This window comes from Rosa chinensis, chromosome 3 (assembly GCF_002994745.2).
Source record: "Rosa chinensis cultivar Old Blush chromosome 3, RchiOBHm-V2, whole genome shotgun sequence".
NCBI classification, from domain to species: Eukaryota; Viridiplantae; Streptophyta; class Magnoliopsida; order Rosales; family Rosaceae; genus Rosa; species Rosa chinensis.
In genome coordinates, this window is record NC_037090.1 from 31,128,035 (window position 1) to 31,199,003 (window position 70,969).

Consider the following 70,969-nt stretch of genomic DNA (forward strand, 5'->3'; position numbering starts at 1 on the left):
GATATTATTTCTCTCCACGAAATGATTTGTGAATGTATATGGATTGGATCCATAGTTACGCATATTCGAACAATTGTGGTTTGAAGTCTACCACAGATGAGCCTACGAGCATTTAGGAAAATGCTGCTTGCTTTGAACAAATGAAGCAAAGGCTACATCAAAAGCGACAACACCAAGTATAATCAGCAACAACAGACTCTCCTCAAGATCAAAGCGAACTAGGTTTGATCTGAGGACAGTTTGGCAGACTTACTCACTAAGTCATTGCCTAAATTCCACTTTTGAGAAACATGTTGGTAGCATCGTTTGCGGAAGTTATCCTAACTCCAATGACCGTAGTCATCAAGGGGAGATGCAGACATCAGGGGGAGGTGTCTACATGTATGGTCTCGAAACATGAATGGTGTGTTGTGCTCTTTTTCCCCTTCGACCGAGGTTATTTTTGTCCCACTGGATTTTTGTTACTCGGCAAGGTTGAGTGTTCAAGTAAATCCTTATTTGTGTGTCTGGCCCAAACCCTAGGTAACTTGACCTAGTGGTAATATAGTTTAATTAGAATGATCTAGATATTCCTATTCAATGGATGATTACCTTTCCTTGTATGATTCAGATTCTATACATTGTAATCTTCTATATAAAGAGGCCCCTATTATCAATGAAAATACACAGCAATTTTCTCTCAATTCCCGTTTCTCTAAAACAATAAATTATTCATTGTAAGAGGTATTTTAAATCTAGAGTGAGCAGTTTGGCCATTTGGAAGTAATATTGAAGCAATTCCAGATGAAGCAACAACCAAAACAATTTTTCCTTCAGATCTTAGTTTGCTTATTATTGTATGCCATAAAAAAGTTTTGCTGGTTCCTCCATGACCATGAACAAAAAAAGTATTACATGCTTTTTCTTCAATTGCTTTAATGACTTCATCATAAACAATTTTTTGACATGCATTTAATTGAGTGACTAAATTTGCATGTTGATGTTTCAATTCAACACAATTATAATTTAGCTCTTTATTTCATAATTTATTGTCTAACTGTAGCATTCTATTTGTATCAGGCATTGGTAATTGATGATCTTTTAAAGAAGTTGATGATAACTTAAATAGTTATTCCAATTCAAATAGTAACCTATTTTTTAATTCCAAGTCAGATAACATTAGATTTGGATTTCCAATTTCATTTCTAGCTTTATATAAGATATCATCACACATATTTAACCAATGTGAATCTAATAACATTTGAGGATCTGTGACATCACAAAATAAGATTATTGTGACAAAGAGTTGTCGTATTTCAGAAGCAGTTGCCACATGTGAGGAATTTGTTAATGCTTCAATACATTCTTTATCATCACCCAATAAACCTAAAGATTGACATGCTTCTTGATAAGAAGAATATACTGTGCCATTAATTGTTTTTATTGAATCAAAATTGCGACAACCTTTTTGAACATTTAATAACTTTCTCATGAAATATAATTCGCCTGATGTAGGAGGTACATTTTTTAGTCGACCAATGGTTTGATACTGCTTTCTTGGTGCCCAATATTTTTGTCATTATGCCAAACAAATTTAGTTGGAAATTCTATATAAATTAATTGACATGCTTCTGGATAAGTTTCATTTGCTTTAAACCATGCAATAAGCATAGTATCTTCTGTACTTTTATACTTGATCACTGATTCAAGAGACTCAAACTCATTAAAAACACAAAGCAAGGAGAGAGAAAATAGCCGATTGAGAGAGCACGAGTCGATCTTCCGTCCCTGTCCGGCGGCGTGCCCTATTGTCGTCGTCGGACGGGCCTTGTCAGCCCCGTGTGGGTCTGGAGTGAGCCAGAACTCTCAATCGACATCCTTGTCAGTATCGGGGGGTCTTTGGTGGTAGTTTGCAGGTTGGGGCAAAGGGAGATCACGGTGGCTATTGAGATTTGGTCTGTTCATCGTTGGCCTCGTCAGCGGAGGGGATGGGCGGTGCGACTCCGGAGGCTGTTAGGTGGCGACGGGTTTATGGCAGCACAGCGTCTCTTTGATCAGTCTTTTCTGATCTGGATCGGATCTATTGGATTTGATCTGGTGACGGGGGTTGTTGATAGTAGCGTGCAGCCACGGCGCAAGGGTGGTGCCAACATGATGGTGGTGGCAGTCTGGAGTTTCAGGCGAGGCAACACTGGTAGTAGTTTTCCGGCGGCGGCCGGTGTTGGATTGCGCCAAGCTTGGCTGGCAGCGTGCACTTCTCTGTTTTCCTGTGTTACGGCTTGGGCTAGGGCTCTTCTTTTCGGCCTGGGCTGGGCTGGCTTTGTTTTCTATTTTATTTTTATTATGACTTATGTTAGCTGGCTAATGTTGCCGCGCATTTGGTGCGTAATAAATCCCTGCATCTATTTTACAGGGCTAGTCGGACTGAATGCCTGTGTATGCACTCTATGTGCCTTGTCCGCTCTAGGTATGCGGCAAATCAAATGGTTGCTACCGCCTAATGGCAGAGTAAAGCTAAGTGTCGTCGGATTTCACCTCCGGCGGCAACATAATAGGAAAGTTGTGTTTATGATAATTATGCTATGTTGTAATCGGGTTACATATCGAGTTATCTTTCCGTTATGTCACCGCTATATCAAAGCAAATAGAGTAGCCAGTAGTGCACTCTTTGCTAGTTGGTGTCTAGTTAAATACATTTTCTTTGTAGAGACGCTTGTTATTATTTCAAGATGTTCTCTAGATGCTTATTGTAATCAGGGGTTTAGGCTCAATGTCCCCCCCCCCCTATATTCGACAATTTCATTAATCAAGACTTGAGGGCAGCCGCACCAGCCCTTCATTCAAAAAAAAAAAAAAAACTCATTAAAAACAATATTTTGTTCTGAAGGTAGATGAATTTGTAAATGTTGAACAGCTGGATGTCGATAATGAATTGGATATTCAAATAATCTCCACACAGATTCATGAGGAGTTAAATAACGACAATTAAGATAAATTTGAATTTCATCATTGAAGTTTTCGATCATGGAATAAAATTCGACCTCGATCCGGTCCTTTATTAATGTATTTAAATAAATATTTAATTAATATAGATTGAGAGCATGACTCAACATTAATGTGAGCATTATATTTTAATAATAAATTTGAATTATACAGTACAACAAAATTATTACCTATATGTATACCATTTTTTATCACAAATTTTGTAGGATCATCATGACGTTTGTAAGTAGGAGGTGAATTTGTTTCAAATATAGTATTTGCATTATATGATTTTGGAAAAAATTTACAACATTTTCCATCTCGCATGTAAGGAGATTTTGAATTTATTTGTCTGCATGGTCCATGAATCATAAATTGACTAACAATTTCAAAAAGCTCTGGATTAGCATCTTTGTTTGGTAATTCTGTTGAAATAATAGAATCTATATCAACAGCTGTATAACATTTGTAATCTTTCTTCAACCAAAATAACATATGAGCATGAGGAAGTCCTCTTTTTTTAAATTCTATCGTGCAAACATCTGCCTCAACTTCTCCAAAAGGTTCTCCAGATTTGATATAAGTAATCATATGTTGTAATTTAATTTTAAAAATTCTTGAAATTATATCAAGTCTATCTTCAGCTTTACATCTAGGATTTTTTTCAAAATATCTTAGTATTTCTATCCATTTAACATTGCAAGTAAAAGTGATAAATAAATCAGGATTGCCATATTGTCTACAAATTGCCATAGCATCTAGATAATTATTGATCATATCTCTAGGACTTCCAGTATGAGAACTTGGTAAAATAATTTTTTGTCCTAATTCATGACCCTTATTAATTCCACTTGAAACTGCAGTACAAATGTCTTCATAAATTTCACTTTTAAATTTTTTTATATTTTTTCTAATCCAATCTAAACGATCTTCTTCAACAGTTGCATACGAATCTACTAAATATTGTTGAAATAATCGTCCACCTTGTAACAAAGTATTTGCTTCATAATTTCTATCTTGAATTTGATACGCAATATAACTCCGCATTGACATTTTTTCTCTTTTTTGTTTACGATTTATTCCAATACATTCCATTCGTAAATTTGGTGTATATCTATCATCACCATATGGAAAAAGGATTGGATATTGCAGTGACATATATTTTGGATGTATTTTAGAAACTCGTTGTAAACATCCATTATTTGATTCAATAATTATGTCTTTATTTGAATTGTGCTCTCCAATATCACCAACAATTAAACCACCAATTTCTTCACTCGTTGGCTTTTCATATTGTTTACCATCAGTAGATTGACAATTAAGTATACTCTTATTAAATAAAGGTAAAGAAGGATTTTCAAATTTATCTTTCATTGTATGAAATTCTTTTACTAATTCATTAATTTCATCAAACATCTTAATAAGCCCTTCAACAATATCTGGCTTAAGCAGTTAGAGAATCCAATATCGCTATAGTTATGTAAATGATAAATTCAATATAACAATCATCTAATGAAGTTTAGACGCTTTGCCAGAATAGAAATAGTAGCCTGAAATAGCACTAAATAACAGACAAAGGAACAGTGGCACGAAAATCACAACAAAACTTCTTTGCATAGAATCTGCAAAAGAGAAACAATATAATAATGAAAAATATCGCGACTTTTACTCCCCCTCTCTTTCTCGCTCGGCTAGGGTTAGGGTTTCGAGTATTTTAGAGTTGTGCAGCGTCCCGCTTCATGGCTGCTGCTATTGCCTCCATGACTGCCAGGCTAGCGACCAAGTTGTCGCTCAGAGAGGGTGAAGAACCGGTGGACTTGGGGAACCTTAGGGTTCCGAGGAAGGAATTCCTTGCACGCCATTTTTATTTGGTGGGAAACTCAACACTTGCATGGCGGTGGTTTTGGATTCATTCCGGAGTGCGATTCGATCCATGTGGAGACTGACGGGGATGGTGGAGGTCCAATTTCGAGGTGATCGATTTCTTTTTACGTTCACTCATGAACGTGATGTTGCGATGGTGAAGAAGGGTGGTCCATGGGGCTTTCAACGGGCTATGATTCTGCTGAATGACTATGATGCCTTTTTGGAGATTGCTGAGGTGAAACTCAACTTTGTCTGGATCTGGGTTGCGCTTCAAGGTATCCCACCGGGTATCTTGATTGAACCCATAGTCAGATTGATGGGAGGGACGATTGGAGTCAGTTGTGTAGGAAAATTAAAGATACAGGGAATTATCTATTGGCATGGGATCGTACCACTTTCAAGGGCCGTAGGGAAGAACTGGAATCAGTTCGAATGCAGTTGGATGCCCTGCTGCAGAAACCTTTTGACCCGGAGGACCAAGCGTCTTCTGCTCAAGTTTGCTATGTGAGGCGCCAGGCTAACTTGGTGGCACATAGGTTAGCTCAAGAAGCGAAGCAGGCTTCGTTTTCTCTGAATTTGTTTCATTTTCCTCCTCCAAGTGTGGAGGAGATTATAAACCTTGATTGTAATGACTATTAAGTCAATGAAGTCAGTTTTTTTCCCCTAAAATAATAATAATAATAATAATGAAAAAAGAAAAAAAAATTCTTCAAAATTAGATCAAAGAACACACAATTTTGTCAACACAAAATTAGATCAAAGTCAGAAAATATGGCGATTTCTCTAGTAGTACGTCAATTCCAGTATAAGAGCAAGAATCAAAGCATGCTTCTTTTAACCATTATATGTATAAACCCAACGAAACACATCGAACCACAGAAAAGCTGGCACCTCTAAAATCCTTGCACAAATTCCCAGTCAAAATAAAAGCTGGAGGTCTGGGAGAGAATTCTCTATGATCAGAGTCATAAAGAGTGCGAGAAGCAAAGCATGGCCTAATGCAGTGTCTGAGAAACAAAGCATGGCCTAATCAAATGTCACATATATAAATTGATCCCACGATGAAAGCATTGGAATTAAATTACAATTCATATACTATTATTAAGAGAAGAGGCTTTGTTAGACAAAGTGCATATGAAATTACATATAGATCCTTATATCATATATTAATTTGAGATTATATTTAATAATTAAGGGATAAGAAGGTAAATAAAAAAAACAAAATTGAAAAAAAATAAGAAAATAATATTTCACTCATCTGCAGATAACTTCCCACTTACCCACTATGTGCATTTCATTCAGGACAAAACTTCCCACTATCTGTAGTAACTCCCCACTTCTTTTGAAAAATGTTTCTCCACATCTATTTAATTAATAATTGTGCACACCCAACGGGTGTGTGTTTTGTTCTAGTATATATGAAGGAATCACAAAATTGTTGATATTGGATACGTTTCCCATATTGAAATTATCATTATAGCATGCTGCAATCTGCTATAGGCTTAATTGTTGACATTCTTGGACTGAAATTTCTTTTCTCAGTAAATAAGACCTTTTACACTAAACAAAATAGCAAGGAAGACTAAGAATAAAATCTCAAACCCAAATTGAAATCAAAACATAAAAAAGCAAGACAGCAAGAAAGAAGAAGAATAACAATGTTTACAAAATGTTAATGGAGAATTCCACAAATGGTCACTCAACTATGACTCATTCGACACTTTGGTCACTCAAGTTTCAAATATATCACTTTGGTCACTCAATTATTATACTGTCAATCACTTTAGTCACCTAAAGAGTATTTTTTCTCACTTTAATCACTTCTCCCAATCATTCTAATACATATTTCTCATTTTTTCACAATTGGTTTGATGAAAATAGCATTAATATTGTGGCAAATAATTTTTTTTTAATGAAAAAAATTAACAAAGTGACTAAAGTGATTGACAGTGTAATAGTTGAGTGACCAAAGTGATATATTTGAAACCTGAATGACCAAAGTGTTGAATGAGTCATAGTTGAGTGACCATTTGTGGAATTTTCCCTAATGTTAAAAACAATGTTTACAAATTGAGGTACTGCGGCCTTCTCTAGCTCTAGCTCGATCTACACATCTGGAGAATACCCAAAGTGGCTACCATAATTACAATTTGAAAATCAAAAAATTGACAATGATAAAGCTGATCTACATCTACAAATCAACCAAAGTCAATAAATCAATACCAACTAATCTGATTGAATAAAAAACCCTATGAGCGAGAACCCCTCTCGCTTGCCTAACGTGCCAGCCGCATATCTCAGCCATGGAAGCACTCGAGGCTTCCCTAATACTGAGCGCTCAGGCTCTCGATTCCAGCGAAGCCCGCCGTGACCGCGACAAAGGGTAGTGCGCTGCCCTTATATCATCAATTCGACAGACGATCAGATGGATCTATTTTCTTTCACCGGGATCAAGCGAGCGTTGATCGCTGTTTGGGCAGGGTTGTCAGCTCAAGGGATCTAATATGGATCTGGGATCCGGGTCCTAGATGGTGGTTTCGCTGTTTCCTTGTAGCTCTGTCATTTATGGTGATGGTAGTGGTGTGGGCATGTGCACACGTGAGGCTGACGACGGAGCTGTGCGTCGTGATGGGGTTTGGTGGTCTGTTAGAGTGATGGTTGACCATGGCGCCATTCAGTGAGGCTACGTCTGAGATGCCGACGCGGTCAGTGTTGATGGCCGGGCAGAGATGGCGTGATTGGATGCCAAACAGAAGTTGGATGTCCAGATCAAATCTGGCAAAGGCTTTGGGCTGCTGTTGGGTTCAGATCAGAATCCATTCAATGGGCTTAACCTCTCCAGGGGGTGGATTCAAGAGATGCGATGATGTTGTTCAATTCTCCTGTTTTCTTTTCGCTGGGATGCTGGTTTTACTTTCTGGTAGACTGTTCGTTTCTACTTTCTACAAAGAGTCTCAGTACATTCACGCTGTGAGTACCACAATTGCGTGCCTTGGCGAGCAGTGTGTTTTAGGCTGGGACGAGTTTAGATTTGATTGGTTGACCAATTTCTTACATGCTCAGATTGCAGATTCTGATGGTTTGATCTACAAATCTCAAGGTTGTGACAATAGTTATATTGTTGGTAATTATCTTGAGGAGGCTGAGGATTTACCTTTAGTTTCTGCTAGGTTTCCTACAAGTGTTTCAAAGCAATGTTCTATTGTACATGGACAAGTTATTGGTGTAGTACACCTTCTAATTTGTTCTACTTTAGCTCTAGGGTTAAGTCTTTCTTGGCCTTTGTATGCTCCCCATTGGGATGCCCTCATGAGCGATTTCAATAGCTAGTTTAATGAATTCTCCTTTCCTAAAAAAAAAAAAAACTAATCTGATTGAATATGACAAAGTAAATCTACGAAATCAAGCCAGCAACCATCCAATGAAAATTTTGAAATGACCAAACATTAGAAACAAAGCTTGAAACATTTCCAACCAATTACCCAAATCCCAACTCTAAAGACAAACAAAAGCCCAAAAACGTAAAAACCCATAGCAATTCAAAACCAACAACTATAAACACAACTAACAAAAACAAAAGTAGAAGAAAATGGCCAAACCTGTGATCCTCACTCTCGCCAAACCCACCAAAGCCACAATTCAGAGCACCACAGTCCCTTCTATGAAAATGTTCACCTGGTCAGTTATTGACTAGGAAAATAATACTCAACCACCCTTGGATGTAAATCTAATGGCAGAGAGAATTATTATTAAGTTGAGGTGTTTTGTTTTCCACCATTCGATGTAAATCTAAGGGTTATTGAGCATAAATTCTTTGGTCAGCAACTGACTAGGTGAACTCTACTTGTCCCTTCTATTACTCCAAAAACACCTCCAATTTATGAATTAAACACCTGATTCACAAAACCAATTACCAATTACATAGTTCTCCAAAGCACCATAAAGTTTGTACCGTAATTCTAATCTAACAAAAAAGCATGAAAACCCATCATAAGCTCAGAAATAATTTTACCTACTGAAATCAAAGGAATCATACATGCTTTTGATTGGTTCTGTATTTCTTTATTTGATTTACATTGAAAGTGAAAGAGATCTGGACCTTAATAACATACCAGTTTTTAGATTTCCAATTCTTGATCTTTTTTATCCAACATTCTCACCTAACCTAGCTAGCTTGAGAAATATTCAGTCACAATTTGCATTATATATATGTTTCTAGTTTACTATATATCCATCTGATCTACCTATCTTTAAAAGCCAAAATTGAACATCAGCAACTTGACTTTCGTTCTTCATTATAATATGTCAAAATGGGTGTTTATGAGGAAATAAGAACCAACCTACTAAAATAATAGAGCATACATTGTTGAATTTGATGGATCCACCCAACAATTCAAGATGGGATCACATAGGACATAGACCCTTTTTACCGTGGCACTGAGATGGTCGTCTGCGGCAACGTTGAGAAGAGGAAGATTGCCACATTTATGCTCCAAGGCGATGCACGGGTGTGGTGGAGTGGCACGCAGAGAGTGATGGATGTGTCCACCATGACTTGGAATGAGTTTGTGGAACTGTTCAGGAAGAAGTACTTTCCGCCTTCAGTGAGGGAGCAATTGGAAAGGGAATTCGTCTCGTTAGTCTAAGGGACTAAGAGTGTGAGGGAGTATGAGGCTGAGTTCTCAAGGTTGTATCGCTTTGTGAGACAGATGGATGCTGAGAGCTTAGCTATGAAGTTTCAGTGGGGACTGAATGCTTCGATCCGGCGTGATGTCGCCGTTCTGGTACTGAAGGTGATGGAGCTCATTTTCGCTAAGGCTATGGCCATTGAGCAGGAGAACTTGATTTTCCAGGAGTAGGAGTCGGCTGAGAGGGACTCCCGAAGGAAGGGAAAGGCAACTGCTGAGAACAGTGAAGGGACAGATGCGCAGGGTGGGTTCTGGAAGAGGCACAGGACTCATCAGCAGGCGCCAGCTAGGGAAGCGGCTGCACCTGCTAGGGTTGCACCTGTTGGACAGGGAGTACCTCTGAAATGTTACAACTGTAAGGAGATTGGCCATACTGCTAAGGCTTGCACAAAACCGAAGAACTTGGCGTGTTTTACTTGTGGCCAGACAGGGCATTTCTCAAGGGATTGTACCCAGCAGTAGGGTAGGGGACAAGGAAATCAGCGAGGACAGCAGCCTTTGGGGCATGTCTGAGTGGATGCTAATTTCAAGCAAAGTGTAGGGAATGGAGGTGTCGTATCGGCCTTAAGACTTTTCTTGCTAAGGCGAAGTATGATAGTGGAGAACCTAATTCCTTTGTGTGCTGTGACAGGCTTTGCCTGATGTCTATAATTAGACTTTTGCGTGTGGCTTCCTTTTGTAAAATACTGTTTTAGGTGGTATGTTGCATGATGCATTTTTCATTGTTGTAACAGAGGAGTCTTTTACAACTTTGTTTGTAGGTACAATACCATGTGACAATTGATGGGTAGTTCGGCCGAGGCTGAATCTCATCTTACTGTGTTCGGAGATAGTTGGAATGCTTATTGTGATTTTGCAAATAGTTGACTGTGGCAAAACCTAGAGTTTATCGATTGATTTGGAATGAAATGTCATTTTAAATTTAGCAATGAGAGTGTTGTAATGGATGATATATCGATGACTGTGAGGACAGGACTCTGGACTCTTAGGTAGTTGTGCATAGTGCTGTAGTTTGCAGAATTGTGTTGCATTGGTACGTGATTGAAATAGGTGAGATGTTTAGATTACCTCCAAGTGGGATGGTAGGATGCATTAGAATGGCGATATTAGGTATAGTACCTATATCGATTGTTGAGAGTGATGCATGTTGTACCTTGAGGTGTGGAGATTCGATGTTTAGTTCAGCCATATCTCCAAGGTATTATGTGGTGCAGCATATTTTATTGATTTCTATATGGATTACAAAGAAACTTTGATCGGGGATAATTGACTAGTTCAATACTCTGTGGAGGCTTCAGAATGAGTGCTTTCTTGCAGGAGAATCAGAATTGGATTTTTGGAGTTGAGTTTATTCGTACTTGTTGGTTTTGTACGTTTAAATTTCGGGACGAAATTTCTTTAAGGGGGGTGGAATGTGATGCCCCGGAAATTTGTAATTATTTTCCGAGGATTTTCCGGAATCTAATTTTTTGGTTGTTGGACGGTTTCGTGGCTCGTGGATGGAGCGGAAGTGTTTCAGATGAATTTTTATTCGGAAAGTGTGACATTAGGGGGGTTGCAAAGGTTGACTTTTGAAGCGTTGGGATTCTCTGAAAACTTCCTTCATGAAAGTTGTAGAGCGCGTCGATACAAGTTCGTGGACATATGGAACGTGAGAATCGGAGTTCGTATGAGAAAGTTATGGCCATTGGAAGGAATTTCCATTTTGGTATAAATAGAAGTTTCCCGAAGGAGAAACTTACTATTTTCATTATTTCCTTTTCCGGAAACCTTTTCACTTCCTCTCTCTTCTCTCTCGGCTGCTACCTTCAGAATCGAAATAATCAGAGTGACCTGACCCGAACCCGATATTTCGACACTGTCGGAACTTGCATCTCCTGCAACCTCTTCCGGTGAAACGAGCCCAGATCAGTTCGCCTCCTTGCTCCGGTCGTCTCTGTGGTGGTCTCTAGCGGCGATTCTCCCTCACGGCGACGCTGCAAGACGGCACAGGTTGAGGAAATCGGACCGGACCGGAAATCGTACCAAGAAGTCTGTTAGTAAATATGTCACACTTTTCCTACTCAACTACTACTCACAATTATATCTTATTAGCCAAGTCAAAAGTAGTTTAAGAGGGAATGCTTCAGATAAATGGAATAAGATAGTATGGAAACCCGTTTTGACTAGGGATCTCTATAATTTTCAACCATTGATTTCACCAAGTCGAGGAAGATGGATGAAAGTAAAACACTAACAAGTACACACATTGAACAAGAACTCAACTATTCTTTTTCTACCTTCAAAACAAAACTGCAAAATAAAATCTGTGCAAGACAAATCATCTCAATGTCCTCCACAATAAGCAAATAGCACTCTAATTGAAAAGGAGATTTTTTTTTTATTCTCCTATCTTCTCACTTGTCAAACATTGTTTTGTTTCTCTAACATATCTATGCAACATAAATCTTCAAGCACTTCAAGGAATGCCATAACAACAATGCCATGTTCCCGCAGAACTACAGAAACTGTTGCAGCTCATGCAACAATATAAAACTAAGTTTGGTCGTAGTATAACTGCACCTAACTCTAAAAACACTTGTAATGTAACTAGGTCATGAGTGCAAGCTAAAACAATAGAAAGAAACCACTTTGGTATGATCAACAAAGTGGACCTTTATCAAAGTACATTGTCAGTCAATCCTTCAGTCTTAGTCATTTAATATGCATCTACAACATGATTGAAAACGAGATGACTACAACTACTACATCACACCTGATGACTGTCCTGATGCGAATAACTGAATATGAAACAGTAAAGTAAAATTAAAACCATTAGCAGTGAAAGCTAAGCTAAGCTATGAGCTAATGAAGGAACTGTTGCTTTGGCTACCTACCTGCGATACTGGATAGGCAATATTACCAGCCTTCCAGATAGCAATCTTACCCGCGCGCGCGCTCATACACAGGCACATGCAGCAATGAATATTAGACATTTAGTCTCATACATTTTATTTTTGTTTCTACATTTTCTCTGGACCCTTTTTTTTCTTTTATTTGAAAGGAAACAGCTTTTTATTGACAAAACAAATACCATAATACAAAGAAGCGGACAAGAAGTCCACATAAGAAAAGAAAGATAGTTTGAGGAACAGAACAAGTTGCTCAACTGACAGTAAACATGCTTGCCAATTTAGAATAAGAGATGAAAGAGTGTAATCTTCATAGTCCCCAAATATAGAGGCCCAAAGAGAATCCCAAATCTTAACTCTTTCTCACAACTCTTACAACTCCGCACTACCTTAGGCTTCAGACGTCCTTTTATTTCTCTGGACTTGAAAAGAAAAATTAAGCCAGGTCTACACTTGTTTGCTAACTGCCTAGTCTAGTACGTGCAATATACACAAATAAATGCAAATCTTGACAATACATACTCAACTCTCTAAACCGCAAGTTAAGAAATGGCAGTGTTATATATATATATATGTGTGTATATATATATGATTATACATGTGCGATAACAATTTAGTTTAGTGCAGTGCATTCATATAATGGGTTGGCAAAACCTCCGTGCATATATTTGTGCAGATTGGTGCTTCTTTAACAAGATGATAGTAATTACAATCATAAATTGCATCAGGAAAAGGAAACGGCATGCTTGATCCCTGTTAAGCTTTTCACCAAAGACTCAAGAAATCAACACTTCCAGTAATCATACCATTTACAGGAATCCATATCTCTCACTGTGAGACCAAAACATTGCAATGGCTTCATTCATATAAATATATATATATATATATATATATATATATATATATATCAGGAAGCTATTCAGTAAACCAAGTTTAGCAATAGAAAAACAAACACCAGTTAAGGTAAAGATCACTTACAGGTAATGTAGGCCAAGCATCCCCCTTGAATCCCGACCAACCTTCTCAGCCTAAGACAATTATATGAATTGTCTTACAGGTAGTGTCATCTCCCATAATTCATCACTAAAATATCAAAATTTGGATTTCGTTGAAAGACCTTAAAATGATGGGAATTCCATAAATCCAAACCTAGAATTAATCAAACGCATCTAAAAATACATAATGACGCCTTACTAAGGGAATTAGAGCACGAATTTACCTTGGGCATCCAAACTTGAAGTTCCTCTTCTTTCCCCCAATTCTCTAACTTCATCCTCTATATCTATCAAAACCCAACGGTGAAATATGAAAAGCACGACAACAACAAACCCTCCTACCTAGTGGCCAAATACCAAAAAGCCCTTAAACAAAACCCTTTTTAATCTTTTTTTTTTTCTTTTTTTCCTCGGTTGCTACATTATGAATGCAGCTACGTCAGCAACTGCCTGAAGGCTAGATCAACATTGCATGTTGACGCTTCTGATGGGAACTATATCTAGAAAAAACAGATAGACTATAAACTTCTGACTATAGATAAAACTGAATATAAGGTGCCCCTTTAAATACCATGTACAATTAAAGACTTACCAGGAAAACCAACATAAAATGCTGCCATCCTGCACTCAATTGCTCTAAGAGAGCCAGGAGCGAGAACTGTGCCAACCACTATATCCCCTACTTCACTTGGGTTCAAATTTTTCCTCTCTATAACTGCCTACATAACAAGTACATCACAGATAAATTGGCCATATAGACCTAAGATGAAACATACAAATCCCGAGACTCGACATTCTTTCCTATGAAAATTCAACTGTATATTTATCTTACCTTCAAAATAGGTGCCAGCAAATCATCAGCTAAAGTATCCTTAAAACCGCCTCGCTTTGCTTTGTAAATGGCAGTTCGGTAGGCCCTGTTTAACATGATTTTCAAGGCAATATTAAGCACAGGGAAGGTATAAACATTATCAAAAGACATAGATTGCAAAAGAGTAAACAAATTTCTCATTTCAGTCAATTACTCACGCCACAATCACTATATCCTTCCCAGCAAATCCTTTTGTAGCACCAAGTTTCCCTATCAAGGCCAACAAAATAGAAGAAACATGTTACAAAACAGAAGAACTATTATCCAAACTCAAAACCCCAAAACCCAAATGAGTTTTAATTGAAAGAAGAAAGAGTTCTTGTCAAACAACATGGAAAATAAAACCCCAACACATAAATCCATTTCAATCGAAGGAAAACCACAGCACTAAATCGAAGAGAAACCCCAAAGACAAAACCCCAATATAGCTATATCCATTTCAATCACCCCATCCCCAACTAGAAGAAAAACCTAATCGAAATCAACTAAAATCGAAATTTTGGATAATAAGCAAACCTAAAATTTGCAGATAAAACCCTAAATCGATCTAGGATTAAACCCAGTCGAAACCCTAAACTAAAAAACGATTGAAACCCTAAATTGCTTACCAATATCCGAATTAAAAAAAGCTCTGCTTGTTGCTGGGGAGGTCCACTAATCCGGTCGCGAAAGATGAAGTAGAGGCCAAGAAGAAGAAGGAGAGACCAAGAAGAATTGAGAGAGTGAGAAGATGAAGGAGAGAGGAGAGAGTGAGAATCGAGATCTGAGAGAGCTGATTGAGAAGGAGAGAGGCTGGTGTTCGAGTTTTCCAGTTTCACTGGTTCTAGGTCGAGCTGAGTGAGCAAGAGAGAGCACACGGGCTGGTGTTGGAGTGAGAAGGACAGAAAATGATTTAATTGCGAGGGATCTATGTAAAAAAGCACAAGTCAAAATAACTTCGAAAATTTTAAAACAAGCTCTACACTCAGACGACATTTAAATGTTGTCTAAATGTCACAACATTTTCTAGTCAACTAGAGTTCGGCTATTTGAGAGAGAAAAGTACCTGATCAAATTTTGGATATCCCTCCACATTTGAGATAGGAAATCATCGTCTTTTACAGCAACAGAAATGTGTTATCTGAATGCTGACCATTTTTTCAAATTGAACTAGTATGGTTTTAGTCTATATTCAGACAACACAAAAAAAATTTATGTCGTCTGAAAAACTCAGACGACAGAAAACAATTCTTATGTCGTCTGAAGTGTGTCGTCTGAAGCACATTTTGGCATAGTATAGTGGTAATAGGGTTTTAATTAGAGAGAATCTCGGAGAATATCTTAGAGATGTCCACTCATTGTATGATTACCTTTCCTTGTACAATTCAGATTCTATGCATTGTAATCCTATATATAAAGAGGCCCCTATTATCAATGAGAACACACAACAATTCTCTCTCAAATATCGTTTCTCTAAAACATTATCCTTTTTTTTTTGGGTTGAAAATTAGTTTTAATTATCCTTGAACCTTAATGGAATGAAGCGTAAACTATTAATACACTAGCTAAATCCAATTGATACAAATCTTTTCAAGGTCCTCTTACCTTATTGATCGATGTATGCCCATAATGGCATTGTACCCATGCCATATGCGCATATTTGTGGTTCTTTGTTGGTATGCTAATTCGAAGTAACATGTATTATTATTATTTTTTTAAAAGAAGTAGCAAATATTTTTTTTTCCTATATTTATTGTTCATGTCAAATCCCAAAATTATTCAACATAATTTAAGTGTCTTTCAATTTCTGCATTTAGTACAAAAAAAATATATTAAACTTTAATTTTCTTATACTTATATGTTTTGAAGAAAATGTTATTTATTTTTATTTTTGGTAAAAGATTGTGTTATTCCTAGAGGATGACTAAAAATGAGTTTAATTTATTAGTTAATACCAATTTGACCTTCCTAAGTGAGATTTTTGGCTACGGCACCATTGAAGGTATAACACACGAAATTCTTTGAAGATGATGTTCAAAACTTGATGTGGACGGCACGTTGAACTAATTTTTGTTTCATTTGATTATAGAAAATTGAATTGATAATAGAATAGGGTGGTTCTAGTTGGACCTCTAAATTTGCTATTTGGACTTCTCATACTTAGTACACCTCTAATTTACTTTTTAGAATACTTGAAAAGTTAAGTAGACCTGCTAATTTTTACCAAAACACCCTTGAACATGAGATACAACAATCTGTCACTCTACTTTTTATCTCTATCTTCAACCATGAGAAGAAGAATGAATCAAAATCACATAATATTGCTATCTTATGATTATGTCTCTCCTCCACCAAAATTAATCAGAGGTTCTCGATCTTTATATGTTGCTAGAATCCTTTTGAATTTGCTAAAAGAAGGATTTCAAGGGTTTTGGGTTGGAAGATCAAGTAATTACTATATCATAATATTCAATGAATTGAAAGCAACACTACTAACAATCTATAGCCCTAAGTCCAAACACTTGGGACTATGCTTGTTAGGTTTTCTTTCGAGCACTAATAAGTATAGTTTTACTCGGTCTATTACTACGTCCTAGGTTATCGTAGTAATAGGCTTGCTTTCGTAAGTGACCAGTACTAGATGTATAATGAATGGTCTAGTCCCTCTGTACCATGTGGTACCCCCACAACCTCTTGTCTATCTGTCAATGGTAGCGGAGGGATATGTAATGGTCATTCTGGCCTGAGATTTATGATAACAATCATTTAACGATTGATTCAAAAAAAAAAATATTCAATGAATTTAGTTTAAGGAAATTCCAAATCAGATTGTTTTGAATTTATTTTTGTATTAGATGATGTGCTATGTATAGATATTATTATTTTTACTTAATTATTTTAGGTAAATTGCAAAACTACATGGCAATATAAGGAAATTCCAGAATAAATAAATAAAATTATATTTACTTATTTAGGGATGTAAGAATAGTATTTTTTTGTCCCTCCATTTTTCTCTGTTTGTCATTATTTGTCTTTTTATATGACTTAATAAAGTCTATTAATAATTGAAAAAAGTTAGAGGTCCAATATCAAATTTGGAGGTCTAACTAGAACCACCCAATAGAATATACAAGACTAGGAAAAGATGTTTCACTTTAATAATGATTTTCTACTTTGATTTATCACTTAAACGTTAATCGTTAACATAAGTAGGGTTGTCAATGGGTCGTGTCGGCTGGGTTCATGTCGGGTCAAGGTGTATGTCGTGTCACAAGAGACAAACCCGAACCCAACCCATTTATTAATCATGTCGAAAATTTAAACTCAAACTCAACCTATTTATTAAACGGATTACCCGTTTCCAACCCGCTTAACCCCTTTAATAAATAGGTCGTGTCATGTTCGACAAAATGACCCATTTAAGGGTTAACACTGCGACCCATTAAACTAAAAACATGCATAAATTGATTAAATTCACTAAAAATTTCATAAGATGAAGAATATAAATAATTAAATCCAATAATGATGAAGCAAAATATTTCAAATTGTCTAATCCTAGGATCAAATACTCCCAACGTCCAAAATTTCAAGAAGAAATATAGCATAATCGGGTTATATGGGTCCACTTCGTGTTGGAGGGTTGACCCGTGTCCGACCCGTTTATTAAATGGGTCATGACGGGTTGACCCGCTGCCGACCCGCTTTTTAATTGTGCGGGTTCAACCCGCTTTATTTCGTGCGGGTTTCGAGTTGTGTTATCGGGTCGTGTCGAAATTGACAGCCCTAAACGTAAGTACGTTTTCTAATCTCTCTCTTCCCCATTGCACTGCTCAATCCATTAATTTACAAAAATTTGAATCTGAATATTACGATTTATGAGTTAATTGAAATTACAAGCTGTTAATATGTTCATGAATAGTAGCTCATAATAGTAATGGAAACTCATTAAAACTCATAGTAATTCACGTAGAGGAGTTATACGGATTCAAATTTGCTCACCATTTTTATTTTGTGGTGATATTACCACCCAATTAAAACTTGCCACGTCACGTAAAATTAATTTAATACTTAAGATATATTTGTTTAATAAAACATCATGATTAACTATAATTATGTTTTATAATAAATGACAGTACGATGGCAGACAGACTAGAGCTCTAACTGAATCGTAACCTGTCACCCGGCCAAGGTTCAATCTTACGATATAATATTGCCATGAGGATGCAACCTGCAACCTCGGATCCTTAGGCCAACCTGACCCTCAGATCAAAACGTTAAATCAACCCAAAAGGAGAAATCACAACCTGTGACTCTCAAATCCTCAGACCACCGGTCGTCAGATCAAAACGTTAAATCGAATCAAAAGGAGAAATCACAACCTGTGACTCTCAAATCCTCAAACACTTTTCAAAACAATAGAAATACCATTTCCCACCAATTGTTTTTCAAAAGCCACAACCCAAAACAATAAAAAGCATCATTTCATGCATATTGTTTCACAAATCCACAAACCACCAAAACATATATATTTCATGTAAACACATATCCACTAATACATGAATACGTATGTATATATATACATCCCATAATATATATATACACACATAGTCATCTACTCAGAATTGCCACTAATACCATTTATAGTTTGCAGTCAACTAATTAACTCTTAAAACGATAAGGGTATTCCCGTTCGTGAATGAACTTCGTGAGATTACTCACCTCAGAATCCCGCTGCGTCTTCAATACAGAACCGAACTAACACTATCACCAACACCTCGTCCAATTCACCTTTAGAAGCACCTAATCACCAATGATCTCAAATTAGTAACGATTCACAAACGATTTAAGTCCGAAACCCTTGTTTTGAACTAAAATCCCCAAAGTGGCGCCAATCGAGGCGAAACCACATCCGAGACCTCCCAAAGTCTCCGGAATACTTCCACGATCGATGTGACCAAACCACAAGTCGATCGGACGCTCAAATCCTCACGGATAGCATAAATCGATCGGTATGAAACTGCAAAAATCATAACAATTCCAAACGAACTCCAAAACTTGCATATTATATATCGAAACGCTCGTATCAACGAGTAGAACATATATAATACCAAAAACAGTTCCTTAAGTGGCCGGAACAGCACCGGAACGCCACCATAGATGGTGGTTCACCGCTGCCGGCCAAAACTCTATATTTCCCAAAACTCCCAACATCAAAGTTCTTCATCTAAGCAAGCTTGTGAATTCACATAACTAGCTCGAAGTCAGAAAACAAGCTTAAGGGGTCGAAAACTACCTCACAAGCCGTGAACAGTAATCCAATCCGAGTTGATCGAAGTTTCATGTGAATCGATCCAAACAACCACCAAGGATCGATCGACGAGGCCGCTCTGAGTTCAACCAAGAAGACTTGAAGCCTTGCCGACGTCGGAACAAGGAATTCCGATCGGGTCAGAAAACACCAACCTGCACCGCCACCGTGGAGGAGAATCGGTGTTAGAGGACACCAGAGGGACGACCAGACGGAGGAGACGAACTGATCTGGAAAGTTTCGTCGCCGGAGACCGCCGCAGTTCGCCGGAAAAGTCGGGTCGGATCGACCGGGTCCGGGTCGGGTCAGTCGGATTATTTCGATACTGAAGGTAGCAGCCAAGAGAGAAGAGAGAGGAAATGAGTTTCCAGAAACGGAAATAATGAAAATAGTAAGTTTCCAACTTGGGAAACTTCTATTTATACCAAAATGGAAATTCCTTCCAATCGCCATAACTTTCTCATACGAACACCGATTCTTGCATTCCACATGTCCACGAACTCGTATCGACGCGCTCTACAACTTTTGTGAAGGAAGTTTTCGGAGAATCCCAACGAATAAAAAGTCAACCTTTGCAAAACCCCCTAAAGTCATACTTTTCAAATAGAAATTCGTCCGAAACGCTTCTGCTCCATCTACGAGCCACGAAACCGTCCAATAACCATAAATTAGATTCCAGAAATTCCTCAGAAAATAATTACGAATTTCCGGGGCATCACAGCTGGAATCCTTTTGAATTTGCTAAAAGAAGGATTTCAAGGGTTTTGGGTTGGAAGATCAAGTAATTACTATATCATAATATTCAATGAATTGAAAGCGACACTACTAACAATCTATAGCCCTAAGTCCAAACACTTGGGACTATGCTTGTTAGGTTTTCTTTCGAGCACTAATGAGTATAGTTTTACTCGGTCTATTACTACGTCCTAGGTTATCGTAGTAATAGGCTTGCTTTCGTAAGTGAGCAGTGCTAGATGTATAATGAATGGTCTAGTCCCTCTGTACCATGTGGTACCCCCACAACCTCTTGTCTATCCGTCAATGGTAGCGGAGGGATATGTAATGGTCATTCTGGCCTGAGATTTATGATAACAATCATTTAACGATTGATTCAAAAAAAAAAAAATATTCAATGAATTTAGTTTAAGGAAATTCCAAATCAGATTGTTTTGAATTTATTTTTGTATTAAATGATGTGCTATGTATAGAAATTATTATTTTTACTTAATTATTTTAGGTAAATTGCAAAACTACATGGCAATATAAGGAAATTCCAGAATAAATAAATAAAATTATATTTACTTATTTAGGGATGTAAGAATAGTATTTTTTTTGTCCCTCCATTTTTCTCTGTTTGTCATTATTTGTCTTTTTATATGACTTAATAAAGTCTATTAATAATTGAAAAAAGTTAGAGGTCCAAATATCAAATTTGGAGGTCTAACTAGAACCACCCAATAGAATATACAAGACTAGGAAAAGATGTTTCACTTTAATAATGATTTTCTACTTTGATTTATCACTTAAACGTTAATCGTAAACGTAAGTAGGGTTGTCAATGGGTCGTGTCGGCTGGGTTCATGTCGGGTCAAGGTGTATGTCGTATCACAAGAGACAAACCCGAACCCAACCCATTTATTAATCGTGTCGAAAATTTAAACTCAAACTCAACCTATTTAGTAAACGGATTACCCATTTCCAACCCGCTTAACCCCTTTAATAAATAGGTCGTGTCGTGTTGGACAAAATGACCTATTTAAGGGTTAACACTGCGACCCATTGAACTAAAAACATGCATAAATTGATTAAATTCACTAAAAATTTCATAAGATGAAGAATATAAATAATTAAATCCAATAATGATGAAGCAAAATATTTCAAATTGTCCAATCCTAGGATCAAATACTCCTAACGTCCAAAATTTCAAGAAGAAGTATAGCATAATCGGGTTATATGGGTCCACTTCGTGTTGGCAGGTTGACCCGTGGCCGACCCGTTTATTAAATGGGTCATGACGGGTTGACCTGCTGCCGACCCGCTTTTTAATTGTGCGGGTTCAACCCGCTTTATTTCGTGCGGGTTTCGAGTTGTGTTATCGGGTCGTGTCGAAATTGACAGCCCTAAACGTAAGTACGTTTTCTAATCTCTCTCTTCCCCATTGCACTGCTCAATCCATTAATTTACAAAAATTTGAATCTGAATATTACGATTTATGAGTTAATTGAAATTACAAGCTGTTAATATGTTCATGAATAGTAGCTCATAATAGTAATGGAAACTCATTAAAACTCATAGTAATTCACGTAGAGGAGTTATACGGATTCAAATTTGCTCACCATTTTTATTTTGTGGTGATATTACCACCCAATTAAAACTTGCCACGTCACGTAAAATTAATTTAATACTTAAGATATATTTGTTTAATAAAACATCATGATTAACTATAATTATGTTTTATAATAAATGACAGTTTTATATTGAGTGGTGGTATCACCACCAAAGTATTGGTGGTGAGCAAATTTGAATCCGGAGTTAATACACAATACATGAATGGCTTTTGCGGGTACTTGATCTCTACTTCATTTGGGCAAAACATTTCAAAGTTTGACCTATATATTCTCAAGTCAAAGTTTCTATTTATATCATATTCATATTCATATTCATTACCGAAGTGACGGTTTTTGTAAATTAATATTCTGATGGATCTCTATATGCATGGCCTTCGTTTGCTATAAATAGCACAGACTGTGGATACTTGTTGCACCAAATCAGAGAGAACCAATTGATCTAGCTCGAAAATGGCCAAGTACCCTTCAAACCCTCTGCTTCTTGTGGCTCTACTTTGTGCTTTTGCAGCTGGAGGAATCAACAGTCTTGATCAAAATGGTATTTGCAAATCATTGGTGGAGACACAAGGCTATACTTGCCAAGACCATCAAGTAATTCATGAACTGTCGCAAAATGATCCTTAATTAATTCTACTTTTATCAGTTTCCTTCACTCTACTTCTTTATCTCTCCACGTATATGAGTTGTATATGAGTTGCACGTAAGAGAGAGTATTAGTTTGATATACATTGTTAACTCATTTAGTTACAAGTTAAGTTTTATCATGAAAATTATGATGGAATATTTCAGGTAACGACAGAAGATGGTTACATCCTCGGATTGCAGAGGATTCCATCTGGACGTTCCAGTAACAATTTGACCGCTCAGAAGCTGCCTGTTTTATTACAACATGGACTTACGATGGTTCGTACCTTATTATATGTTTGAACTACATATTTGAGAGCTTGCAGTACAACATGTTGCATGTAAATGTCACACATTGACCGATTGAGAAACATTGTGTGCGGTAATAGGATGCTGCAGCATGGCTAATCAATCCTCCAGATCAAGCTTTGGCGTTTATCTTAGCCGACAAGGGGTTTGATGTATGGCTTGCTAATGCTCGAGGAACGCAGGCTAGCCGTGGACACCAATCACTTAGTACTAATGATCCGGTAAATACTTTGCTTTTACAAATGGCCATGATCAGCATTCTAATCATTCACTAATGATATTGACATTATCACCTATGGATCCTGTAGACTTATTGGGAATGGACATGGGATCAATTGGCTGCTTATGATCTTCCTGCTTTCTTTAATTATGTGAACAATCAAACAGGACAGAAAGTACACTATGTTGGCCATTCACTGGTAAGTATTCAGTTTTTTAATTTAAAAAAAAAAAAAAATTATGTAAAAGGGATGACTGAGGTTTGATGTATTTGAATTATAGGGAACATTGTCAGTATTAGCTGCCTTGTCACAACAAAAGCTGAGTAACACACTAAGATCAGCTGCTTTACTTAGCCCGGTTGCTTATCTGGGTCAGATCACCACAATGTTGGGAAAAATTTCTGCTCAATCACATTCTGTTGATGTAACACTACTCTATATATTGACTCAACTTACAAATTTTGTAATTAGTCGAATATGTATTCTGAAATTTATTGATGAATTTACTAGAATCTGATCCATTTCCTTCAACAGGGACTCTACGCCTCTGGTATCCGCGAATATCCTCCTCAAGGGTGAGAATGATAACAATGTTAACCAATTTTGCTTCCGTAGAAGGTCATTAGTTTGCATGAAATATATTACCTAATTCAGTTTGGTACATTTTCATAATCTTTTCTCCAAATCCCAACAGGGTAGCTGGACAGAACTTGGAGACATTTCTCTGCTCACAACCGGGTGTGGACTGCTCCAATTTTATGGCGGCTGTAACCGGTAATCCTAATGTTAAGCCTTTTCTCATAAGTCATAACCAAAGTAACTGCTGTACCTTTCATTTTTTGTTGATTGACCTGCATTTTTCTTTTTTGTGTTCCATTCTATAGGTCCTAATTGCTGCATAACTCCAACAAGTTCAAATCTTATCTTTCAGCATATACCACAGTCCACTTCCACAAAAAATATGGTACATTTGTCTGAAAGTAAGTCTTTCATGTCCTAGGTTCTGAGCTACGTACTACTAATTGCTACAAAATTTCAATTTTTGATTTGTGTTTATGGATTTTGGACAGTGATCAGGAGAGGAACAATAACAATGTTTGATTACAATTTTCCGGCCATTAACATGCAACACTACAATCAGCTTACTCCTCCGGTGTACAACATGGCAAGCATTCCGAAAGACGTTCCTCTTTTCTTGGGCTATGGAGGGAGAGATGCACTTTCGGACGTCAATGATGTGAAGGCTTTGCTTAATGACCTTAGTGATCATGACAAGGACAAGCTTGTGGAACAATACGTGGAGGAGTATGCTCATATGGATTTCATTATGGGAGGGAATGCCAATCAAAAAGTCTACGATCCTCTGCTCACTTTCTTCGGGCAGCATTGAGCGTCTTGACTCCTTAATTTGTAGTCTCTAGATCTTCCTTCTGTCTTGCATTTATCAATTTTAGAGACTTTTTTTTTCCTTTAGTAGTAGTAATAGCTAGATATGCATATTTTCATAATAGCTTTCTCATTGTGTATTACTTTGATTTCTTGGGAATAAAACTAGCTAGGCCTTGTCACAATGCTGGATTGTTTCATCACTAATAGTAATTGATATATAGCTACAAAACAAAGGACAAAAATGTGAAAGAACAGTAAATTTTCAAATGCTACCAGGTAGCCTCAGAATGTTAAATATGAAGAACAAAGAAGAAATAACAAAACAGATCGAAATCATGTTTTTATTGATGAGCACCATGATCGATGAAAATATAAGAATTAACATTAATTCTAACATGATATGAAATCAAATAGAACAAATAGGCCGGCTACCTTAATGAAGAGACCAATAGGCTCTACTTTCTATGTTCTCAAACATAGATGTTTGGTCTAAGAGCAAAATGATTCTGGGCTGCAGTAAGAGCTGCTATAAATGGATCATCAGCATAATCGTTTCCCTTATGATGACTCTTTAAGCTTTTCGATGGAAAGAAAAGATCCTCACAGCAAATAGCAGAAGTCGATGAAGCTGCATTAACTCGATGATCAATAAGGTTCCTCCTAACTGAGGATCTGAACATTCTTTTCATCTTGCTGAACAAGTTGATGAGCTTCTCCATCCTCATAAGCTTATTTGCGTTGTTGCTCATAATGTATTTTAAGACCAACTGCTTGTTTCTATTTTTACAGAGGGGATCGAGATGGAAGAATGTGTTAAACAGCTCTCCAACAGAATGCTGGCATCACATGTATTTTGTGTAAGCTTATCAAGATAGAGCTAGCTTGTATCTATGAAACTAGCTTAAAATTTTCCTTTTTTCTGTTATTCATAAATGAATATTGAGAAGCTCCACTGGCCTTGTCCTTTTCTTGATTTAGAACCGATTGTAGCTATAGCTTTGAGAATGTTACGTCTAGTCTGTTGAGAGACTAGAGATTTTTGGTTTCTTAGATCACCTCAAACAAACAAATATACAGAAATACTTTTTTCGTCGAGAAGACTTCAAACTACAAAAATTGATGTTTGTAAAGTCCCACTTTTATTCTCAAAGTAGAGAATTAAAACATTTATTTTGGTTTGGTAGGACTCTGCTCCACCTTTCATCATTTCACACTGTAATAGAGACCAATCGGGTCTTCCGAACTTCCGTTTTTGTTAGTTCCATATTTGCTTTTTTTGGTTTATTGGGGAAGTTTTGGTTTTGATCCCCCTCTATACTCTTGTTTTCTTTTTCTTAATATAAGAGAATAGGAAGGATATGTTCCTTGCCTGTCCAAGCCTTTACCAAAAAAAGAATTGTAACATTTGGCTTGCGTGAGAGTACATGAATTTCTCCACCGTTACATTCTTCTCATGAATTCATTAGGTTCTTGACATGCTTCTCATGAATTTCTTTACCGCAGAACACATCTATTTTAGAATGCCAAGATCCCCAGCCAACTGTCAGGAAAGAAAAGAATTCAATTCGTTTGAAAAACAGTTAAGAAAATGAAATAAAAAGAGTGAAACACCCTCTCCATACGACGTAACCGTTGAGAGTTGTTGTGTTTTTAATTTTCTTTATATATTTATTTTTTTAAGACTATATATTGTGACATAAATCTTTTAGGAATACATCCGAAATAATAACATGAGCCTCCCCTATATCCAGAGTACAACACCATTAGCTTCTCAATAACAGTATATCCTATACTTATATAGTCAATTTTTTGACCTAGCCGCTCTTGTGCTAGGGTTACTTTCTTGAGCAAGAAAGTAACATCAATCATCTATGGATTTGGATGTGCTTAGCTGGAATTGCAGAGGAATCTGCAACGATGCCACGACCAGGGCTTTGAAGGATCTATGTTCTCAAAATCGTCCACAGATCGTGTTTTTGCGTGAGACGAAGATCAGTAGACTTGAAGATTTCAAAAATTTACGTAGAGCGTTAGGGTTTGCTCATGCGGAGGAGGTGTTGATTGAGTGTAGGACAGGCAGGAGGGTTGGGTCTTTTCTGGAATGATGAAGTGAAGATCCATGTTGGGACTAAATCTTCGCATCACATTGATGCAGTGGTTGTGGGGGAAGATGGGACTCCATCTTGGCGTCTGACTGGGTTTTATGGCCATGCTCGTACCAACGAGAGAGATAGATCATGGCAATTGCTGCGTGATCTCTCTGACTTTGATTCGTTGCCTTGGGTGGTGATAGGAGACTTTAATGAGATTCTGAATAGTGGGGAGAAGATAGCCGGGACTATTCGACCAGAGAGGCAGATGCAGGGCTTCAGGGAGCCGTTGGGTTATTGTGAACTCTTGGATTTAGGGTTTCAGGGATATATTCTGATATTTTGTTACGTCTGGACCGGGCTGTTTGCACCACTGCGTGGATCGATATTTTCAGCCATTCTAGGGTGATTCATCTGGCACCCTCAGACTCCGATCATGTTCCGGTGCTGTTACGTGCGAGTCATGCTCCTCTGTTTGCACGACCTAGGGCCCATTGTTTTTAGTTTGAAGCCTTTTGGTTGCAGCACCCTGATTGTGATGGGGTTGTGAAAGCAGCTTGGGGTACGGATGTCTCGAGCTTCCCTATGTTTTGTACTGCGAAGAAGATCATGTATACTAGGATTCACCTAGACAAATGGTAGAAAGAGACTTTTAAGAGTCGGCAATTGCTGATATCGAGTATCCGAGCTAGATTGGAGGAATTGATGAATGTGTTCCCATCGGTGTCAATACAAGTTGAGAAGAAAGAGCTAATGGATAAGCTTCAGAGCTTATTATTCCAAGAGGAACTATTTTGGAAGCAGCGTGCTAAAATTACATGGCTGAAGAAGGGGGATAGAAATACCGGGTTCTTTCATCGGAAAACGGAAAATAGGAAGCGCAAGAATACTTTGCAAGGCTTATTTGATGAGGAGGGGAAGTGGCATGAGGATGATGTGGGTATAGAGAATGTGATTACTTCATATTTCTCTAAAATGTTCAAAGCTTCCGAGATTGATTTCGAAGCTCTGAATTTGACTATTGAGGCTATTACTCCTTGTGTTACACAAGAAATGAATGATCAGCTTTGTGCCACTTATACTAAGGAGGAGGTACGCTTTGCCTTGTTTCAGATGTATCCTACTAAGTCCCCTGGTCTAGATGGATTGCCGCCTCTTTTCTTCCAACATTATTGGGAGCACATTGGTGATGATATTGTTGCGGCAGTTCATAGCTTTCTTCAAACAGGACAGCTTCTGAAGCAAATCAATTTTACTCATATCTGTCTTATTCCAAAAGTAAGTAATCCAGAACATATGTCAGATTTGAGACCAATTGCACTATGTAATGTTATCTATAAGATATGTTCGAAAGTCATTGCCAACAGGCGGCTGAAGATAATTTTACCAGCAGTGATTTCCCCATTCCAAAGTGCTTTTATGCCGGGCAGATTGATCACTGACAACATATTAGTGGCGAATGAGATTGCACATTTTGTACATAATAAGCCGGATGGGGATGTTGAAATTTTAGCTTTGAAGCTGGATTTGAGTAAAGCCTATGATAGGATGGAATAGACTTTCCTAGAGAAGGTGATGACCCGGTTTGGCTTTGCTAGAGGTTGGATTTCTATGGTGATGCAATGCGTGAGTACAGTGCAGTACTCCTTTTTTATCAGAGGGCGGCCACGAGGATATGTTTCCCCTAGCAGGGGATTAAGACAAGGTGATCCATTGTCACCTTATCTTTTTCTTCTGGGATCAGAAGGATTCTTAGCTTTACTCCAGAAGAGTCTAGTTGCAGGTACTCTGCCAGGCATTGCAGTTGTCCTAATGCACCCCCGATAAATCACTTGTTGTTTGCGGATGATAGTATGCTCTATGCTCGGGCTTCGTTGGAAGCATGTAGTGTCATTCAGGAAGTGTTGGAGACTTATAGGAGAGCTTATGGTCAGGTGGTTAATTTTGCCAAGAGTTCGGTGGTGTTTAGCAACAATGTACCGGTTGATATACAGGATGATATTTCTGGAGTATTGGGTGTGGAGGTGGTGGAGTCTCATGCCAAATATCTAGGTCTTCCCACTTATGTAGGGTGTAAGAAAACAGCTACTTTTCAGTATATCAAGGAGAGATTGTCAAAAAAGCTTACTTCATGGCACGGTAAATTATTGAGTGGTGCAGGAAAAGATATTTTGATTAGGGTGGTGGCTCAGGCGTTACCTAATTATGCAATGAGTGTCTTTCAACTTACTAAGAGTTTTTGTGATGATCTGGAACAACAGTGTGCACGATTTTGGTGGGGAAGCACGTTAGATAAACGGAAAATCCACTGGAAGAATTGGAATGCTTTGTGTAATCCGAAGGAAGATGGTGGGTTAGGCTTTCGAAGCCTATCCAATTTCAACTCTACTATGCTAGCCAAACAAGCTTGGAGGATTGTGAATCACCCTTCATCGCTTGTTGCTCGGATTTATAAAGCGAGATATTTTCCGGATACTTCTTTCTGGGAGGTAACTTCTCATGCTTCTCCCTCGTACTCGTGGAGAAGCATTTTCTCAACTCGAGATATGCTGAAAGATAGTTGCTACTGGCAGGTGGGCAATGGAGAGTATATTGATATCTACTCAGATCTTTGGGTAGTGGCTTTACCTCTTGGGAGACCCATACCTTCAGGATTGGCTACAGTTGAGGTTAGTAAAGTTCACGAGTTGTTAAGTGGTACTGGTGGATGGAGCATTCCTTTGTTACAAGAAATTTTCACAGGGGAGGAAACCACGGCAATTGCTGCAATTCCATTGAGTAGGAGAGCAGTCATTGATAGGCTTTGTTGGAAGCTTTCGAAGGATGGAAAGTTCTCGGTGAAGACGGCATATCGATCTGTGTTTATGAAGTCTGCAAGCTATTCTCCGTTGTAACTTCCTGTCGGCTCAGGCTTTTGGAAAAAGATTTGGAAGGTGCTTATTCCCAATAAAGCAAAAATTCATGTTTGGAGAGCTTGTCTGGATATCCTTCCTTCGCTAGGTAGCTTGGCTTCGAAGCGAGTGGTTTTGGATTCGAATATTTGTGTTTTATGTGAGTCTCATACTGAAACAACAATCCACATTTGTTGGGATTGCTCTTATACTAGGAGGGTGCTTCACATAAATGCTATGCTACAATAAGTATGCCACAATCCGAATAATATGCTTGGTGATGTCATTCGTTGGTTGAGTCAGTGTGCGAATCAATTATCGCTAATACATTTTGGAGAACTTTTATTCTCGTTATGGGGAATTTGGAAGGAAAGAAATGATCGGGTTTGGAATCAAAAGAGGTGTGAGGCCAGGGATGTGAGTTTGGGGATTGTCTCTAGGCTGCAGGAATTTACGGTTCACAATTTGAAACCCTACCAACCTAAGGTTAAACGTGGAGCAGTGTGGAAAGCTCCTCCTGTGGGGGTGGTGAAGGTCAATGTTGATGGGGCATTCCATCACACTTCCAGGAAGGGTGGCTTGGGTTTTGTTTTCAGAAATGAGAATGGAATAATTCTGGGTGGTGGCGCCTGGCCCTTGAGCGGGTTGAATTCCCCAAAACATGTTGAAATTTTGGCATGCAAGGTTGCTTTAGAGTTTGCGGAGGTGCATGGTTTTGGACCTGTTATTTTAGAGACTGATGCTTTAGAGGTTCAGTGTCAACTTTGTTTGCATGACTCTGTCAATTTATCAGGGCTAGGCAGAATATATGATGACGTTGTGGCTCTCTTGGAGGCTCACAATGTTATCCAGGTGACTCATGTGGGTAGGAAAGGTAATGGGGTAGCACATTTGTTGGCTAACCATGCTTGTTCTATTAGACATAATGTTTTTTATTTTTCAACTCCAGAATTTTACAAGCTGCAATTGCAGTTGACCTTTGTACTGTGTAATCTTTTCTTCCTTTAATAAATGGCTGACCTCCCTTGATTCAAAAAAAAAAAAAAAACTTCTCAATAACAGTCGAAAGTAAATTGAAGGAGTTACATTCAAATAAGCACAACAATATTCCGCTAACCAACCAATAGGAGATAAGTCCTCAGCTTGCCGGCATAGTGTGGATACCAGTGCTGCACATTTAGTCTCAACCTCTACCGTGCACCAATCATGCTTGCTGCACTATATTGCCTAGCGCCTACCTTAGAGATATTGCTTCCACTTACAACGGTGAGGTGGCTCCTTTCACATAAAGATAGAATCTGGCTGGAAAGTACAAAATCGCCCTGTTCATTCCTTACCACTACTCTCAGGCCAACATCCTTAGTCCCTAGCAGACCTAGCCGACATGTAAACATGGGATGATTGTTCAGAGATTCAAAATATATGTAATGCATTGCTCGCTTTCTCCCTCTCAGTCTCTGTCTCTTTTACACATGGCGCGCGTACACACACACGCACATCAATGAATATCAGAAACACTTTTATCCTTTTACATTTTTGTGTGCTCCTAAGAAACATTAAAATATTCAGGGAAACAAAGGTAAGCCAAAGACATGTTGACTCTTTAATGTATCATGATACTAACTTTTTGCAAAGGCATTTCAAATTCCAAAGTCCATGAATTCAAGAGCCGGTTGCTTGAATTCTGGGATTCATAGTTGAAGGGTTCACGGACTCAGGGATTTATAGAATTATATTAAATAACTAAGATACAATATATAACTAACATGATTGAATAAGAACTGCTTGCTTGAATTCCAGGATACTTATGTATTAGGGACTTTGGGACTGTTCTGGAGACTTTTTTGACGGGTTCACGATAGGGTGCATACTCTAATATGCAGCAAGGAACATTAGTCTTACCATTCTTCTCACATCCCTAAGTTCTCAGAATGTTAGCCAAAAGCAAGTTTTATCTCAGAAAACTTATATTGCCTAGTACCAAGAAGTCTGTTAGTAAATATGTCACACTTTTCCTACTCAACTACTACTCACGATTATATCTTATTAGCCAAGTCAAAAGTAGTTTAAGAGGGAATGCTTAAGATAAATGGAATAAGATAGTATGGAAACCCGTTTTGACTAGGGATCTCTATAATTTTCAACCATTGATTTCACCAAGTCCAGGAAGATGGATGAAAGTAAAACACTAACAAGTACACACATTGAAAAAGAACTCAACTATTCTTTTTTTGCCTTCAAAACAAAACAGCAAAATAAAATCTATGCAAGACAAATCATCTCAATGTCCTCCACAATAAGCAAATAGCACTCTAATTGAAAAGGAGATTTTTTTTTTTTTTTTGATTCTCCTATCTTCTCACTTGTCAAACACTGTTTTGTTTCTCTAACATATCTATGCAACATAAATCTTCAAGCACTTCAAGGAATGCCATAATAACAATGCCATGTTCCCGCAGAACTATAGAAACTGTTGCAGCTCATGCAACAATATAAAACTAAGTTTGGTCGTAGTATAACTGCACCTAACTCTAAAAACACTTGTAACGTAACTAGGTCATGAGTGCAAGCTAAAACAATAGAAAGAAACCACTTTGGTATGATCAACAAAGTGGACCTTTATCAAAGTACATTGTCAGTCAATCCTTCAGTCTTAGTCATTTAATATGCATCTACAACATGATTGAAAACGAGATGACTACAACTACTACATCACACCTGATGACTGTCCTGATGCGAATAACTGAATATGAAACAGTAAAGTAAAATTAAAACCATTAGCAGTGAAAGCTAAGCTAAGCTATGAGCTAATGAAGGAACTGTTGCTTTGGCTACCTACCTGCGATACTGGATAGGCAATATTACCAGCCTTCCAGATAGCAATCTTACCCGCGCACGCGCACATACACAGGCACATCCAGCAATGAATATTAGACATTTTAGTCTCATACATTTTATTTTTGTTTCTACATTTTCTCTGGACCCTTTTTTTTTCTTTTATTTGAAAGGAAACAGCTTTTTATTGACAAAACAAATACCATAATACAAAGAGGCGGACAAGAAGTCCACATAAGAAAAGAAAGATAGTTTGAGGAATAGAACAAGTTGCTCAACTGACAGTAAACATGCTTGCCAATTTAGAATAAGAGATGAAAGAGTGTAATCTTCATAGTCCCCAAATATAGAGGCCCAAAGAGAATCCCAAATCTTAACTCTTTCTCACAACTCTTACAACTCCGCACTACCTTAGGCTTCAGACGTCCTTTTATTTCTCTGGACTTGAAAAGAAAAATTAAGCCAGGTCTACTCTTGTTTGCTAACTGCCTAGTCTAGTATGTGCAGTATACACAAATAAATGCAAATCTTGACAATACATACTCAACTCTCTAAACCGCAAGTTAAGAAATGGCAGTGTTATATATATATATATGTGTGTGTGTGTGTGTGTGTGTGTATATATATATGATTATACATGTGCGATAACAATTTAGTTTAGTGCAGTGCATTCATATAATGGGTTGGCAAAACCTCTGTGCATATATTTGTGCAGATTGGTGCTTCTTTAACAAGATGATAGTAATTACAATCATAAATTGCATCAGGAAAAGGAAACGGCATGCTTGATCCATTTTAAGCTTTTCACCAAAGACTCAAGAAATCAACACTTCCAGTAATCATACCATTTACTGGAATCCATATCTTTCACTGTGAGACCAAAACATTGCAATGGCTTCATTCATATATATATATATATATATATATATATATATATATATATATATCAGGAAGCTATTTAGTAAACCAAGTTTAGCAATAGAAAAACAAACACCAGTTAAGGTAAAGATCACTTACAGGTAATGTAGTCCAAGCATCCCCCTTGAATCCCTACCAACCTTCTCAGCCTAAGACAATTATATGAATTCCAGGTATAGTTAGTGTCATCTCCCATAATTCATCACTAAAATATCCAAATTTGGATTTCGTTGAAAGACCTTAAAATGATGGGAATTCCATAAATCCAAACCTAGAATTAATCAAACGCATCTAAAAATACATAATGAAGCCTTACTAAGGGAATTAGAGCACGAATTTACCTTGGGCATCCAAACTTGAAGTTCCTCTTCTTTCCCCCAATTCTCTAACTTCATCCTCCATATCTATCAAAACGCAACGGTGAAATATGAAAAGCACGACAACAACAAACCCTCCTACCTAGTGGCCAAATACCAAAAAGCCCTTAAACAAAACCCTTTTTAATCTTTTTTTTTTCCTTTTTTTTCTCGGTTGCTACATTATGAATGCAGCTACATCAGCAACTGCCTGTAGGCTAGATCAACATTGCATGTTGACGCTTCTGATGGGAACTATATCTAGATAAAACAGATGGACTATAAACTTCTGACTATAGATAAAACTGAATATAAGGTGCCCCTTTAAATACCATGTACAATTAAAGACTTCCCAGGAAAACCAACATAAAATGCTGCCATCCTGCACTCAATTGCTCTAAGTGAGCCAGGAGCGAGAACTGTGCCAACCACTATATCCCCTACTTCACTTGGGTTCAAATTTTTCCTCTCTATAACTGCCTACATAACAAGTACATCACAGATAAATTGGCCCTATAGACCTAAGATGAAACATACAAATCCCGAGACTCGACATTCTTTCCTATGAAAATTCAACTGTACATTTATCTTACCTTCAAAATAGGTGCCAGCAAATCATCAGCTAAAGTATCCTTAAAACCGCCTCGCTTTGCTTTGTAAATGGTAGTTCGGTAGGCCCTGTTTAACATGATTTTCAAGGCAATATTAAGCACAGGGAAGGTATAAACATTATCAAAAGACATAGATTGCAAAAGAGTAAACAAATTTCTCATTTCAGTCAATTACTCACGCCACAATCACTATATCCTTCCCAACAAATCCTTTTGTAGCACCAAGTTTCCCTATCAAGGCCAACAAAATAGAAGAAACATGTTACAAAACAGAAGAACTATTATCCAAACTCAAAACCCCAAAACCCAAATGAGTTTTAATTGAAAGAAGAAAGAGTTCTTGTCAAACAACATGGAAAATAAAACCCCAACACATAAATCCATTTCAATCGAAGGAAAACCACAGCACTAAATCGAAGAGAAACCCCAAAGACAAAACCCCAATATAGCTATATCCGTTTCAATCACCCCATCCCCAAATAGAAGAAAAACCTAATCGAAATCAACTAAAATCGAAATTTTGGATAATAAGCAAACCTAAAATTTGCAGATAAAACCCTAAATCGATCTAGGATTAAACCCAGTCGAAACCCTAAACTAAAAAACGATTGAAACCCTAAATTGCTTACCAATATCCGAATTAAAAAAAGCTCTGCTTGTTGTTGGGGAGGTCCACTAATCCGGTCACGAAAGATGAAGTAGAGGGTAAGAAGAAGAAGGAGAGACCAAGAAGAATTGAGAGAGTGAGAAGATGAAGGAGAGAGGAGAGAGTGAGAATCGAGATCTGAGAGAGCTGATTGAGAAGGAGAGAGGCTGGTGTTCGAGTTTTCCAGTTTCGCTGGTTCTAGGTCGAGCTGAGTGAGCAAGAGAGAGCACGCGGGCTGGTGTTGGAGTGAGAAGGACAGAAAATGATTTAATTGCGAGGGATCTATGTAAAAAAGCACAAGTCAAAATAACTTCGAAATTTTAAAACAAGCTCTACACTCAGACGACATTTAAATGTTGTCTAAATGTCACAACATTTTTTGGTCAACTAGAGTTCGGCTATTTGAGGGAGAAAAGTACCTGATCAAATTTTGGATATCCCTCCACATTTGAGATAGGAAATCGTCATCTTTTACAACAACAGAAATGTGTTATCTGAACGCTGACCATTTTTTCAAATTGAACGAGTATGGTTTTAGTCTATATTCAGACAACACAAAAAAAAATTATGTCGTCTGAAGTGTGTCGTTTGTAGCACATTTTGGCATAGTGTAGTGGTAATAGGGTTTTAATTAGAGAGAATCTCGGAGAATATCTTAGAGATATCCATTCATTGTATGATTACCTTTCCTTGTACAATTCAGATTCTATGCATTGTAATCCTATATATAAAGAGGCCCCTATTATCAATGAGAACACACAACAATTCTCTCTCAAATATCGTTTCTCTAAAACATTATCCTTTTTTTTTGGGTTGAAAATTAGTTTTAATTATCCTTGAACCTTAATGGAATGAAGCGTAAACTATTAATACACTAGCTAAATCTAATTGATACAAATCTTTTCAAGGTCCTCTTACCTTATTGATCGATGTGTGCCCATAATGGCATTGTTCCCATGCCATATGCGCATATTTATGGTTCTTTGCTGGTATGCTAAATCGAAGTAACATGTATTATTATTATTTTTTTAAAAGAAGTAGAAAATATTTTTTTTTCCTATATTTATTGTTCATCTCAAATCCCAAAATTATTCAACATAATTTAAGGGTCTTTCAATTTCTGCATTTAGTGCAAAAAAATATATTAAACTTTAATTTTCTTATACTTATATGTTTTGAAGAAAATGTTATTTATTTTTATTTTTGGTAAAAGATTGTGTTATTCCTAGAGGATGACTAAAAATGAGTTTAATTTTTTAGTTAATACCAATTTGACCTTCCTAAGTGAGATTTTTGGCTACGGCACCACTGAAGGTATAACACACGAAATTCTTTGAAGATGATGTTCAAAACTTGATGTGGACGGCACGTAGAACTAATTTTTGTTTCATTTGATTATAGAAAATTGAATTGATAATAGAATAGGGTGGTTCTAGTTGGACCTCTAAATTTGCTATTTGGACTTCTCATACTTAGTACACCTCTAATTTACTTTTTAGAATACTTGAAAAGTTAAGTAGACCTGCTTATTTTTACCAAAACACCCTTGAACATGAGATACAACAATCTGTCACTCTACTTTTTATCTCTATCTTCAACCATGAGAAGAAGAATGAATCAAAATCACATAATATTGCTATCTTATGATTATGTCTCTCCTCCACCAAAATTAATCAGAGGTTCTCGATCTTTATATGTTGCTGGAATCCTTTTGAATTTGCTAAAAGAAGGATTTCAAGGGTTTTGGGTTGGAAGATCAAGTAATTACTATATCATAATATTCAATGAATTGAAAGCGACACTACTAACAATCTATAGCCCTAAGTCCAAACACTTGGGACTATGCTTGTTAGGTTTTCTTTCGAGCACTAATGAGTATAGTTTTACTCGGTCTATTACTACGTCCTAGGTTATCGTAGTAATAGGCTTGCTTTCGTAAGTGAGCAGTGCTAGATATATAATGAATGGTCTAGTCCCTCTGTACCATGTGGTACCCCCACAACCTCTTGTCTATCTGTCAATGGTAGCGCAGGGATATGTAATGGTCATTCTGGCCTGAGATTTATGATAACAATCATTTAACGATTGATTCAAAAAAAAAAATATTCAATGAATTTAGTTTAAGGAAATTCCAAATCAGATTGTTTTGAATTTATTTTTGTATTAAATGATGTGCTATGTATAGAAATTATTATTTTTACTTAATTATTTTAGGTAAATTGCAAAACTACATGGCAATATAAGGAAATTCCAGAATAAATAAATAAAATTATATTTACTTATTTAGGGATGTAAGAATAGTATTTTTTTTGTCCCTCCATTTTTCTCTGTTTGTCATTATTTGTCTTTTTATATGAGTTAATAAAGTCTATTAATAATTGAAAAAAGTTAGAGGTCCAAATATCAAATTTGGAGGTCTAACTAGAACCACCCAATAGAATATACAAGACTAGGAAAAGATGTTTCACTTTAATAATGATTTTCTACTTTGATTTATCACTTAAACGTTAATCGTAAACGTAAGTAGGGTTGTCAATGGGTCGTGTCGGCTGGGTTCATGTCGGGTCAAGGTGTATGTCGTGTCACAAGAGACAAACCCGAACCCAACCCATTTATTAATCGTGTCGAAAATTTAAACTCAAACTCAACCTATTTATTAAACGGATTACCCATTTCCAACCCGCTTAACCCCTTTAATAAATAGGTCGTGTCGTGTTGGACAAAATGACCCATTTAAGGGTTAACACTGCGACCCATTGAACTAAAAACATGCATAAATTGATTAAATTCACTAAAAATTTCATAAGATGAAGAATATAAATAATTAAATCCAATAATGATGAAGCAAAATATTTCAAATTGTCCAATCCTAGGATCAAATACTCCCAACGTCCAAAATTTCAAGAAGAAGTATAGCATAATCGGGTTATATGGGTCCACATCGTGTTGGCGGGTTGACCCGTGGCCGACCCGTTTATTAAATGGGTCATGACGGGTTGACCCGCTGCCGACCCGCTTTTTAATTGTGCGGGTTCAACCCGCTTTATTTCGTACGGGTTTCGAGTTGTGTTATCGGGTCGTGTCGAAATTGACAGCCCTAAACGTAAGTACGTTTTCTAATCTCTCTCTTCCCCATTGCACTGCTCAATCCATTAATTTACAAAAATTTGAATCTGAATATTACGATTTATGAGTAAATTGAAATTACAAGCTGTTAATATGTTCATGAATAGTAGCTCATAATAGTAATGGAAACTCATTAAAACTCATAGTAATTCACGTAGAGGAGTTATACGGATTCAAATTTGCTCACCATTTTTATTTTTTGGTGATATTACCACCCAATTAAAACTTGCCACGTCACGTAAAATTAATTTAATACTTAAGATTTATTTGTTTAATAAAACATCATGATTAACTATAATTATGTTTTATAATAAATGACAGTTTTATATTGAGTGGTGGTATCACCACCAAAGTATTGGTGGTGAGCAAATTTGAATCCGGAGTTAATACACAATACATGAATGGCTTTTGCGGGTACTGGATCTCTACTTCATTTGGGCAAAACATTTCAAAGTTTGACCTGTATATTCTCAAGTCAAAGTTTCTATTTATATCATATTCATATTCATATTCATTACCGAAGTGACGGTTTTTGTAAATTAATATTCTGATGGATCTCTATATGCATGGCCTTCGTTTGCTATAAATAGCACAGACTGTGCATACTTGTTGCACCAAATCAGAGAGAACCAATTGATCTAGCTCGAAAATGGCCAAGTACCCTTCAAACCCTCTGCTTCTTGTGGCTCTAATTTGTGCTTTTGCAGCTGCAGGAATCAACAGTCTCGATCAAAATGGTATTTGCAAATCATTGGTGGAGACACAAGGCTATACTTGCCAAGACCATCAAGTAATTCATGAACTGTCGCAAAATGATCCTTAATTAATTCTACTTTTATCAGTTTCCTTCACTCTACTTCTTTTTCTCTCCACGTATATGAGTTGTATATGAGTTGCACGTAAGAGAGAGTATTAGTTTGATATACATTGTTAACTCATTTAGTTACAAGTTAAGTTTTATCATGAAAATTATGATGGAATATTTCAGGTAACGACAGAAGATGGTTACATCCTCGGATTGCAGAGGATTCCATCTGGACGTTCCAGTAACAATTCGACCGCTCAGAAGCTGCCTGTTTTATTACAACATGGACTTACGATGGTTCGTACCTTATTATATGTTTGAACTACATATTTGAGAGCTTGCAGTACAACATGTTGCATGTAAATGTCACACATTGACCGATTGAGAAACATTGTGTGCGGTAATAGGATGCTGCAGCATGGCTAATCAATCCTCCAGATCAAGCTTTGGCGTTTATCTTAGCCGACAAGGGGTTTGATGTATGGCTTGCTAATGCTCGAGGAACGCAGGCTAGCCGTGGACACCAATCACTTAGTACTAATGATCCGGTAAATACTTTGCTTTTACAAATGGCAATGATCAGCATTCTAATCATTCACTAATGATGTTGACATTATCACCTATGGATCCTGTAGACTTATTGGGAATGGACATGGGATCAATTGGCTACTTATGATCTTCCTGCTTTCTTTAATTATGTGAACAATCAAACAGGACAGAAAGTACACTATGTTGGCCATTCACTGGTAAGTATTCAGTTTTTTAATTTTTTAAAAAAAAATTATGTAAAAGGGATGACTGAGGTTTGATGTATTTGAATTATAGGGAACATTGTCAGTATTAGCTGCCTTGTCACAACAAAAGCTGAGTAACACACTAAGATCAGCTGCTTTACTTAGCCCGGTTGCTTATCTGGGTCAGATCACCACAATGTTGGGAAAAATTTCTGCTCAATCACATTCTGCTGATGTAACACTACTCTATATATTGACTCAACTTACAAATTTTGTAATTAGTCGAATATGTATTCTGAAATTTATTGATGAATTTACTAGAATCTGATCCGTTTCCTTCAACAGGGACTCTACGCCTCTGGTATCCGCGAATATCCTCCTCAAGGGTGAGAATGATAACAATGTTAACCAATTTTGCTTCCGTAGAAGGTCATTAGTTTGCATGAAATATATTACCTAATTCAGTTTGGTACATTTTCATAATCTTTTCTCCAAATCCCAACAGGGTAGCTGGACAGAACTTGGAGACATTTCTCTGCTCACAACCGGGTGTGGACTGCTCCAATTTTATGGCGGCTGTAACCGGTAATCCTAATGTTAAGCCTTTCCTCATAAGTCATAACCAAAGTAACTGCTGTACCTTTCATTTTTTGTTGATTGACCTGCATTTTTCTTTTTTGTGTTCCATTCTATAGGTCCTAATTGCTGCATAACTCCAACAAGTTCAAATCTTATCTTTCAGCATATACCACAGTCCACTTCCACAAAAAATATGGTACATTTGTCTGAAAGTAAGTCTTTCATGTCCTAGGTTCTGAGCTACGTACTACTAATTGCTACAAAATTTCAATTTTTGATTTGTGTTTATGGATTTTGGACAGTGATCAGGAGAGGAACAATAACAATGTTTGATTACAATTTTCCGGCCATTAACATGCAACACTACAATCAGCTTACTCCTCCGGTGTACAACATGGCAAGCATTCCGAAAGATGTTCCACTTTTCTTGGGCTATGGAGGGAGAGATGCACTTTCGGACGTCAATGATGTGAAGGCTTTGCTTAATGACCTTAGTGATCATGACAAGGACAAGCTTGTGGAACAATACGTGGAGGAGTATGCTCATATGGATTTCATTATGGGAGGGAATGCCAATCAAAAAGTCTACGATCCTCTGCTCACTTTCTTCGGGCAGCATTGAGCGTCTTGACTCCTTAATTTGTAGTCTCTAGATCTTCCTTCTGTCTTGCATTTATCAATTTTAGAGACTTTTTTTTTCCTTTAGTAGTAGTAATAGCTAGATATGCATATTTTCATAATAGCTTTCTCATTGTGTATTACTTTGATTTCTTGGGAATAAAACTAGCTAGGCCTTGTCACAATGCTGGATTGTTTCATCACTAAAAGTAATTGATATATAGCTACAAAACAAAGGACAAAAATGTGAAAGAACAGTAAATTTTCAAATGCTACTAGGTAGCCTCAGAATGTTAAATATGAAGAACAAAGAAGAAATAACAAAATAGATCGAAATCATGTTTTTATTGATGAGCACCATGATCGATGAAAATATAAGAATTAACATTAATTCTAACATGATATGAAATCAAATAGAACAAATAGGCCGGCTACCTTAATGAAGAGACCAATAGGCTCTACTTTCTATGTTCTCAAACATAGATGTTTGGTCTAAGAGCAAAATGATTCTGGGCTGCAGTAAGAGCTGCTATAAATGGATCATTAGCATAATCGTTTCCCTTATGATGACTCTTTAAGCTTTTCGATGGAAAGAAAAGATCCTCACAGCAAATTGCAGAAGTCGATGAAGCTGCATTAACTCGATGATCAATAAGGTTCCTCCTAACTGAGGATCTGAACATTCTTTTCATCTTGCTGAACAAGTTGATGAGCTTCTCCATCCTCATAAGCTTATTTGCGTTGTTGCTCATAATGTATTTTAAGACCAACTGCTTGTTTCTATTTATACAGAGGGGATCGAGATGGAAGAATGTGTTAAACAGCTCTCCAACAGAATGCTGGCATCACATGTATTTTGTGTAAGCTTATCAAGATAGAGCTAGCTTGTATCTATGAAACTAGCTTAAAAATTTCCTTTTTTCTGTTATTCATAAATGAATATTGAGAAGCTCCACTGGCCTTGTCCTTTTCTTGATTTAGAACCGATTGTAGCTATAGCTTTGAGAATGTTACGTCTAGTCTGTTGCGAGACTAGAGATTTTTGGTTTCTTAGATCACCTTAAACAAACAAATATACAGAAATACTTTTTTCGTCGAGAAGACTTCAAACTACAAAAATTGATAGTTTGTAAAGTCCCACTTTTATTCTCAAAGTAGAGAATTAAAACATTTATTTTGGTTTGGTAGGACTCTGCTCCACCTTTCATCATTTCACACTGTAATAGAGACCAATCGGGTCTTCCGAACTTCCGTTTTTGTTAGTTCCATATTTGCTTTTTTTGGTTTATTTGGGAAGTTTTGGTTTTGATCCCCCTCTATACTCTTGTTTTCTTTTTCTTAATATAAGTGAATAGGAAGGATATGTTCCTTGCCTGTCCAAGCCTTTACCAAAAAAAGAATTGTAACATTTGGCTTGCGTGAGAGTACATGAATTTCTCCACCGTTACATTCTTCTCATGAATTCATTAGGTTCTTGACATGCTTCTCATGAATTTCTTTACCGCAGAACACATCTATTTTAGAATGCCAAGATCCCCAGCCAATTGTCAGGAAAGAAAAGAATTCAATTCGTTTGAAAAACAGTTAAGAAAATGAAATAAAAAGAGTGAAACACCCTCTCCATACGACGTAACCGTTGAGAGTTGTTGTGTTTTTAATTTTCTTTATATATTTATTTTTTTAAGACTATATATTGTGACATAAATCTTTTAGGAATACATCCGAAATAATAACATGAGCCTCCCCTATATCCAGAGTACAACACCATTAGCTTCTCAATAACAGTATATCCTATACTTATATAGTCAATTTTTTGACCTAGCCGCTCTTGTGCTAGGGTTACTTTCTTGAGCAAGAAAGCAACATCTATCATCTATGGATTTGGATGTGCTTAGCTGGAATTGCAGAGGAATCTGCAACGATGCCACGACCAGGGCTTTGAAGGATCTATGTTCTCAAAATCGTCCACAGATCGTGTTTTTGCGTGAGACGAAGATCAGTAGACTTGAAGATTTCAAAAATTTACGTAGAGCGTTAGGGTTTGCTCATGCGGAGGAGGTGTTGATTGAGTGTAGGACAGGCAGGAGGGTTGGGTCTTTTCTGGAATGATGAAGTGAAGATCCATGTTGGGACTAAATCTGCGCATCACATTGATGCAGTGGTTGTGGGGGAAGATGGGACTCCATCTTGGCGTCTGACTGGTTTTTATGGCCATGCTCGTACCAGCGAGAGAGATAGATCATGGCAATTGCTGCGTGATCTCTCTGACTTTGATTCGTTGCCTTGGGTGGTGATAGGAGACTTTAATGAGATTCTGAATAGTGGGGAGAAGATAGCCGGGACTATTCGACCAGAGAGGCAGATGCAGGGCTTCAGGGAGCCGTTGGGTTATTGTGAACTCTTGGATTTAGGGTTTCAGGGATATTCTGATACTTTGTTACGTCTGGACCGGGCTGTTTGCACCACTGCGTGGATCGATATTTTCAGCCATTCTAGGGTGATTCATCTGGCACCCTCAGACTCCGATCATGTTCCTGTGCTGTTACGTGCGAGTCAAGCTCCTCTGTTTGCACGACCTAGGGCCCATTGTTTTTAGTTTGAAGCCTTTTGGTTGCAGCACCCTGATTGTGATGGGGTTGTAAAAGCAGCTTGGGGTACGGATGTCTCGAGCTTCCCTATGTTTTGTACTGCGAAGAAGATCATGTACACTAGGATTCACCTAGACAAATGGTAGAAAGAGACTTTTAAGAGTCGGCAATTGCTGATATCGAGTATCCGAGCTAGATTGGAGGAATTGATGAATGTGTTCCCATCGGTGTCAATACAAGTTGAGAAGAAAGAGCTAATGGATAAGCTTCAGAGCTTATTATTCCAAGAGGAACTATTTTGGAAGCAGCGTGCTAAAATTACATGGCTGAAGAAGGGGGATAGAAATACCGGGTTATTTCATTTGAAAACGGAAAATAGGAAGCGCAAGAATACTTTGCAAGGCTTATTTGATGAGGAGGGGAAGTGGCATGAGGATGATGTGGGTATAGAGAATGTGATTACTTCATATTTCTCTAAAATGTTCAAAGCTTCCGAGATTGATTCCGAAGCTCTGAATTTGACTATTGAGGCTATTACTCCTTGTGTTACACAAGAAATGAATGATCAGCTTTGTGCCACTTATACTAAGGAGGAGGTACGCTTTGCCTTGTTTCAGATGTATCCTACTAAGTCCCCTGGTCCAGATGGATTGCCGCCTCTTTTCTTCCAACATTATTGGGAGCACATTGGTGATGATATTGTTGCGGCAGTTCATAGCTTTCTTCAAACAGGACAGCTTCTGAAGCAAATCAATTTTACTCATATCTGTCTTATTCCAAAAGTAAGTAATCCAGAACATATGTCAGATTTGAGACCAATTGCACTATGTAATGTTATCTATAAGATATGTTCGAAAGTCATTGCCAACAGGCGGCTGAAGATAATTTTACCAGCAGTGATTTCCCCATTCCAAAGTGCTTTTATGCCGGGCAGATTGATCACTGACAACATATTAGTGGCGAATGAGATTGCACATTTTGTACATAATAAGCGGGATGGGGATGATGGAATTTTAGCTTTGAAGCTGGATTTGAGTAAAGCCTATGATAGGATGGAATAGACTTTCCTAGAGAAGGTGATGACCCGGTTTGGCTTTGCTAGAGGTTGGATTTCTATGGTGATGCAATGCGTGAGTACAGTGCAGTACTCCTTTTTTATCAGAGGGCGGCCACGAGGATATGTTTCCCCTAGCAGGGGATTAAGACAAGGTGATCCATTGTCACCTTATCTTTTTCTTCTGGGAGCAGAAGGATTTTTAGCTTTACTCCAGAAGAGTCTAGTTGCAGGTACTCTGCCAGGCATTGCAGTTTGTCCTAATGCACCCCCGATAAATCACTTGTTGTTTGCGGATGATAGTATGCTCTATGCTCGGGCTTCGTTGGAAGCATGTAGTGTCATTCAGGAAGTGTTGGAGACTTATAGGAGAGCTTATGGTCAGGTGGTTAATTTTGCCAAGAGTTCGGTGGTGTTTAGCAAAAATGTACCGGTTGATATACAGGATGATATTTCTGGTGTATTGCGTGTGGAGGTGGTGGAGTCTCATGCCAAATATCTAGGTCTTCCCACTTATGTAGGGTGTAAGAAAACAGCTACTTTTCAGTATATCAAGGAGAGATTGTCAAAAAGCTTACTTCATGGCACGGTAAATTATTGAGTGGTGCAGGAAAAGATATTTTGATTAGGGTGGTGGCTCAGGCGTTACCTAATTATGCAATGAGTGTCTTTCAACTTACTAAGAGTTTTTGTGATGATCTGGAACAACAGTGTGCACGATTTTGGTGGGGAAGCACGTTAGATAAACGGAAAATCCACTGGAAGAATTGGAATGCTTTGTGTAATCCGAAGGAAGATGGTGGGTTAGGCTTTCGAAGCCTATCCAATTTCAACTCTGCTATGCTAGCCAAACAAGCTTGGAGGATTGTGAATCACCCTTCAACGCTTGTTGCTCGGATTTATAAAGCGAGATATTTTCCGGATACTTCTTTCTGGGAGGTAACTTCTCATGCTTCTCCCTCGTACTCGTGGAGAAGCATTTTCTCAACTCGAGATATGCTGAAAGATAGTTGCTACTGGCAGGTGGGCAATGGAGAGAATATTGATATCTACTCAGATCTTTGGGTAGTGGCTTTACCGCTTGGGAGGCCCATACCTTCAGGATTGGCTACAGTTGAGGTTAGTAAAGTTCACGAGTTGTTAAGTGGTACTGGTGGATGGAACATTCCTTTGTTACAAGAAATTTTCACAGGGGAGGAAGCCACGGCAGTTGCTACAATTCCATTGAGTAGGAGAGCAGTCATTGATAGGCTTTGTTGGAAGCTTTCGAAGGATGGAAAGTTCTCGGTGAAGACGGCATATCGATCTGCGTTTATGAAGTCTGCAAGCTATTCTCCGTTGTAACTTCCTGTCGGCTCAGGCTTTTGGAAAAAGCTTTGGAAGGTGGTTATTCCCAATAAAGCAAAAATTCATGTTTGGAGAGCTTGTCTGGATATCCTTCCTTCGCTAGGTAGCTTGGCTTCGAAGCGAGTGGTTTTGGATTCGAATATTTGTGTTTTATGTGAGTCTCATACTGAAACAACGATCCACATTTGTTGGGATTGCTCTTATACTAGGAGGGTGCTTCACATAAATGCTATGCTACAATAAGTATGCCACAATCCGAATAATATGCTTGGTGATGTCATTCGTTGGTTGAGTCAGTGTGCGAATCAATTATCGCTAATACATTTTGGAGAACTTTTATTCTCGTTATGGGGAATTTGGAAGGAAAGAAATGATCGGGTTTGGAATCAAAAGAGGTGTGAGGCCAGGGATGTGAGTTTGGGGATTGTCTCTAGGCTGCAAGAATTTACGGTTCACAATTTGAAACCCTACCAACCTAAGGTTAAACGTGGAGCAGTGTGGAAAGCTCCTCCTGTGGGGGTGGTGAAGGTCAATGTTGATGGGGCATTCCATCACACTTCCAGGAAGGGTGGCTTGGGTTTTGTTTTCAGAAATGAGAATGGAATAATGCTGGGTGGTGGCTCCTGGCCCTTGAGCGGGTTGAATTCCCCAAAACATGTTGAAATTTTGGCATGCAAGGTTGCTTTAGAGTTTGCGGAGGTGCATGGTTTTGGACCTGTTATTTTAGAGACTGATGCTTTAGAGGTTCAGTGTCAACTTTCTTTGCATGACTCTGTCAATTTATCAGGGCTAGGTAGAATATATGATGACGTTGTGGCTCTCTTGGAGGCTCACAGTGTTATCCAGGTGACTCATGTGGGTAGGAAAGGTAATGGGGTAGCACATTTGTTGGCTAACCATGCTTGTTCTATTAGACATAATGTTTTTTATTTTTCAACTCCAGAATTTTACAAGCTGCAATTGCAGTTGACCTTTGTACTGTGTAATCTTTTCTTCCTTTAATAAATGGCTGGCCTCCCTTGATTCAAAAAAAAAAAAAAAAGCTTCTCAATAACAGTCGATAGTAAATTGAAGGAGTTACATTCAAATAAGCACAACAATATTCCGCTAACCAACCAATAGGAGATAAGTCCTCAGCTTGCCGGCATAGTGTGGATACCAGTGCTGCACATTTAGTCTCAACCTCTACCGTGCACCAATCATGCTTGCTGCGCTATATTGCCTAGCGCCTACCTTAGAGATATTGCTTCCACTTACAACGGTGAGGTGGCTTCTTTCACATAAAGATAGAATCTGGCTGGAAAGTACAAAATCGCCCTGTTCATTCCTTACCACTACTCTCAGGCCAACATCCTTAGTCCCTAGCAGACCTAGCCGACATGTAAACATGGGATGACTGTTCAGAGATTCAAAATATATGCAATGCATTGCTCGCTTTCTCCCTCTCAGTCTCTATCTCTTTTACAAATGGCGCGCGTACACACACACGCACATCAATGAATATCAGAAACACTTTTATCCTTTTACATTTTTGTGTGCTCCTAAGAAACATTAAAATATTCAGGGAAACAAAGGTAAGCCAAAGACATGTTGACTCTTTAATGTATCATGATACTAACTTTTTGCAAAGGCATTTCAAATTCCAAAGTCCATGAATTCAAGAGCCGGTTGCTTGAATTCTGGGATTCATAGTTGAAGGGTTCACGGACTCAGGGATTTATAGAATTATATTAAATAACTAAGATACAATATATAACTAACAGGATTGAATAAGAACTGCTTGCTTGAATTCCAGGATACTTATGTATTAGGGACTTTGGGACTGTTCTGGAGACTTTTTTGACGGGTTCACGATAGGGTGCATACTCTAATATGCAGCAAGTAAGGAACATTAGTCTTACCATTCTTCTCACATCCCTAAGTTCTCAGAATGTTAGCCAAAAGCAAGTTTTATCTCAGAAAACTTATATTGCCTAGTACCAAGAAGTCTGTTAGTAAATATATCACACTTTTCCTACTCAACTACTACTCACGATTATATCTTATTAGCCAAGTCAAAAGTAGTTTAAGAGGGAATGCTTAAGATAAATGGAATAAGATAGTATGGAAACCCGTTTTGACTAGGGATCTCTATAATTTTCAACCATTGATTTCACCAAGTCCAGGAAGATGGATGAAAGTAAAACACTAACAAGTACACACATTGAAAAAGAACTCAACTATTCTTTTTCTGCCTTCAAAACAAAACAGCAAAATAAAATCTATGCAAGACAAATCATCTCAATGTCCTCCACAATAAGCAAATAGCACTCTAATTGAAAAGGAGATTTTTTTTTTTGATTCTCCTATCTTCTCACTTGTCAAACACTGTTTTGTTTCTCTAACATATCTATGCAACATAAATCTTCAAGCACTTCAAGGAATGCCATAATAACAATGCCATGTTCCCGCAGAACTACAGAAACTGTTGCAGCTCATGCAACAATATAAAACTAAGTTTGGTCGTAGTATAACTGCACCTAACTCTAAAGACACTTGTAATGTAACTAGGTCATGAGTGCAAGCTAAAACAATAGAAAGAAACCACTTTGGTATGATCAACAAAGTGGACCTTTATCAAAGTACATTGTCAGTCAATCCTTCAGTCTTAGTCATTTAATATGCATCTACAACATGATTGAAAACGAGATGACTACAACTACTACATCACACCTGATGACTGTCCTGATGCGAATAACTGAATATGAAACAGTAAAGTAAAATTAAAACCATTAGCAGTGAAAGCTAAGCTAAGCTATGAGCTAATGAAGGAACTGTTGCTTTGGCTACCTACCTGCGATACTGGATAGGCAATATTACCAGCCTTCCAGATAGCAATCTTACCCGCGCGCGCGCACATACACAGGCACATGCAGCAATGAATATTAGACATTTTAGTCTCATACATTTTATTTTTGTTTCTACATTTTCTCTGGACCCTTTTTTTTCTTTTATTTGAAAGGAAACAGCTTTTTATTGACAAAACAAATACCATAATACAAAGAAGCGGACAAGAAGTCCACATAAGAAAAGAAAGATAGTTTGAGGAATAGAACAAGTTGTTCAACTGACAGTAAACATGCTTGCCAATTTAGAATAAGAGATGAAAGAGTGTAATCTTCATACTCCCCAAATATAGAGGCCCAAAGAGAATCCCAAATCTTAACTCTTTCACACAACTCTTCCAACTCCGCACTACCATAGGCTTCAGACGTCCTTTTATTTCTCTGGACCTTGAAAAGAAAAATTAAGCCAGGTCTACTCTTGTTTGCTAACTGCCTAGTCTAGTATGTGCAGTATACACAAATAAATGCAAATCTTGACAATACATACTCAACTCTCTAAACCGCAAGTTAAGAAATGGCAGTGTTATATATATATATATATATATATATATATATATATATATATAGGAAAAGGAAGATGTATATATATATATATATATATATGATTATACATGTGCGATAACAATTTAGTTTAGTGCAGTGCATTCATATAATGGGTTGGCAAAACCTCTGTGCATATATTTGTGTAGATTGGTGCTTCTTTAACAAGATGATAGTAATTACAATCATAAATTGCATCAGGAAAAGGAAACGGCATGCTTGATCCCTGTTAAGCTTTTCACCAAAGACTCAAGAAATCAACACTTCCAGTAATCATACCATTTACTGGAATCCATATCTCTCATTGTGAGACCAAAACATTGCAATGGCTTCATTCATATATATATATATATATATATATATATATATATATATATATATATATCAGGAAGCTATTCAGTAAACCAAGTTTAGCAATAGAAAAACAAACACCAGTTAAGGTAAAGATTACTTACAGGTAATGTAGGCCAAGCATCCCCCTTGAATCCCTACCAACCTTCTCAGCCTAAGACAATTATATGAATTCCAGGTATAGTTAGTGTCATCTCCCATAATTCATCACTAAAATATCCAAATTTGGATTTCTTTGAAAGACCTTAAAATGATGGGAATTCCATAAATCCAAACCTAGAATTAATCAAACGCATCTAAAAATACATAATGAAGCCTTACTAAGGGAATTAGAGCACGAATTTACCTTGGGTATCCAAACTTGAAGTTCCTCTTCTTTCCCCCAATTCTCTAACTTCATCCTCCATATCTATCAAAACGCAACGGTGAAATATGAAAAGCACGACAACAACAAACCCTCCTACCTAGTGGCCAAATACCAAAAAGCCCTTAAACAAAACCCTTTTTAATCTTTTTTTTTTCCTTTTTTTTCTCGGTTGCTACATTATGAATGCAGCTACATCAGCAACTGCCTGAAGGCTAGATCAACATTGCATGTTGACGCTTCTGATGGGAACTATATCTAGATATGATGGAATATTTCAGGTAACGACAGAAGATGGTTACATCCTCGGATTGCAGAGGATTCCATCTGGACGTTCCAGTAACAATTCGACCTCTCAGAAGCTGCCTGTTTTATTACAACATGGACTTACGATGGTTCGTACCTTATTATATGTTTGAACTACATATTTGAGAGCTTGCAGTACAACATGTTGCATGTAAATGTCACACATTGACCGATTGAGAAACATTGTGTGCGGTAATAGGATGCTGCAGCATGGCTAATCAATCCTCCAGATCAAGCTTTGGCGTTTATCTTAGCCGACAAGGGGTTTGATGTATGGCTTGCTAATGCTCGAGGAACGCAGGCTAGCCGTGGACACCAATCACTTAGTACTAATGATCCGGTAAATACTTTGCTTTTACAAATGGCAATGATCAGCATTCTAATCATTCACTAATGATATTGACATTATCACCTATGGATCCTGTAGACTTATTGGGAATGGACATGGGATCAATTGGCTACTTATGATCTTCCTGCTTTCTATAATTATGTGAACAATCAAACAGGACAGAAAGTACACTATGTTGGCCATTCACTGGTAAGTATTCAGTTTTTTAATTTTTAAAAAAAAAAATTATGTAAAAGGGATGACTGAGGTTTGATGTATTTGAATTATAGGGAACATTGTCAGTATTAGCTGCCTTGTCACAACAAAAGCTGAGTAACACACTAAGATCAGCTGCTTTACTTAGCCCGGTTGCTTATCTGGGTCAGATCACCACAATGTTGGGAAAAATTTCTGCTCAATCACATTCTGCTGATGTAACACTACTCTATATATTGACTCAACTTACAAATTTTGTAATTAGTCGAATATGTATTCTGAAATTTATTGATGAATTTACTAGAATCTGATCCGTTTCCTTCAACAGGGACTCTACGCCTCTGGTATCCGCGAATATCCTCCTCAAGGGTGAGAATGATAACAATGTTAACCAATTTTGCTTCCGTAGAAGGTCATTAGTTTGCATGAAATATATTACCTAATTCAGTTTGGTACATTTTCATAATCTTTTCTCCAAATCCCAACAGGGTAGCTGGACAGAACTTGGAGACATTTCTCTGCTCACAACCGGGTGTGGACTGCTCCAATTTTATGGCGGCTGTAACCGGTAATCCTAATGTTAAGCCTTTCCTCATAAGTCATAACCAAAGTAACTGCTGTACCTTTCATTTTTTGTTGATTGACCTGCATTTTTCTTTTTTGTGTTCCATTCTATAGGTCCTAATTGCTGCATAACTCCAACAAGTTCAAATCTTATCTTTCAGCATATACCACAGTCCACTTCCACAAAAAATATGGTACATTTGTCTGAAAGTAAGTCTTTCATGTCCTAGGTTCTGAGCTACGTACTACTAATTGCTACAAAATTTCAATTTTTGATTTGTGTTTATGGATTTTGGACAGTGATCAGGAGAGGAACAATAACAATGTTTGATTACAATTTTCCGGCCATTAACATGCAACACTACAATCAGCTTACTCCTCCGGTGTACAACATGGCAAGCATTCCGAAAGATGTTCCACTTTTCTTGGGCTATGGAGGGAGAGATGCACTTTCGGACGTCAATGATGTGAAGGCTTTGCTTAATGACCTTAGTGATCATGACAAGGACAAGCTTGTGGAACAATACGTGGAGGAGTATGCTCATATGGATTTCATTATGGGAGGGAATGCCAATCAAAAAGTCTACGATCCTCTGCTCACTTTCTTCGGGCAGCATTGAGCGTCTTGACTCCTTAATTTGTAGTCTCTAGATCTTCCTTCTGTCTTGCATTTATCAATTTTAGAGACTTTTTTTTTCCTTTAGTAGTAGTAATAGCTAGATATGCATATTTTCATAATAGCTTTCTCATTGTGTATTACTTTGATTTCTTGGGAATAAAACTAGCTAGGCCTTGTCACAATGCTGGATTGTTTCATCACTAAAAGTAATTGATATATAGCTACAAAACAAAGGACAAAAATGTGAAAGAACAGTAAATTTTCAAATGCTACTAGGTAGCCTCAGAATGTTAAATATGAAGAACAAAGAAGAAATAACAAAATAGATCGAAATCATGTTTTTATTGATGAGCACCATGATCGATGAAAATATAAGAATTAACATTAATTCTAACATGATATGAAATCAAATAGAACAAATAGGCCGGCTACCTTAATGAAGAGACCAATAGGCTCTACTTTCTATGTTCTCAAACATAGATGTTTGGTCTAAGAGCAAAATGATTCTGGGCTGCAGTAAGAGCTGCTATAAATGGATCATTAGCATAATCGTTTCCCTTATGATGACTCTTTAAGCTTTTCGATGGAAAGAAAAGATCCTCACAGCAAATTGCAGAAGTCGATGAAGCTGCATTAACTCGATGATCAATAAGGTTCCTCCTAACTGAGGATCTGAACATTCTTTTCATCTTGCTGAACAAGTTGATGAGCTTCTCCATCCTCATAAGCTTATTTGCGTTGTTGCTCATAATGTATTTTAAGACCAACTGCTTGTTTCTATTTATACAGAGGGGATCGAGATGGAAGAATATGTTAAACAGCTCTCCAACAGAATGCTGGCATCACATGTATTTTGTGTAAGCTTATCAAGATAGAGCTAGCTTGTATCTATGAAACTAGCTTAAACATTTCCTTTTTTCTGTTATTCATAAATGAATATTGAGAAGCTCCACTGGCCTTGTCCTTTTCTTGATTTAGAACCGATTGTAGCTATAGCTTTGAGAATGTTACGTCTAGTCTGTTGAGAGACTAGAGATTTTTGGTTTCTTAGATCACCTCAAACAAACAAATATACATAAATACTTTTTTCGTCGAGAAGACTTCAAACTACAAAAATTGATAGTTTGTAAAGTCCCACTTTTATTCTCAAAGTAGAGAATTAAAACATTTATTTTGGTTTGGTAGGACTCTGCTCCACCTTTCATCATTTCACACTGTAATAGAGACCAATCGGGTCTTCCGAACTTCCGTTTTTGTTAGTTCCATATTTGCTTTTTTTGGTTTATTTGGGAAGTTTTGGTTTTGATCCCCCTCTATACTCTTGTTTTCTTTTTCTTAATATAAGAGAATAGGAAGGATATGTTCCTTGCCTGTCCAAGCCTTTACCAAAAAAGAATTGTAACATTTGGCTTGCGTGAGAGTACATGAATTTCTCCACCGTTACATTCTTCTCATGAATTCATTAGGTTCTTGACATGCTTCTCATGAATTTCTTTACCACAGAACACATCTATTTTAGAATGCCAAGATCCCCAGCCAATTGTCAGGAAAGAAAAGAATTCAATTCGTTTGAAAAACAGTTAAGAAAATGAAATAAAAAGAGTGAAACACCCTCTCCATACGACGTAACCGTTGAGAGTTGTTGTGTTTTTAATTTTCTTTATATATTTATTTTTTTAAGACTATATATTGTGACATAAATCTTTTAGGAATACATCCGAAATAATAACATGAGCCTCCCCTATATCCAGAGTACAACACCATTAGCTTCTCAATAACAGTATATCCTATACTTATATAGTCAATTTTTTGACCTAGCCGCTCTTGTGCTAGGGTTACTTTCTTGAGCAAGAAAGCAACATCTATCATCTATGGATTTGGATGTGCTTAGCTGGAATTGCAGAGGAATCTGCAACGATGCCACGACCAGGGCTTTGAAGGATCTATGTTCTCAAAATCGTCCACAGATCGTGTTTTTGCGTGAGACGAAGATCAGTAGACTTGAAGATTTCAAAAATTTACGTAGAGCGTTAGGGTTTGCTCATGCGGAGGAGGTGTTGATTGAGTGTAGGACAGGCAGGAGGGTTGGGTCTTTTCTGGAATGATGAAGTGAAGATCCATGTTGGGACTAAATCTGCGCATCACATTGATGCAGTGGTTGTGGGGGAAGATGGGACTCCATCTTGGCGTCTGACTGGTTTTTATGGCCATGCTCGTACCAGCGAGAGAGATAGATCATGGCAATTGCTGCGTGATCTCTCTGACTTTGATTCGTTGCCTTGGGTGGTGATAGGAGACTTTAATGAGATTCTGAATAGTGGGGAGAAGATAGCCGGGACTATTCGACCAGAGAGGCAGATGCAGGGCTTCAGGGAGCCGTTGGGTTATTGTGAACTCTTGGATTTAGGGTTTCAGGGATATTCTGATACTTTGTTACGTCTGGACCGGGCTGTTTGCACCACTGCGTGGATCGATATTTTCAGCCATTCTAGGGTGATTCATCTGGCACCCTCAGACTCCGATCATGTTCCTGTGCTGTTACGTGCGAGTCAAGCTCCTCTGTTTGCACGACCTAGGGCCCATTGTTTTTAGTTTGAAGCCTTTTGGTTGCAGCACCCTGATTGTGATGGGGTTGTAAAAGCAGCTTGGGGTACGGATGTCTCGAGCTTCCCTATGTTTTGTACTGCGAAGAAGATCATGTACACTAGGATTCACCTAGACAAATGGTAGAAAGAGACTTTTAAGAGTCGGCAATTGCTGATATCGAGTATCCGAGCTAGATTGGAGGAATTGATGAATGTGTTCCCATCGGTGTCAATACAAGTTGAGAAGAAAGAGCTAATGGATAAGCTTCAGAGCTTATTATTCCAAGAGGAACTATTTTGGAAGCAGCGTGCTAAAATTACATGGCTGAAGAAGGGGGATAGAAATACCGGGTTATTTCATTTGAAAACGGAAAATAGGAAGCGCAAGAATACTTTGCAAGGCTTATTTGATGAGGAGGGGAAGTGGCATGAGGATGATGTGGGTATAGAGAATGTGATTACTTCATATTTCTCTAAAATGTTCAAAGCTTCCGAGATTGATTCCGAAGCTCTGAATTTGACTATTGAGGCTATTACTCCTTGTGTTACACAAGAAATGAATGATCAGCTTTGTGCCACTTATACTAAGGAGGAGGTACGCTTTGCCTTGTTTCAGATGTATCCTACTAAGTCCCCTGGTCCAGATGGATTGCCGCCTCTTTTCTTCCAACATTATTGGGAGCACATTGGTGATGATATTGTTGCGGCAGTTCATAGCTTTCTTCAAACAGGACAGCTTCTGAAGCAAATCAATTTTACTCATATCTGTCTTATTCCAAAAGTAAGTAATCCAGAACATATGTCAGATTTGAGACCAATTGCACTATGTAATGTTATCTATAAGATATGTTCGAAAGTCATTGCCAACAGGCGGCTGAAGATAATTTTACCAGCAGTGATTTCCCCATTCCAAAGTGCTTTTATGCCGGGCAGATTGATCACTGACAACATATTAGTGGCGAATGAGATTGCACATTTTGTACATAATAAGCGGGATGGGGATGATGGAATTTTAGCTTTGAAGCTGGATTTGAGTAAAGCCTATGATAGGATGGAATAGACTTTCCTAGAGAAGGTGATGACCCGGTTTGGCTTTGCTAGAGGTTGGATTTCTATGGTGATGCAATGCGTGAGTACAGTGCAGTACTCCTTTTTTATCAGAGGGCGGCCACGAGGATATGTTTCCCCTAGCAGGGGATTAAGACAAGGTGATCCATTGTCACCTTATCTTTTTCTTCTGGGAGCAGAAGGATTTTTAGCTTTACTCCAGAAGAGTCTAGTTGCAGGTACTCTGCCAGGCATTGCAGTTTGTCCTAATGCACCCCCGATAAATCACTTGTTGTTTGCGGATGATAGTATGCTCTATGCTCGGGCTTCGTTGGAAGCATGTAGTGTCATTCAGGAAGTGTTGGAGACTTATAGGAGAGCTTATGGTCAGGTGGTTAATTTTGCCAAGAGTTCGGTGGTGTTTAGCAAAAATGTACCGGTTGATATACAGGATGATATTTCTGGTGTATTGCGTGTGGAGGTGGTGGAGTCTCATGCCAAATATCTAGGTCTTCCCACTTATGTAGGGTGTAAGAAAACAGCTACTTTTCAGTATATCAAGGAGAGATTGTCAAAAAAGCTTACTTCATGGCACGGTAAATTATTGAGTGGTGCAGGAAAAGATATTTTGATTAGGGTGGTGGCTCAGGCGTTACCTAATTATGCAATGAGTGTCTTTCAACTTACTAAGAGTTTTTGTGATGATCTGGAACAACAGTGTGCACGATTTTGGTGGGGAAGCACGTTAGATAAACGGAAAATCCACTGGAAGAATTGGAATGCTTTGTGTAATCCGAAGGAAGATGGTGGGTTAGGCTTTCGAAGCCTATCCAATTTCAACTCTGCTATGCTAGCCAAACAAGCTTGGAGGATTGTGAATCACCCTTCATCGCTTGTTGCTCGGATTTATAAAGCGAGATATTTTCCGGATACTTCTTTCTGGGAGGTAACTTCTCATGCTTCTCCCTCGTACTCGTGGAGAAGCATTTTCTCAACTCGAGATATGCTGAAAGATAGTTGCTACTGGCAGGTGGGCAATGGAGAGAATATTGATATCTACTCAGATCTTTGGGTAGTGGCTTTACCGCTTGGGAGGCCCATACCTTCAGGATTGGCTACAGTTGAGGTTAGTAAAGTTCACGAGTTGTTAAGTGGTACTGGTGGATGGAACATTCCTTTGTTACAAGAAATTTTCACAGGGGAGGAAGCCACGGCAGTTGCTACAATTCCATTGAGTAGGAGAGCAGTCATTGATAGGCTTTGTTGGAAGCTTTCGAAGGATGGAAAGTTCTCGGTGAAGACGGCATATCGATCTGCGTTTATGAAGTCTGCAAGCTATTCTCCGTTGTAACTTCCTGTCGGCTCAGGCTTTTGGAAAAAGCTTTGGAAGGTGGTTATTCCCAATAAAGCAAAAATTCATGTTTGGAGAGCTTGTCTGGATATCCTTCCTTCGCTAGGTAGCTTGGCTTCGAAGCGAGTGGTTTTGGATTCGAATATTTGTGTTTTATGTGAGTCTCATACTGAAACAACGATCCACATTTGTTGGGATTGCTCTTATACTAGGAGGGTGCTTCACATAAATGCTATGCTACAATAAGTATGCCACAATCCGAATAATATGCTTGGTGATGTCATTCGTTGGTTGAGTCAGTGTGCGAATCAATTATCGCTAATACATTTTGGAGAACTTTTATTCTCGTTATGGGGAATTTGGAAGGAAAGAAATGATCGGGTTTGGAATCAAAAGAGGTGTGAGGCCAGGGATGTGAGTTTGGGGATTGTCTCTAGGCTGCAAGAATTTACGGTTCACAATTTGAAACCCTACCAACCTAAGGTTAAACGTGGAGCAGTGTGGAAAGCTCCTCCTGTGGGGGTGGTGAAGGTCAATGTTGATGGGGCATTCCATCACACTTCCAGGAAGGGTGGCTTGGGTTTTGTTTTCAGAAATGAGAATGGAATAATGCTGGGTGGTGGCTCCTGGCCCTTGAGCGGGTTGAATTCCCCAAAACATGTTGAAATTTTGGCATGCAAGGTTGCTTTAGAGTTTGCGGAGGTGCATGGTTTTGGACCTGTTATTTTAGAGACTGATGCTTTAGAGGTTCAGTGTCAACTTTCTTTGCATGACTCTGTCAATTTATCAGGGCTAGGTAGAATATATGATGACGTTGTGGCTCTCTTGGAGGCTCACAGTGTTATCCAGGTGACTCATGTGGGTAGGAAAGGTAATGGGGTAGCACATTTGTTGGCTAACCATGCTTGTTCTATTAGACATAATGTTTTTTATTTTTCAACTCCAGAATTTTACAAGCTGCAATTGCAGTTGACCTTTGTACTGTGTAATCTTTTCTTCCTTTAATAAATGGCTGGCCTCCCTTGATTCAAAAAAAAAAAAAAAAGCTTCTCAATAACAGTCGATAGTAAATTGAAGGAGTTACATTCAAATAAGCACAACAATATTCCGCTAACCAACCAATAGGAGATAAGTCCTCAGCTTGCCGGCATAGTGTGGATACCAGTGCTGCACATTTAGTCTCAACCTCTACCGTGCACCAATCATGCTTGCTGCGCTATATTGCCTAGCGCCTACCTTAGAGATATTGCTTCCACTTACAACGGTGAGGTGGCTTCTTTCACATAAAGATAGAATCTGGCTGGAAAGTACAAAATCGCCCTGTTCATTCCTTACCACTACTCTCAGGCCAACATCCTTAGTCCCTAGCAGACCTAGCCGACATGTAAACATGGGATGACTGTTCAGAGATTCAAAATATATGCAATGCATTGCTCGCTTTCTCCCTCTCAGTCTCTATCTCTTTTACAAATGGCGCGCGTACACACACACGCACATCAATGAATATCAGAAACACTTTTATCCTTTTACATTTTTGTGTGCTCCTAAGAAACATTAAAATATTCAGGGAAACAAAGGTAAGCCAAAGACATGTTGACTCTTTAATGTATCATGATACTAACTTTTTGCAAAGGCATTTCAAATTCCAAAGTCCATGAATTCAAGAGCCGGTTGCTTGAATTCTGGGATTCATAGTTGAAGGGTTCACGGACTCAGGGATTTATAGAATTATATTAAATAACTAAGATACAATATATAACTAACAGGATTGAATAAGAACTGCTTGCTTGAATTCCAGGATACTTATGTATTAGGGACTTTGGGACTGTTCTGGAGACTTTTTTGACGGGTTCACGATAGGGTGCATACTCTAATATGCAGCAAGTAAGGAACATTAGTCTTACCATTCTTCTCACATCCCTAAGTTCTCAGAATGTTAGCCAAAAGCAAGTTTTATCTCAGAAAACTTATATTGCCTAGTACCAAGAAGTCTGTTAGTAAATATATCACACTTTTCCTACTCAACTACTACTCACGATTATATCTTATTAGCCAAGTCAAAAGTAGTTTAAGAGGGAATGCTTAAGATAAATGGAATAAGATAGTATGGAAACCCGTTTTGACTAGGGATCTCTATAATTTTCAACCATTGATTTCACCAAGTCCAGGAAGATGGATGAAAGTAAAACACTAACAAGTACACACATTGAAAAAGAACTCAACTATTCTTTTTCTGCCTTCAAAACAAAACAGCAAAATAAAATCTATGCAAGACAAATCATCTCAATGTCCTCCACAATAAGCAAATAGCACTCTAATTGAAAAGGAGATTTTTTTTTTTTGATTCTCCTATCTTCTCACTTGTCAAACACTGTTTTGTTTCTCTAACATATCTATGCAACATAAATCTTCAAGCACTTCAAGGAATGCCATAATAACAATGCCATGTTCCCGCAGAACTACAGAAACTGTTGCAGCTCATGCAACAATATAAAACTAAGTTTGGTCGTAGTATAACTGCACCTAACTCTAAAGACACTTGTAATGTAACTAGGTCATGAGTGCAAGCTAAAACAATAGAAAGAAACCACTTTGGTATGATCAACAAAGTGGACCTTTATCAAAGTACATTGTCAGTCAATCCTTCAGTCTTAGTCATTTAATATGCATCTACAACATGATTGAAAACGAGATGACTACAACTACTACATCACACCTGATGACTGTCCTGATGCGAATAACTGAATATGAAACAGTAAAGTAAAATTAAAACCATTAGCAGTGAAAGCTAAGCTAAGCTATGAGCTAATGAAGGAACTGTTGCTTTGGCTACCTACCTGCGATACTGGATAGGCAATATTACCAGCCTTCCAGATAGCAATCTTACCCGCGCGCGCGCACATACACAGGCACATGCAGCAATGAATATTAGACATTTTAGTCTCATACATTTTATTTTTGTTTCTACATTTTCTCTGGACCCTTTTTTTTCTTTTATTTGAAAGGAAACAGCTTTTTATTGACAAAACAAATACCATAATACAAAGAAGCGGACAAGAAGTCCACATAAGAAAAGAAAGATAGTTTGAGGAATAGAACAAGTTGTTCAACTGACAGTAAACATGCTTGCCAATTTAGAATAAGAGATGAAAGAGTGTAATCTTCATACTCCCCAAATATAGAGGCCCAAAGAGAATCCCAAATCTTAACTCTTTCACACAACTCTTCCAACTCCGCACTACCATAGGCTTCAGACGTCCTTTTATTTCTCTGGACCTTGAAAAGAAAAATTAAGCCAGGTCTACTCTTGTTTGCTAACTGCCTAGTCTAGTATGTGCAGTATACACAAATAAATGCAAATCTTGACAATACATACTCAACTCTCTAAACCGCAAGTTAAGAAATGGCAGTGTTATATATATATATATATATATATATATATATATATATAGGAAAAGGAAGATGTATATATATATATATATATATGATTATACATGTGCGATAACAATTTAGTTTAGTGCAGTGCATTCATATAATGGGTTGGCAAAACCTCTGTGCATATATTTGTGTAGATTGGTGCTTCTTTAACAAGATGATAGTAATTACAATCATAAATTGCATCAGGAAAAGGAAACGGCATGCTTGATCCCTGTTAAGCTTTTCACCAAAGACTCAAGAAATCAACACTTCCAGTAATCATACCATTTACTGGAATCCATATCTCTCATTGTGAGACCAAAACATTGCAATGGCTTCATTCATATATATATATATATATATATATATATATATATATATATCAGGAAGCTATTCAGTAAACCAAGTTTAGCAATAGAAAAACAAACACCAGTTAAGGTAAAGATTACTTACAGGTAATGTAGGCCAAGCATCCCCTTGAATCCCTACCAACCTTCTCAGCCTAAGACAATTATATGAATTCCAGGTATAGTTAGTGTCATCTCCCATAATTCATCACTAAAATATCCAAATTTGGATTTCTTTGAAAGACCTTAAAATGATGGGAATTCCATAAATCCAAACCTAGAATTAATCAAACGCATCTAAAAATACATAATGAAGCCTTACTAAGGGAATTAGAGCACGAATTTACCTTGGGTATCCAAACTTGAAGTTCCTCTTCTTTCCCCCAATTCTCTAACTTCATCCTCCATATCTATCAAAACGCAACGGTGAAATATGAAAAGCACGACAACAACAAACCCTCCTACCTAGTGGCCAAATACCAAAAAGCCCTTAAACAAAACCCTTTTTAATCTTTTTTTTTTCCTTTTTTTTCTCGGTTGCTACATTATGAATGCAGCTACATCAGCAACTGCCTGAAGGCTAGATCAACATTGCATGTTGACGCTTCTGATGGGAACTATATCTAGATAAAACAGATCGACTATAAACTTCTGACTATAGATTAAACTGAATATAAGGTGCCCCTTTAAATACCATGTACAATTAAAGACTTACCAGGAAAACCAACATAAAATGCTGCCATCCTGCACTCAATTGCTCTAAGTGAGCTAGGAGCGAGAACTGTGCCAACCACTATATCCCCTACTTCACTTGGGTTCAAATTTTTCCTCTCTATAACTGCCTACATAACAAGTACATCACAGATAAATTGGCCCTATAGACCTAAGATGAAACATACAAATCCCGAGACTCGACATTCTTTCCTATGAAAATTCAACTGTACATTTATCTTACCTTCAAAATAGGTGCCAGCAAATCATCAGCTAAAGTATCCTTAAAACCGCCTCGCTTTGCTTTGTAAATGGCAGTTCGGTAGGCCCTGTTTAACATGATTTTCAAGGCAATATTAAGCACAGGGAAGGTATAAACATTATCAAAAGACATAGATTGCAAAAGAGTAAACAAATTTCTCATTTCAGTCAATTACTCACGCCACAATCACTATATCCTTCCCAACAAATCCTTTTGTAGCACCAAGTTTCCCTATCAAGGCCAACAAAATAGAAGAAACATGTTACAAAACAGAAGAACTATTATCCAAACTCAAAACCCCAAAACCCAAATGAGTTTTAATTGAAAGAAGAAAGAGTTCTTGTCAAACAACATGGAAAATAAAACCCCAACACATAAATCCATTTCAATCGAAGGAAAACCACAGCACTAAATCGAAAAGAAACCCCAAAGACAAAACCCCAATATAGCTATATCCATTTCAATCACCCCATCCCCAAATAGAAGAAAAACCTAATCGAAATCAACTAAAATCGAAATTTTGGATAATAAGCAAACCTAAAATTTGCAGATAAAACCCTAAATCGATCTAGGATTAAACCCAGTCGAAACCCTAAACTAAAAAACGATTGAAACCCTAAATTGCTTACCAATATCCGAATTAAAAAAAGCTCTGCTTGTTGTTGGGGAGGTCCACTAATCCGGTCGCGAAAGATGAAGTAGAGGCTAAGAAGAATAAGGAGAGACCAAGAAGAATTGAGAGAGTGAGAAGATGAAGGAGAGAGGAGAGAGTGAGAATCGAGATCTGAGAGAGCTGATTGAGAAGGAGAGAGGCTGGTGTTCGAGTTTTCCAGTTTCGCTGTATCTAGGTCGAGCTGAGTGGGCAAGAGAGAGCACGCGAGCTGGTGTTGGAATGAGAAGGACAGAAAATGATTTAATTGCGAGGGATCTATGTAAAAAAGCACAAGTCAAAATAACTTCGAAAATTTTAAAACAAGCTCTACACTCAGACGACATTTAAATGTTGTCTAAATGTCACAACATTTTCTGGTCAACTAGAGTTCGGCTATTTGAGGGAGAAAAGTACCTGATCAAATTTTGGATATCCCTCCACATTTGAGATAGGAAATTGTCATCTTTTACAACAACAGAAATGTGTTATCTTAATGCTGACCATTTTTTCAAATTGAACGAGTATGGTTTTAGTCTATATTCAGACAACACAAAAAAAAATTATGTCGTCTGAAGTGTGTCGTTTGTAGCACATTTTGGCATAGTGTAGTTGTAACGTCCCGAACATAAATTCACTTGTTTACTAGTCATTTGGACGGTAAATGACAATTACTTTCACTTTTTATTTTGTTTCGATACTTTTAGTGGCCCTAAAAGTTGACTTTTTGTTCGGGTCAAAATTTGAGAAAATGTTCTGCATGGAAGTTGTAGAGGACGTTAAACCGAGCGCGTGCATATGTGGTACGTAAAAATCGGAGCTCGTATGCGAAAATTATAAGCGAAAATGTGAAAATTACTGTTCATGGTAAGTAGTATATATTTGAATTTTTACTGTTGGCAGGTAACTTTCCTTTTTTTCTCTCTCTCCTCCTCCCCCGCGTTTTTCTTCCTCTCCTCGGTTCTCTCTGCAACTCCGGCCATCTCCCTCCTCCGGCCACCTGGTGGCATAAAGCCGACATCTTTGGACTCGCCTCCGCCCCCTCTTGGCACCTGTGGTGGTAGCTCACGGCGGTTTGGCCGGAAAACGAGGCATCGGCCCGTAAAAGTTTACTGTAGCAGTTTGGGATTTTCGTCGATTTCCGGCGATTCCGGCCATCTCCGGCCACCAAACCGGCGTCGAAGGAGCGGTTTTTCCCAAGGATCATGTTGCCCCTAGCCTTGAGCCACGATTTGCAGTGTGGAGGTCGAATCGAAGGTTTGAAATTCTGAGTTACTATTCACAATTCGGGTTCAAACTTCTCTTTAATTGTTGAGGTACTTCCGCTCATTTTCTAACTTAGTCACAGTTGAAAGAATTAATGGGTGTGTTGAGAAGGTGCTACTGCCAAATTTTGGTGGCCATCGGAGATGGTGGCGGTGGCGGCGCCGCCGCCACTGTGGGCGGCGGTAGCGGCGGCTAGGGTAGCTTTTTAATTTCAATTTCTGGCTAGTTAAATTCTATAATTATCATAGAGCATATATGTGAAGTTTGGTGAATTTTGGAGGAGTTTGGAATTGTTTGTGAATTTTCGAAGTTTGGAGTTTTGTGGTGGAATTATGGGAAATCCGGCCGTCGGATTTCCCTCGTTTTCATTATGGAATATGTAAATTGAGGAATTGGAATTGTGGAAGAGATTTGGGTTGAATTTGAGAAGTATTGGAGATAGGGATTTTCGGATTTCGTTTAAGTTCGTAATTATTTTATCGGATTACCGTTTATGGAAATATAATTGTGTACAGGGCAATGTCGCGAGCTACGGCTAGATGAAGGAACTCGTTTGCGTGGTTGCCCAATAGTACTGCGAGTGGACGTTTGTTTTAAATAAGTGATGCATGCATTTATTTATTAAAGCATGTTCTATTTAATTAACATGTTATTTTCCGAGCATATAAAGTTGATTGCGATTTATCTCATGGATTTTCTTTTAAATAATGATTCTGATGAGTAATTATGATTTATACCGGTTGTGAGTTTCGGTTATTAAGTTGTTATGCTCGGATTCGAATTTATAATTGATGTTGATTTTCGACGAATTATTTCCGAGGTGATTTCCGGAATTATGCTATTTATATTATATTCCTATTCGTGGATTTGAGATTTTTGGAAAGATTTTCGAAATGGGATTTCGATGGAATTATTTTCTTGTTTATTTATTTGATCATTGGTTTTGGGATTGGGAATGCCTCATTGACAACCTATTTTTTTCTTTAGCGTGTGGGACACGCTGTTAATTTATACGACTTTACGAGAATTTCCGGGTACGGTTGGGAATCGTACCCGTGTTTTCTTTATTCGTGGGACATGGGGAAGCCTTAAAGATTTATGGGATTTTATTAGTTTTACCCACCATACCTGGGTCGTTATATATATTATATTGCTAGCTAGCCTATTAGTACTCCTCCCTGCTTACTATGTGTTTGTGGGCGAGTAAGAGCAGAGCATGGGATGCTCCAGAGTGTGGGACACTCCGACCCGAGCCTAAGAGGCTCCCTTCTTTCGTATGGTAAAACTTCTTCCCCATATTTTATCTTTATTTGACTAGCGGGGCTAGTCCGATTTTCACTGTAGCCAGCGGGGCTGGTCTTATTTTCTTGAGAAATGAGATTTCGGTTTTACGATATAGTTTTCGAATGTGGTGACTAGCGAGGCTAGTCGATTTATCGTTTTGGAATTCTTGGATTTAAAGCTAAATGTATTTTTCTAATTGTTGCATGCATCGGTTATTAAAGAGAATAAATGTGGGAAAGTATGAAATCCTTTTTCCTTTAAATTGTTTATTTTTGTCCACTCACGCTAACGTTTTTCGTCTACTTTCCCCTGGGCCTTTCGGTTTCTAATGCCCAGTTTGCAGGCGAATTAGTGGAGGTCGGGCGTACATGACATTTGAGGCATAGTTGTCACTACTTCCGCAGTGTAGGATCGCTTGATCCTTTACTCTTCTTTTATATCCCTGTGTATAGTAGTATTGCTCTGCATAACCTTTGGGATTAGTATATTTGAGTTTTGTGTGTTTTACAGGTTTTCGGGTAGTCCATTTTAGAGGTGACTCTGCCGAATTTTTGGTAGAGTTATCCCTAAGGTGGGCCCCACAGGGCCACCTCGGGTTTCAGGGTGAAATTTGGGGCGGGTCCTGTCAGTAGTGGTAATAGGGTTTTAATTAGAGAGAATCTCGGAGAATATCTTAGAGATATCCATTCATTGTATGATTACCTTTCCTTGTACAATTCAGATTCTATGCATTGTAATCCTATATATAAAGAGGCCCCTATTATCAATGAGAACACACAACAATTCTCTCTCAAATATCGTTTCTCTAAAACATTATCCTTTTTTTTTTGGGTTGAAAATTAGTTTTAATTATCCTTGAACCTTAATGGAATGAAGCGTAAACTATTAATACACTAGCTAAATCTAATTGATACAAATCTTTTCAAGGTCCTCTTACCTTATTGATCGATGTATGCCCATAATGGCATTGTACCCATGCCATATGCGCATATTTATGGTTCTTTGCTGGTATGCTAAATCGAAGTAACATGTATTATTATTATTTTTTTAAAAGAAGTAGCAAATATTTTTTTTCCTATATTTATTGTTCATCTCAAATCCCAAAATTATTCAACATAATTTAAGGGTCTTTCAATTTCTGCATTTAGTGCAAAAAAATATATTAAACTTTAATTTTCTTATACTTATATGTTTTGAAGAAAATGTTATTTATTTTTATTTTTGGTAAAAGATTGTGTTATTCCTAGAGGATGACTAAAAATGAGTTTAATTTTTTAGTTAATACCAATTTGACCTTCCTAAGTGAGATTTTTGGCTACGGCACCACTGAAGGTATAACACACGAAATTCTTTGAAGATGATGTTCAAAACTTGATGTGGACGGCACGTAGAACTAATTTTTGTTTCATTTGATTATAGAAAATTGAATTGATAATAGAATAGGGTGGTTCTAGTTGGACCTCTAAATTTGCTATTTGGACTTCTCATACTTAGTACACCTCTAATTTACTTTTTAGAATACTTGAAAAGTTAAGTAGACCTGCTTATTTTTACCAAAACACCCTTGAACATGAGATACAACAATCTGTCACTCTACTTTTTATCTCTACCTTCAACCATGAGAAGAAGAATGAATCAAAATCACATAATATTGCTATCTTATGATTATGTCTCTCCTCCACCAAAATTAATCAGAGGTTCTCGATCTTTATATGTTGCTGGAATCCTTTTGAATTTGCTAAAAGAAGGATTTCAAGGGTTTTGGGTTGGAAGATCAAGTAATTACTATATCATAATATTCAATGAATTGAAAGCGACACTACTAACAATCTATAGCCCTAAGTCCAAACACTTGGGACTATGCTTGTTAGGTTTTCTTTCGAGCACTAATGAGTATAGTTTTACTCGGTCTATTACTACGTCCTAGGTTATCGTAGTAATAGGCTTGCTTTCGTAAGTGAGCAGTGCTAGATGTATAATGAATGGTCTAGTCCCTCTGTACCATGTGGTACCCCCACAACCTCTTGTCTATCTGTCAATGGTAGCGCAGGGATATGTAATGGTCATTCTGGCCTGAGATTTATGATAACAATCATTTAACGATTGATTCAAAAAAAAAAAAAATATTCAATGAATTTAGTTTAAGGAAATTCCAAATCAGATTGTTTTGAATTTATTTTTGTATTAAATTATGTGCTATGTATAGAAATTATTATTTTTACTTAATTATTTTAGGTAAATTGCAAAACTACATGGCAATATAAGGAAATTCCAGAATAAATAAATAAAATTATATTTACTTATTTAGGGATGTAAGAATAGTATTTTTTTTGTCCCTCCATTTTTCTCTGTTTGTCATTATTTGTCTTTTTATATCAGTTAATAAAGTCTATTAATAATTGAAAAAAGTTAGAGGTCCAAATATCAAATTTGGAGGTCTAACTAGAACCACCCAATAGAATATACAAGACTAGGAAAAGATGTTTCACTTTAATAATGATTTTCTACTTTGATTTATCACTTAAACGTTAATCGTAAACGTAAGTAGGGTTGTCAATGGGTCGTGTCGGCTGGGTTCATGTCGGGTCAAGGTGTATGTCGTGTCACAAGAGACAAACCCGAACCCAACCCATTTATTAATCGTGTCGAAAATTTAAACTCAAACTCAACCTATTTATTAAACGGATTACCCATTTCCAACCCGCTTAACCCCTTTAATAAATAGGTCGTGTCGTGTTGGACAAAATGACCCATTTAAGGGTTAACACTGCGACCCATTGAACTAAAAACATGCATAAATTGATTAAATTCACTAAAAATTTCATAAGATGAAGAATATAAATAATTAAATCCAATAATGATGAAGCAAAATATTTCAAATTGTCCAATCCTAGGATCAAATACTCCCAACGTCCAAAATTTCAAGAAGACGTATAGCATAATTGGGTTATATGGGTCCACTTCGTGTTGGCGGGTTGACCCGTGGCCGACCCGTTTATTAAATGGGTCATGACGGGTTGACCCGCTGCCGACCCGCTTTTTAATTGTGCGGGATCAACCCGCTTTATTTCGTGCGGGTTTCGAGTTGTGTTATCGGGTCGTGTCGAAATTGACAGCCCTAAACGTAAGTACGTTTTCTAATCTCTCTCTTCCCCATTGCACTGCTCAATCCATTAATTTACAAAAATTTGAATCTGAATATTACGATTTATGAGTTAATTGAAATTACAAGCTGTTAATATGTTCATGAATAGTAGCTCATAATAGTAATGGAAACTCATTAAAACTCATAGTAATTCACGTAGAGGAGTTATACGGATTCAAATTTGCTCACCATTTTTATTTTGTGGTGATATTACCACCCAATTAAAACTTTCCACGTCACGTAAAATTAATTTAATACTTAAGATTTATTTGTTTAATAAAACATCATGATTAACTATAATTATGTTTTATAATAAATGAAGGTTTTATATTGAGTGGTGGTATCACCACCAAAGTATTGGTGGTGAGCAAATTTGAATCCGGAGTTAATACACAATACATGAATGGCTTTTGCGGGTACTTGATCTCTACTTCATTTGGGCAAAACATTTCAAAGTTTGACCTGTATATTCTCAAGTCAAAGTTTCTATTTATATCATATTCATATTCATATTCATTACCGAAGTGACGGTTTTTGTAAATTAATATTCTGATGGATCTCTATATGCATGGCCTTCGTTTGCTATAAATAGCACAGACTGTGCATACCTGTTGCACCAAATCAGATAGAACCAATTGATCTAGCTCGAAAATGGCCAAGTACCCTTCAAACCCTCTGCTTCTTGTGGCTCTAATTTGTGCTTTTGCAGCTGCAGGAATCAACAGTCTTGATCAAAATGGTATTTGCAAATCATTGGTGGAGACACAAGGCTATACTTGCCAAGACCATCAAGTAATTCATGAACTGTCGCAAAATGATCCTTAATTAATTCCACTTTTATCAGTTTCCTTCACTCTACTTCTTTTTCTCTCCACGTATATGAGTTGTATATGAGTTGCACGTAAGAGAGAGTATTAGTTTGATATACATTGTTAACTCATTTAGTTACAAGTTAAGTTTTATCATGAAAATTATGATGGAATATTTCAGGTAACGACAGAAGATGGTTACATCCTCGGATTGCAGAGGATTCCATCTGGACGTTCCAGTAACAATTCGACCGCTCAGAAGCTGCCTGTTTTATTACAACATGGACTTACGATGGTTCGTACCTTATTATATGTTTGAACTACATATTTGAGAGCTTGCAGTACAACATGTTGCATGTAAATGTCACACATTGACCGATTGAGAAACATTGTGTGCGGTAATAGGATGCTGCAGCATGGCTAATCAATCCTCCAGATCAAGCTTTGGCGTTTATCTTAGCCGACAAGGGGTTTGATGTATGGCTTGCTAATGCTCGAGGAACGCAGGCTAGCCGTGGACACCAATCACTTAGTACTAATGATCCGGTAAATACTTTGCTTTTACAAATGGCAATGATCAGCATTCTAATCATTCACTAATGATATTGACATTATCACCTATGGATCCTGTAGACTTATTGGGAATGGACATGGGATCAATTGGCTGCTTATGATCTTCCTGCTTTCTTTAATTATGTGAACAATCAAACAGGACAGAAAGTACACTATGTTGGCCATTCACTGGTAAGTATTCAGTTTTTTAATTTAAAAAAAAAAAAATTATGTAAAAGGGATGACTGAGGTTTGATGTATTTGAATTATAGGGAACATTGTCAGTATTAGCTGCCTTGTCACAACAAAAGCTGAGTAACACACTAAGATCAGCTGCTTTACTTAGCCCGGTTGCTTATCTGGGTCAGATCACCACAATGTTGGGAAAAATTTCTGCTCAATCACATTCTGCTGATGTAACACTACTCTATATATTGACTCAACTTACAAATTTTGTAATTAGTCGAATATGTATTCTGAAATTTATTGATGAATTTACTAGAATCTGATCTGTTTCCTTCAACAGGGACTCTACGCCTCTGGTATCCGCGAATATCCTCCTCAAGGGTGAGAATGATAACAATGTTAACCAATTTTGCTTCCGTAGAAGGTCATTAGTTTGCATGAAATATATTACCTAATTCAGTTTGGTACATTTTCATAATCTTTTCTCCAAATCCCAACAGGGTAGCTGGACAGAACTTGGAGACATTTCTCTGCTCACAACCGGGTGTGGACTGCTCCAATTTTATGGCGGCTGTAACCGGTAATCCTAATGTTAAGCCTTTTCTCATAAGTCATAACCAAAGTAACTGCTGTACCTTTCATTTTTTGTTGATTGACCTGCATTTTTCTTTTTTGTGTTCCATTCTATAGGTCCTAATTGCTGCATAACTCCAACAAGTTCAAATCTTATCTTTCAGCATATACCACAGTCCACTTCCACAAAAAATATGGTGCATTTGTCTGAAAGTAAGTCTTTCATGTCCTAGGTTCTGAGCTACGTACTACTAATTGCTACAAAATTTCAATTTTTGATTTGTGTTTATGGATTTTGGACAGTGATCAGGAGAGGAACAATAACAATGTTTGATTACAATTTTCCGGCCATTAACATGCAACACTACAATCAGCTTACTCCTCCGGTGTACAACATGGCAAGCATTCTGAAAGACGTTCCTCTTTTCTTGGGCTATGGAGGGAGAGATGCACTTTCGGACGTCAATGATGTGAAGGCTTTGCTTAATGACCTTAGTGATCATGACAAGGACAAGCTTGTGGAACAATACGTGGAGGAGTATGCTCATATGGATTTCATTATGGGTGGGAATGCCAATCAAAAAGTCTACGATCCTCTGCTCACTTTCTTCGGGCAGCATTGAGCGTCTTGACTCCTTAATTTGTAGTCTCTAGATCTTCCTTCTGTCTTGCATTTATCAATTTTAGAGACTTTTTTTTTTCCTTTAGTAGTAGTAATAGCTAGATATGCATATTTTCATAATAGCTTTCTCATTGTGTATTACTTTGATTTCTTGGGAATAAAACTAGCTAGGCCTTGTCACAATGCTGGATTGTTTCATCACTAATAGTAAGTGATATATAGCTACAAAACAAAGGACAAAAATGTGAAAGAACAGTAAATTTTCAAATGCTACCAGGTAGCCTCAGAATGTTAAATATGAAGAACAAAGAAGAATTAACAAAATAGATCGAAATCATGTTT

At 37.6% G+C, this 70,969-nt stretch overlaps 6 protein-coding genes and 3 long non-coding RNA genes across 9 annotated transcripts; 6 read left to right on the top strand and 3 right to left on the bottom strand.

Annotated features, from left to right (window-relative positions):
* Positions 1 to 8,599: 8,599 nt before the first annotated feature.
* On the bottom strand, positions 8,600 to 13,725 carry LOC121052160. Its single transcript, XR_005808216.1, has 3 exons — positions 13,626 to 13,725; positions 13,385 to 13,489; positions 8,600 to 8,720 (listed from the first exon to the last, which is right to left on the bottom strand). It is a non-coding gene; the product is annotated as an uncharacterized LOC121052160 (long non-coding RNA).
* Positions 13,726 to 22,357: 8,632 nt separating this feature from the next.
* On the top strand, positions 22,358 to 24,451 carry LOC112194433 (triacylglycerol lipase 2). The gene is made up of 9 exons (XM_024334674.1): positions 22,358 to 22,498; positions 22,697 to 22,810; positions 22,921 to 23,061; positions 23,149 to 23,259; positions 23,342 to 23,485; positions 23,596 to 23,636; positions 23,756 to 23,835; positions 23,946 to 24,041; positions 24,132 to 24,451. Exons 1-9 carry the CDS (start codon positions 22,358 to 22,360, stop codon positions 24,449 to 24,451), a joined length of 1,188 nt encoding a protein of 395 aa, XP_024190442.1.
* Positions 24,452 to 25,820: 1,369 nt separating this feature from the next.
* Positions 25,821 to 33,578, bottom strand: LOC121052156. Its single transcript, XR_005808210.1, has 3 exons — positions 33,526 to 33,578; positions 33,284 to 33,333; positions 25,821 to 25,990 (listed from the first exon to the last, which is right to left on the bottom strand). It is a non-coding gene; the product is annotated as an uncharacterized LOC121052156 (long non-coding RNA).
* Positions 33,579 to 38,572: 4,994 nt separating this feature from the next.
* On the top strand, positions 38,573 to 40,663 carry LOC112194435 (triacylglycerol lipase 2). The gene is made up of 9 exons (XM_024334676.1): positions 38,573 to 38,713; positions 38,912 to 39,025; positions 39,136 to 39,276; positions 39,364 to 39,474; positions 39,554 to 39,697; positions 39,808 to 39,848; positions 39,968 to 40,047; positions 40,158 to 40,253; positions 40,344 to 40,663. The coding sequence occupies exons 1-9, from the start codon at positions 38,573 to 38,575 to the stop codon at positions 40,661 to 40,663; spliced, it is 1,188 nt and encodes a 395-aa protein (XP_024190444.1).
* Positions 40,664 to 44,326: 3,663 nt separating this feature from the next.
* On the top strand, positions 44,327 to 46,650 carry LOC121052306. The gene is made up of 4 exons (XM_040517035.1): positions 44,327 to 44,890; positions 45,013 to 45,588; positions 46,012 to 46,516; positions 46,592 to 46,650. The coding sequence occupies exons 1-4, from the start codon at positions 44,327 to 44,329 to the stop codon at positions 46,648 to 46,650; spliced, it is 1,704 nt and encodes a 567-aa protein (XP_040372969.1).
* A 47-nt stretch (positions 46,651 to 46,697) lies between these two features.
* Positions 46,698 to 49,873, bottom strand: LOC121052114. Its single transcript, XR_005808025.1, has 3 exons — positions 49,771 to 49,873; positions 49,529 to 49,578; positions 46,698 to 47,018 (listed from the first exon to the last, which is right to left on the bottom strand). It is a non-coding gene; the product is annotated as an uncharacterized LOC121052114 (long non-coding RNA).
* Positions 49,874 to 50,033: 160 nt separating this feature from the next.
* LOC121052307 (triacylglycerol lipase 2-like) lies at positions 50,034 to 51,822 on the top strand. The gene is made up of 8 exons (XM_040517036.1): positions 50,034 to 50,183; positions 50,294 to 50,434; positions 50,522 to 50,632; positions 50,713 to 50,856; positions 50,967 to 51,007; positions 51,127 to 51,206; positions 51,317 to 51,412; positions 51,503 to 51,822. The coding sequence occupies exons 1-8, from the start codon at positions 50,034 to 50,036 to the stop codon at positions 51,820 to 51,822; spliced, it is 1,083 nt and encodes a 360-aa protein (XP_040372970.1).
* A 3,662-nt stretch (positions 51,823 to 55,484) lies between these two features.
* Positions 55,485 to 57,809, top strand: LOC112194436. The gene is made up of 3 exons (XM_024334677.1): positions 55,485 to 56,747; positions 57,171 to 57,675; positions 57,751 to 57,809. The coding sequence occupies exons 1-3, from the start codon at positions 55,485 to 55,487 to the stop codon at positions 57,807 to 57,809; spliced, it is 1,827 nt and encodes a 608-aa protein (XP_024190445.1).
* A 10,727-nt stretch (positions 57,810 to 68,536) lies between these two features.
* LOC112194437 (triacylglycerol lipase 2) lies at positions 68,537 to 70,628 on the top strand. The gene is made up of 9 exons (XM_024334678.1): positions 68,537 to 68,677; positions 68,876 to 68,989; positions 69,100 to 69,240; positions 69,328 to 69,438; positions 69,519 to 69,662; positions 69,773 to 69,813; positions 69,933 to 70,012; positions 70,123 to 70,218; positions 70,309 to 70,628. The coding sequence occupies exons 1-9, from the start codon at positions 68,537 to 68,539 to the stop codon at positions 70,626 to 70,628; spliced, it is 1,188 nt and encodes a 395-aa protein (XP_024190446.1).
* The last annotated feature ends 341 nt before the right edge of the window (positions 70,629 to 70,969 follow it).

Coding starts and splice junctions, on each gene's coding strand:
- LOC112194433 (XM_024334674.1), top strand. CDS start 22,358: ATGGCCAAGTACCCTTCAAACCCTCTGCTTCTTGTGGCTCTACTTTGT. Junction 23,836..23,945: donor TTTTATGGCGGCTGTAACCG/GTAATCCTAATG, acceptor TCCATTCTATAG/GTCCTAATTGCTGCATAACT. Junction 24,042..24,131: donor TATGGTACATTTGTCTGAAA/GTAAGTCTTTCA, acceptor GATTTTGGACAG/TGATCAGGAGAGGAACAATA.
- LOC112194436 (XM_024334677.1), top strand. CDS start 55,485: ATGACCCGGTTTGGCTTTGCTAGAGGTTGGATTTCTATGGTGATGCAA. Junction 56,748..57,170: donor CGAAGGATGGAAAGTTCTCG/GTGAAGACGGCA, acceptor GGAATTTGGAAG/GAAAGAAATGATCGGGTTTG. Junction 57,676..57,750: donor GACTCATGTGGGTAGGAAAG/GTAATGGGGTAG, acceptor TTTCAACTCCAG/AATTTTACAAGCTGCAATTG.
- LOC112194437 (XM_024334678.1), top strand. CDS start 68,537: ATGGCCAAGTACCCTTCAAACCCTCTGCTTCTTGTGGCTCTAATTTGT. Junction 68,990..69,099: donor TACAACATGGACTTACGATG/GTTCGTACCTTA, acceptor GTGCGGTAATAG/GATGCTGCAGCATGGCTAAT. Junction 70,219..70,308: donor TATGGTGCATTTGTCTGAAA/GTAAGTCTTTCA, acceptor GATTTTGGACAG/TGATCAGGAGAGGAACAATA.
- LOC112194435 (XM_024334676.1), top strand. CDS start 38,573: ATGGCCAAGTACCCTTCAAACCCTCTGCTTCTTGTGGCTCTAATTTGT. Junction 39,475..39,553: donor ACTATGTTGGCCATTCACTG/GTAAGTATTCAG, acceptor TTTGAATTATAG/GGAACATTGTCAGTATTAGC. Junction 39,849..39,967: donor CGCGAATATCCTCCTCAAGG/GTGAGAATGATA, acceptor AAATCCCAACAG/GGTAGCTGGACAGAACTTGG.
- LOC121052307 (XM_040517036.1), top strand. CDS start 50,034: ATGGGAACTATATCTAGATATGATGGAATATTTCAGGTAACGACAGAA. Junction 50,435..50,521: donor CACTTAGTACTAATGATCCG/GTAAATACTTTG, acceptor TGGATCCTGTAG/ACTTATTGGGAATGGACATG. Junction 50,857..50,966: donor CTCAATCACATTCTGCTGAT/GTAACACTACTC, acceptor TTCCTTCAACAG/GGACTCTACGCCTCTGGTAT.
- LOC121052306 (XM_040517035.1), top strand. CDS start 44,327: ATGACCCGGTTTGGCTTTGCTAGAGGTTGGATTTCTATGGTGATGCAA. Junction 45,589..46,011: donor CGAAGGATGGAAAGTTCTCG/GTGAAGACGGCA, acceptor GGAATTTGGAAG/GAAAGAAATGATCGGGTTTG. Junction 46,517..46,591: donor GACTCATGTGGGTAGGAAAG/GTAATGGGGTAG, acceptor TTTCAACTCCAG/AATTTTACAAGCTGCAATTG.